The 65907-nt window shown below is 42.4% G+C and overlaps 1 long non-coding RNA gene across 1 annotated transcript; it reads left to right on the forward strand.

The window, feature by feature from the left end:
- Positions 1-21028: 21028 nt before the first annotated feature.
- Positions 21029-36390, forward strand: LOC134477645 (uncharacterized). The gene is made up of 3 exons (XR_010049732.1): positions 21029-24334; positions 32844-33162; positions 34927-36390. It is a non-coding gene; the product is annotated as an uncharacterized LOC134477645 (long non-coding RNA).
- Positions 36391-65907: the final 29517 nt, after the last annotated feature.

Below are 65907 nucleotides of genomic sequence, written 5' to 3' on the forward strand. Positions count from 1 at the left end.
GTGGGGACCAGGGATATAGCTCAGGGGCATAGTGCCTGTCTGGCAAATGTGAGGCTGTAAGTTCGATTTCAGGTATCAAAAAGAAAGAAGAAAGATAGAAACACAGAAAGACCAAAGAAAGAAGGAAAGAAAGAAAGAAAGAAAGAAAGAAAGAAAGAAAGAAAGAAAGAAGAAAGGAAAAGTTTGTTTTCCTCATTTTTCTTCAAGGAGATATCATGTGGCAGGGAAAAGTGAACAGAAACGTATTCAACATAGAAAAGGTCACAGGGAAAATGAATCAGAAGTTGCATTGCTCAAGGTCTACACCACAGTTCCTTGGACCACTTCGACAGAAGCAGCAGTAGCTGAAATGAGACAGCCCTGTATTGTTGCTTCAAATCAAGTGAGAGCTCTCCTCCAAAGTTAATACCTCTTAGGATCAGAAGTACAAGGTGGTGTTTCTCAAACCGTCCTCCAATGCCAATATCACGCTAAGACAGGTGTCACAATCTCCTCCAAAACTAAGCTTACAATCCAGCAATTGCACTCCGCGGCATTTACCAAGAGTTGAAAACTTTTATCCCCACACCAAAATGTTCACACAGATGTTTGTAGCAGCTGTACTTGTAACTGTCAGCAGTGGGAGGTAATCAAAATACCCTTCGTTAGGTGAACAGACAATTTAGTACACTCACACATTACAATAGTATCTTACCAAAAGAAATGAGCCAGCAACCCGTGAAATGACTTGAAGCAAAATTTAGTAGTCAAGTAAAAGAACCTAATCTGAAAAGGCTACCTATGTCACTTGCCAATATGACATCCTCGAAAGGACAAAACTACGGAGACAATGAAAAGACCAGCGCTTGCCGAAGGGTGGGCTAAGACTGGAAGAATGAGCACGGGAGATCTTAGCGAAGTGAAAACACTCCCAAGGACACTGTCACAGTGGCCATATGTCATCATGAATGTATCCAAACTCACTCACGGAAAGTGAGGCTCAGCAGTGCACCCTGGTGTAACCTATGGACCTTAGGCAACAAGAGTGTGGCAAGGGAGACCCCTAGGTTGTAACAAATGACCCCCGCCGATGGGGAGGGGTGAGGAAGACCGAACTGTGGGGAGGAGGGAATGTGGACCTCTTTGTACTTTCCTTTCAGTATTGCTGTGATCCTAAAACTGCTCTCGAGTAATACTGTAAAACGCTTCCATAGGATAAATGAGCTAGACTCCACGAGGTCCACTGGAAGGTGCAAAGTGTACCCTAGTAAAGAGAATAGAGGAAAGTAGTTTAAAAGGCCCACATCTTGGTAAAAATATTTATGTTCCAAAGATTTCCAGATGAGAAGAGTTAATAAAAAAAGGCTTAAAGCACCACAAATGTGACTTTCAGATCCTGAGAAGAGATAAGGTGTGGCCCAAACACCTTTTTAGTCTTTGACTTTCGCAGAATAGACATCCTTCCTACATAGATGGCAGTTAGCTAAATGCTAGGTTTAACTTTGGGACAGGTTAATTTAAATGGTGTCAGCATAAACAACTGTTGACTTGTAAAGAAGCGAACTGCTCCAAAACAAAGCCTAAATATTTTATCACAGGGAACTTCACTTTCAGGTTGCATTTCCTGCCTTATTTTTACACCCTGTTCCCTTGTGTTACTGCCACCAATATTTACATGTAAACAGGACCCACGTCACTTTGCAATTCATTACTTTTGCTTTTCTTTCGCAAAAGTGACCAGGTTCTTTAATATGGGAGAGATCTATCTGATTTCTCTCCCATGTACAAAGTTGATCCCACTCTAAAATTTGAGCATAAAGATTGTTTTTGGAACAAGTGACTCAAGTCTTCTTAAAGTGCTTCTCTGAAGCATTTCGATTCTGATCAGAAAAGTGGATTAAGGATCTTTTTTTTTTTATCATGGTTGCTCTCTGCCAAGATTGTGATAACTCTGTGTCTACAGTCAGTGAAGATTCCTAGATCGACATTCACTGAAATACTTTGAGCAACTGAGAAAAACTGAAAGAATAGAGCTTCCATACTTGGGGACTGGCTAGGTATGTCATTGGATGCATGATATGAATATAAACAGAACGACTGAGGAGCTGTGACAACCAAATAGACCTACATATATTGAAATGGACAAAGACCAGAATCTATTCAGAGCAGTGGGGCAGCAGGAAGCACAGCTTTACAATATGACCTCATTTGAATATAAAATTGGGTCATGGGAAGACCTAAATAGACATCCTATATTTTATTTATACCCTTTTTCTTATTCTAATTATGTCTTAGTCATGTCTTAACTATCCTCCCACAATGAATTTATATTACTTTGATGAGAATAAAAATACCCAATGCAGCCAAGAACAGGATCCTATTTTCTGATTTTTCATAACTCTCATGATAGTAACAGAAATATCAAACTCTAAGTTTGAGGAAATATTCCTACCTAGTGACCCACCTCAAGAGGATTCCCTGACCCTCAACAGTTCTCACAGACAGACACAGGAGCATCTAACCTGGAACTCTTGGGGACAGGAACTGAGCAGCCAAGGACAACACTGTAACCTCTTACTTCACGGAAGACCCTTCAAACTGGCTTCAGGGCCAGCAATGTAAGCACAAGAATGAGGGACTTGCATTTTAATGAGTATCCATGGCCATATTTTTCCTGTCTCACTAAAAAAAATAATAGTTTAGACATCTTAGATAATTTATAAAAAACCACTCCACTACCCACCAAATGTACTTCTTCCCTTAAAAAAAAAACCCTATGATGAAAGTGACCATCAAGTATATCTAAATTGTACCAATAAGTACAAGAGCATTGCTTCTTTGGTGTGAATGTTCATGTCTCTCAAAATTTGCCTTTGAAACTTAACCCCCAGTGTGGTGCTACTGGAACGTGGAGCTTTGGGAAGCTGATTAGATCATAAGGGCTCCACCCTTATGAATGGGTTTAGTGTCCTCATAAAGAAGATGGAAGGGCTTGTGCGGTTCCTTTGCCACATGAAAACACACGGAAGGTGCCATGTGTAAGCACCTGCCCGTAGCAGGCACTGCGTCAACAGCACACTGATTTTGAACTTAGCAGCCTCCCACAATGACAGCAGTGAATTTCCATTGTTCATCCATTAGGCAGCCTAACACCTTTCTGTTACAGCAGCCCAAATGAACTTAGTGTTTAAGCAGAGAAATCGCTGGCCTATGCCAATGCACTCACCCAGCTGGTCCTGGATCTTTATATTTATTCCAGATCAGACTGACCTCTAGAGCTCCTTTGACTTTTATGGGTCTCTTCTAGTTTCCTAGATGATGTAAATTGACTGGCAGCTTAAAGACTGCCGTGACTATTGTAAAACTTCCTAGTGATCTTTGCATAGTGACAAACGAAAGACATGAAAAATGTAATTACTTTTCACAAGTAGGGGTTGGGTTGAGATGGAAGAAATAAGGATTTAATCATCGGATATTGGGTAAAGTGAAGGAAGGCACTGATGGCTGTGGACAAAGAACTGTGGTCAAAACCTTAAAAGAATTAAGTTCTTGTTCCAGCCTTAGTGGCAATGCACTGGACACCATGTATGTTATCATAAAAATATGGGGCTACAGTAGAGGGCATTACAAATCTGTGGAGTCTTGGTTCATGATGATTTCATGTATACTGTGCTGGCTGTCCCAAATACCACATGAGCAGATAACACTGTACCCAGCCAGGTTACTCTCGCTGGCCAGGGTGCTGAGGAATTTAGGATGCAACACCTCAAAATACAGCGCATGGACATTTGAGACAACAGCAGAAACAGGAAGGTCATCCTCACCTTCCTTTTGTCCTGTTCCTCTAAAGGAGGTCACAAAACCCCACCCTCCTGAGACCTTCTCTACACGCAGAGGAAATGAACATCCTTATCTCTGAAGACACACACAAGCACACAGAGAAGAATCTGAACCAACAAGCCTTGCAGAGTTAGTTCCTGCCTGTTCATTACCCTGAAATCCTACCCTTTTGTACTTCAATTATCTTCATCCCTGACTTCCTACTATGTATAACATAAAAAAGATGCAAGCTTCTTTAGTTCTTTGGGTCTTCATTTCCAAGCGCTCTGTTAAATGAAACACTTATTTAAATGAATTTGTATGTTTATTCTTGTTAATTCCTCTTTTATTATACAGGATTCAGTCTTGAACCTAATCTTGAGAAAGAGATTTCTTTTCTCTTATAGTAAGTTTTCCTCTACTCTCATGTACGTGTACCCGTGTACACACACAGACACGCGCGTGCGCGCGCACACACACACACACACACACACACACACACACACAATCCCTCCTGCCCTTCTTGCTAATAAACTCTTATCTAATTTCATGCATTCCACTACCTTGCAATTCTACTAACCCAGATCACGAAAAATTCCTTCCCAATTTGAGACACAGTGCTTTGTTGTCTGAAAACATTGAACAGAAGTAGGTCAGTTCTTGAAGTTCCATATTCTGCTAAGGTGAGTCTATTGGTGACATTTGCATGTCCAAGTCTAGAGAATGAATACAAATATAACAGTAGGCTTTTAATAGGATATTGCATAATTGAGGCATTGTCAATTCTACCTTATGTAATTCTTACCCAACTTTGGAGGTTTGGAAAGGAATTAAGAAAAAGTATGGGAAAAAAGTCTAGATATAATAATCACCTAGAAGTGACAACCACGAAGAGCAGGAGTCCTCTATGTGAGTGAGCTTGGTGATTTATTCTGCTTGTCACCACCGAGGTCATACGTAACCATTCCATACTGCAGACGAGAGGCTGTTTGCACAGACAAAGCTGGATGAGTGGAGGGGCCACCCTTGCTCCCCTTTGGCCCTCTTTTCTTTTACATTTGCAGCCTTTATAAGCTTTTTGTGCAACTCAATAATGCTTCAGAGAGTGTATAAACAGATGTGAGCTCAGTTCTTACATCCCTTTCTCCTTCTACCTCTCATTTCCTTTGTCAAATGTGCGACTCCACGCTCAGTTTTATTCTCTCCATTGCAGGAATGGGAGGGAGATGGTGGCTGTTGAATGCTTAGCAGTGACACCTAAAATCTGGCTAACAATTTGGCCAAAAGCAAGCAACTTTTGCTCTTCTTTCTTTCTTGGATCACTATGAGAAGTAGTGCCCATTGATGTCATTAGGTGGCTTACTCAATTTCAACATGATACGCTTGGGCACCAGTTGATTTGGTAGAGATGAAAAGAATTAATTAAGCACTAAGATTTAGATACTTTTAATAGGTACAGTTATGTAAATATCCAGAGGGTGGTGTGTGTGTGCATGTGTGTGTGTGTTTACCCTTAGGATGCTCTCCTATCTGAATTCTGTTCTTCATTTATGTGCTTCTGTTGACTTGTAACTTTCACAAAGAGCATCTACGTGATTACTTACAGCTTAAAAGGGAAGAGGAAAAGGGATAATCTATTTGATCACCAGAGAAAATTGGATTTAGGCAGGGAGTCTTGGCAAAGAGACAGAAATTGTTCCATGGCTGAGTGCACTGACACCCAAAGACACAGCACTAAACCCCTAAATTCTACTTAAGGTTTTGTGCCCAACTCATGTTACACTTAAATTTTGGATGTTGTGGTAGATGGGATATACTATAGAGTGATCACACATACCATGAAACATCTCCAATAAAAATGTTTTATATTTTAAAAGACACATTTTTACATATGTGGTAAATTCAGGAGGTTGATACTAAGAGAAAATGCTGGAAAATATTCCTTTAGGGTGAACTCTTGAAACCTCAAAATTAGAGTAAGTTGGTTGCACTGAGAAAAATCTGTTGTTCTGAACTGAACTTTTATTGAAGGAAGACCAAGATGTTGGAAGCGTACCAAATATTTTTTCTCTTAACTTTGTTCATTGCTTTTTGAATGAACTAAAACAACAGATATTCTCACCAACCAAAAATCTTTTCATAAATTATTTAGTGTTTCTGAATTTTAAGAAACCAAGGCATCATTATTTTGTTTTTAAATGAATCAGCCTGATTGTACCAAAAAGCTGACAAGCATTGACAAAACAGGCGGGTTTCGCCACATTAGAAAACTATGAAGTACATAACACAGCTAAATATAAGTGACCCAGAGAAAGGTCAAAGTTCTGCAGTATCATCATCTGGCTGTGTGACTTTTGTCACTGTGACCTTGACAGTGCTGTGTTTGAGAGTCATGAAAAATATTCCATAAGAAAAGTCTTTGCTTTTTCAGATATTAATGTTATCCAAATAGAACCATATATTGGTGCTCGATGGCATGATTTTGAAGAAATTGTTTTGAGTGAAATGTACATATTTTTCCATTCTCTTCTTTTTCTACAGTATCCCCTTCCAAAAGGTTTTTTTTTTTTTTAAACAAAATTCAATCTGATATCAAAGCTTGAAATTTTAATTTAAAAAAAAAACAAGTCAAACATGTTTGGAAGCTTTCTTTGGTGACACAAGAATCTCAGGGTGATTAAAAAGAGTGGAGAACACTTGATACAATTGTGCAAGTTTTTAAGAAACTTAAGTTTAAAAGATATACACACCAGTTCCTGAAGAAGTGCAAAATCACGACGGGTGGCTTGTCAGGAACTGGTATCAATAGGACCGAGGTTAAGGTCAAAGAAAACAAAAAGGACTTTTTAAGCTAAATTTGGAACAACAAGATAAATGTGGAAGGCAACTAGTTGTTAGATATCATCTAATGTTGTCAGAAGAGAGACAAACCTCTATAAATAACATTTTACTTCTCTTTTTTTTCCACAAGATGAGTGAATCAACTGAAAAAGATGCTTTTAAAAAATCAGTAAGCAGAATCAGAGTGGAGCATGTAGCTGCTTTTAGGAAATTCATGCTGACAGTATCTTCCTCCCAACCAGTAGAAAGGCTTTGGAAGTGTGATTATTGAAATGTGATCTGTGATCTTGTAGAAACTACTGAGAATGAGAAGGTTCTCTAAAAAGGTAAGGGATAGGGGCTGGGGATTTAGCTCAGCAGCATATGTGCCTGCCTTCCAAGCAGGCAGTCGTGAGTTCAATCCCTGGTACCGATAAAAAAAAAAAAATTTTAAAAAGGTTAGGGATAGATATATATCCTATTTACAAAAGAGAAAAAAAAATACAACAATCTCTGACACAATAGACAACATCTATCACACAACACAAAACTGCACATGGATTTCAATTCCTCTATTATTATTGTAAATATACATGATATTAAATGATTTAAAAGAGAAAACTACCAGATAACAATAAACCTGGCTTGTTAACAAAATAAGTACTTCCATTTTTGTTCCTTTCTCTCTATTCCTACCTACATGAATGCACTTATTTGTGTTATTTCCAGATTGAATTTCAACATTTATAAATGTTGTTCTTTAGTTGACCAAAACATCAGTGTAAGGGAATTGTCATCATAGCTGTGCTGTGTTTATTAAGATTTCAAAAGCATAGTTCTAAATGCATACGTAATATTCTTCCATATAAATGCATGCCATACTCAAGTATTTACCATGAAAATGAGTTCAACCTCAATATTAGTTGTAAATAAAAAGATGAAAAATACATACCACCAGTCAGGTTAGCTTTAAGGCAGGCTTTCGAATAAGACATTAATTATCAGAGATGAGGAAGTATTTTCATAATGATAAAAGGCTTATGTCTACAGACACACAGCAGGGTTTCAACTGGGTCTCAAGTAAATCACTCAAATTAGTATCTCCTGTTCTTATTACAGCTTTTAATGAGGGTCAGTACTGTGAATTTATTTCTTCCCCTAACTCTCTAGTGAACCAATGAATGCTAAACAAACAACAACAGGAATTTTGTGTAATTTGAAAAATAACTCATTATTTGGAAGATCAAATGTCAGTAGCAGCAAGTCTGATATTTAAGAAGAAGCAAGATGGGTAATCTTCTGGATGGCAAGATATAAAGCACATCAGGAAGACAAGTAATGAAAATCACCAGCAAAAATAAGCCAAAGGATAGAGCAAGAATTCCGGAAGAAACACATACATACGAAAATTAAATATCACCTATCTATAAAGAAAAGTTTTGAACAATGCAATTATGAGGCCAGGATAATTACTTTATTATAAAGGGTAGAAAGAAGCCGGGTCCCCATTTCACACCATGTACCATATTTTATGTTGCTTAAAGGCTCTAATTTGACAGTCTGTGTTTGAAATCTTTGTAGATAGTGTCAGAAAATAGCCCTTTTTGCATAATTTGTTCTTTTTAATATTTTTGCCTGCTTATCAGAAATTAAAAATAATGTTTTTCAGGAAACATAAAAGTAGATTAACTGAGGAATAAGTCATATACCTAATAACACATTTTTAGGATTTACAAAGAATACAATTAATCTGGAAATTATAGGTTCTTAGAGACAAATTATAGCATTTTTGATGAATAAATCATTTTCAAAGCACACAATGGTAGAGGTCTTAATTTCAAGAAACAAGATATGAACTCTGGGATTTCATTGTGGTAAATGCTTTGCACCATTTAGGGCTATTTTATAGAAATAATTCTATTTTAACTCTGAACCTCTATTCTACAGCTAGCTGGAAAAGCAGGCTCAGTTTGTGGATTATACGGAGGCTCTGGGGCCCTACTCCTGGCCAAGGTAACATTAAAACCCCTTCCTCACTCACCACCAGTTTATTTGATTTTCCATTGTTCCTCTGTACATTTTGTTTGTCAGTTTGTGAGCTGTAACTTCTCTGCCAGCTTAGGATAGTTGATTGTTTATGCAGAAGAAGCGTATGTATTTACTTTGCACATCTGAAAAGATTTTATTCTCCATCATTTTTAAACTACATTTTTATTTTGTAGAGAATTCTAGTCAGTCTGCTCCTTTTTTATCCCTTTCTGTTCTCTGTCACTTTATCAAGTGGTCTGAATTTCCTGCTTCTTGGGCATGTTAGCTATTCTTCTTATTGTTGATTCTTTGAATGAGTATACATATTTGTAATCTCTGCTTTTGAATTTTTTCCTTGGTCTTTGTTTTATAGAAGTTTGGATATCAGCATGCAAACTTTTATGAGTGGAATTTGCTGAGTTTCTGGAATTTGTGATTTGATGTCTTTAGGGAGTTCTGGAAAATCCTCTGCCCACATTATTTCGGGCACTGTCTACTGGTCACACTCTGCCTCTTGCCCGCCGAGTCCCTGCGTGTAGACCCGCCCTGCATCTCTCTCCTGCTTTTTTCCTGTTAGTTCCCGTCTGATCTTCATGCCGCATTTCAACTGCATATTTTAACCTTTTGGTCTTTTACTTCACGACTCTTCAGTTTTACTGTGTCTAAATTTCTATCAGACTCCCTTGTTAACTTCTTAATTTCAGCTATTCTACATTTTAGTTCTAGAATCTACATTGGGCTTTTATTCATTGATTTAAGGTCATTACTGAAATTCTCTGCTTTTGCTTAGCATAATAATCACAGCAATTTTATAGTCCCTGGCCTGGCGATTCCAATGCCTGAATCTTTCTTTGTTGGTCTGCTTAGGTTGCTGTGTATGGTGTTGTCCCCTCTAAAGTCGGTGTTCTTTTGGTTTCTGTTGTCAGTGTTTGCCTTTTGTTTCTCAGGTAAGCAGGCGGAGAATACATAGATCTCCTTAGCCCTTTTTATAATGGCAAATAAAGTGTTGGGTGGGCTGACCGGCCCCACCGAGCCCTTGCTGCAGAATTTAGGGCGGCTCGATCTATCCCCAGTTTCTTTCTCTCTTACTGTATTGCCTGCCGGAACTTTGAACCAAGAGCTGTGTTTTCCCCAGGATGCCTCCTCAGTAGATTTTTTGCACATCAGCCAAAAGTGGGCAACCAACCTGTCTTTCAGAAGTTGCTGATTTAGGTCTTCAGCATGTCACTCCACATAACCTACAGAATTCAACAAGTACCCTGGATGTGGGTTTTTAGGTGATGTAAGCTTCGGTATTGTCACTCCAGCCAGCATCTGTGATGAATCTTCTTAAAGTACTATATGATTTGGTCTGAACTGAACCCAAAATTGGCATAAAAAATATAAAATTTCACAGTTAAATCTAAATTTAAGCCAATAAAATGAGTTTATCTGCACCAGAGTCAGAACAACTGCAGTGCGCAGCGCACCTTTCTGAACTTCTCGTCTCTAATCTTTCTTCCTTCTCAGTTTTGCTGTATCTATTGCTCTCCGCCACCTTCACAGCTTTAAATCTAGTTTCCCAGTTAAAACTGATTAGAAACAGTGCTTTGCTATAAATTATTTCTTCTTACTTAAAAGTGAAAAATTGCACTTAGTATTTAACTTACATTCTCACATATATATTTTGTCTAATGAGGATGCTGATGATACTTCTAACAGTCTCTGACTACAGCAGAACTATTATGCTTCACATTCCTGTTCCTCGGCTCCATTCTTTTGTGCAGTAGTGTGGACTTTAAGTCGACATGTCCGTGTCCCATAGAGCTCCTCTCAAGAATCGTATTTTAAATGAGCACCTAGTGCATGCTGTTCTACTACGACATTGATGAAGTTTCCAATTTAATGAGCCAACAAGCAGGTAGGTAAACTATTCCCTGTCCCAGGACAGTAACTGCCCTGCCTGTGCCTACGTTTAAGTCACAGACGGAAAATGGAGCTAACTTTAATCATTCCTCTTTTTATGAGCCTTACCTCAGTTACATCCCGAGCAACTCTCTGTTACCTGCCTTGGATGGCACAAGCATAATCTCCAATAACATAAGTGAACTTTTAAAATCATAAAAAAATGTCGCCCGCTCCAGCCCAGGCCACCAAATTCATCAGGCCCATTCATTCAGGTGTTTATTGATTGACTTTCTCATTTCTAAGATCTTATTCCCATGATCTACTTAAAGATATACACTGTTCTGTCTTTTTCTTGAAACATATCTTAAACTCACCTTTCATTGTTGAATGTTAATAAAATACAGGCTGCAAAAAATGAGAAAATCACATTAAGGCTTAACTAGGAATCCAGCAGAGTTTTCTTGCTCAGAAGAGCTTTCTCCCATCTGTTCACTCTCCTTTGTCTGTTCCAGTACCAGCCAGACTCACACCCTGCCTAGATTCTGACTTGAGACAAGATTTGGCACATTACAGTCTGCTAGATTTTGCATTTTAAAATCTAGAAATCATCCCAGAACTCTAGAAGACTGAGGTGCAGTGAGCCCAGATTGAATCCCACTCTGGAAAACTTAGCAATCTGTCTCAAACTTTTTTTTTTTTTTTTTTTAAAAAGACCATTCCACATAGTTCCTTGTGAAAATTCTGGGTTCAATCCCCAATACTGAAAAACGGGGAAACAGCAATCAAAGTATTTCTTTTCTAACAGAAATGAGTGATTTATCTTTCCTATAAAGAAGATAATGACCTTTGAGTGTATTAACTTTCTTTCTAGACTATCTTCTGAATTATATTTGGCTAATATTTTCTTCCTCTTCTGATTTTAAACAATCATTTTTACAGTCTTATGCTAGTTTCAGTTTATTGAATTTTTCAATATTTTGCTTTCTATTTTCTGCACAACTTTTTCTTGTTTTGATTTTTCTTCTTACTGAAATATTACTACCCATAGTTCTTGCATGAAGCTTTATGAGTCTTTAGAGTTCTTAAAAATGTCTATATTTTTCTTCATTTGTGAAACCTAGTTTATGTGGAAACAGTCCCAGTTACTAATACATTAAATGTATTACCTCATCTTCTTTTATTCAGAGTGCCTTATGAAAAGCCTTCTGTTTTTCCCTTTGTAGGTAATCCATTTTCTGCATGATAATCCCTGTGTCTTGCTTGTCCTGGATAGTCTCACATCTTATCACAGTACATGGTGAGTAGCTCAGAGGCTTGATCCTCAACTTGGAGATAAAGAGATGCTGGAACCTTTAACAAATGTGCCTAGTGAAAGATCATGAAGTCATTTGAGGATGCACCCTTGAAAGGAGTCTGGCCTCAGTTTCTCTCTGGCTTCTTGATTTTTCCGTGCTGCAACACAGAGTTCCCCCTGACATGTGCTTCCTACATTGCCGCCTGCCCTGAGATGGCACAGCTGAGCTGTGCCCTCCTCAGAGCTGGTCCCACGACGCACACCTGCCTGCAGCAGGCTTATCAGGTGTACACACAGTTGTCCTCCATCTGGAAGTTCATTATGGGATCAAAAACTGACTGAGGGGCTGCGGATTTAGCTCAGTGGCAAAGCGCCTGCCTTGCAAGCACATGGTCGTCAGTTCAATCCCCAGTACCAAAAAAACAAAAAAAACAAAACAAAAAAAAAACTAAAAACTAAAAACAAAACCTGACTGATATGTATTCCACTATGGAATTTAAAAATTGTCTCTATTACCTGTGTACTTTTAATATAACTACCTGTGCCTTTCTTCAAGGTTAAAAAATTATCATTAATTATTCTTTCTAATATTGTACCCTCCCAATGTTCTCCTCCCTGAAACACGCCTGAATATTATTGGATCTTTTCGTTTTGAAGCACGTGAAATAATACTGGTTCTTTTATGACCTGTAGTTTTTATTTCCTTATTTTTTATCTCATGTTTAAACTGTTTGATATGATAGATTTTGGATAATTTCCTAAAACCAGTCTGTTAACACTAATTTTTCTCTTACTAAGTGAAATTCTCCATTTTCTACTCATTTAGTGAATGTTTATGTTCCAGGACAAAATTTTTCAACTTTAATATCCCTCTTCAGTTGTTTTATGTTTGTTTATTCCTCTTTTATAATTTTTTCTTGTTTTATGAATTCTATTTCTTCCAGTATTTTATTTTAATCTCCTGTTGGTCTTTGCAAATTATTCTGTCCACTGTACGCTACATTTTTAAGTCCAGCCAACACATTTTATTTGTGGATTCTTATTTGTGAAGTTGCCGACCTTCTCATGTTTGCTTGGAACCCTAAAATCAACAGGGAAGGTGGTTTTCAGGCATTGATAGACAGAGAACAGTGAGAATTCTGAGTCACCTGACGCTCTAGGTCCCAGAGGGTTAAAAACATGGGCACCCGGCCCTCACGTTCCAGCACTCATGTGACATATGAACACACTTCCCTGTGTGTTCTGTTTAGCTCCTCAGGACTCCTATATTTCTGCTGCCTGCTAGGGACAGCTGTGTTGCTCACATCTCAGAGTGTGTGGAGGTTCTCACTGGCGTGTCAAAGGGGCAGCCGTGTAACTTATGGGGAAACGCGTGTGTTAGACAAGCTTCCTCAGGCACAAGGTACAGTGCTAGCTGGCCCTGATTTTACTGTTAAAGAATCAGTAATCAGTGTTAAATGCAGTATCTTTAAATAGATACATATATAAAACAAGATTATGCACAAATCAGTGGAAAAAAAAATATGGTGAACTGCAGTTCACAGGAGCAAACCTGTATTTCCCCAGGATACCGGGTCAGTATTCCCAGTGGTGATGTCTTCATGAAACATAGTCAGTGTGACCAGTGAAAGCTGACCAGTTGGAGTCTCTGAGTGAGTGAGGTTGGCCTAAGAGTTCCTCTTCTACGGGTGGCCTTCGACAGCAACTGCACACAGTGTCAGCCTGTGAGGGCTCCCAGGGGGTGCAGCCTGGACTCCCCCATGCCTTTCTAAACACCTGGACCAGAATCTGTGCAAGTTTTTCAGCTCAGATTTTTCTGCTCCTCAATCTTGTTGCAAATATGGGCCTCAAATCTTCTCATAATACAGAAGATAAATGTTTATTTCTCATGAGTGATTCTGTTTCCTTTTGTGGCCTAGCACGGGTGGCTTGCTTCAAGGGTTTCAGTTCAGATCTTAAAGATTTTCCACTCTCAATTGATAGATAGGTCACTATCTCATTCTAGTTTTAGTGAGAATTTCAAGTTCAGAACTTCTGCTGCAAATGAAATCTCTGACTCCAGCTCCACTCTACGTAGGTGTGTGGACCTCAGGGCTTGTTAGCCTGGCATCGCGTCCCAGTCACAGTGAACTTGTTCTTCTTTGCTGGCACAAAATTGTGCATTTCTTGCTTATAGATCTTGTGGTGTCATATAGCTTAAATTTTTAAATATATTTGGCAATCCTATTCCTGTGGAGTATTTAGGGAGGCAGCTACATCTGCTCAATCTAAAATTTGAACAAAATTCTTAAGTCATTTAAAATTCTAGTGTTAATCTGTGTTCATATGTCTTTCGAAGTACCAAAGGTTAGTGGATTTTTAGGTCATAATTTTTAACTACTTGTGTGTGTCAGATCCTGTTCTGGGCGCTTTTAGATTCTTATATTCTAGTTTGTATTCTTATCTTCCCCTGCAGTAATATCATGAGGTAGGCTTTGCTCTTGCAGAATCATTTTACAGATGATCAAGCAAGGTCAGAAACAGCTAAAAACTTTTCCAAGGTTATATAGCTTAAAAATAGATTATCATAAGTAATCCATACTTTTAGACACTTGGACTACCTGAATGATATATTTTTCGATATGCTCCTCTCTCTATCTGGAATACCAGGTAAGTCTGTTTTTCTTGGCTCTTATTCATCTATGAAGATCCATTGCCTAACCTCAAATGTCATCATCATCATCATGCAAATCTTTCTCTCCTCTGGGTTCTGTAGTTCACTATTGTATGTGGTATTTTTATTATGTGTATTTTCCAATTCAATTATGAGTAGCTTTAAGGCAGAAACTGTTTCATCATCTTTGAGTGGCTGTAGTCATAATAGTGCATAGGGTCTTTGGTAAGTGTCCACAGCACATGCAAAGCCGTAGAGAAGTAGCTTGCACAGCCATACTGAATATGATAGCAATTTGATAAATGTTGTATATGGTTAGTGTTACTGCTTGTATCTAGAGGCCCCCCCTCCAGCCTCATGCAGTCATAGGTGGGGATTTGGGGAGGTGGCTGAATCTATAGTGTGGATAATGGGATTCAGGATGTGTTGCTAGGATCAAGGGGTCCCCCCTCTAGGTGTGAGTGCTACCTGCAGCCAGCACAGACTATAAAGGACAGGAAGAGGGCTAATGCTGTCACTTGCTGCTGCTGTTTCCCTCCTTTGCTGCTTTCCTTGTTGCTTTCTGCCTTCTTCCTACCATGAACCCTTTCTCCTCTGTGCTGCCCCCTGCCACACTACTCTGCTTTGGAGCCAGCCTGCCATAAACTGAAGCCCTACAAACTGTGATCTACAGTAAACCTCTTCCCTGTTAACTTCTCCTGTTATGTATTTTGTCTCAGCAATAAGAAAAATAACCAAGTTAACAATATCACATAATTATTTCGCAGCTTGGTATACTAGGAAACACACAAACATTTGGAATCAGGCTGATCCACACTTGTGTTCATTGCTGATGATCTGCATTTATATTCATTGTTGCTACATTTCTGAAGGGTGTGAGTGTGAGCAAATTACAATCCTCACTGAATAGCAGTTTCTCATCTCCAAAACAAGGATCATATGACTTATCACATGCAGTGGTCAGTCTATGAGGTGGTCCCCAATGGACCTTTCTTCTTGTATTCATATCCCTATCTACTCCTCTTTGCTGGTGTGTTGGGTGTACTTAATGACTTGCTTCTAATGAAGTCTAGTGAATACACCATTATCGCAGTGATGGAGGGTCATCTACAATTTCTGGTTATTATAGGAGATCATGGTTTCCATCTTAGTCTCTCTCTCTCTCTCTCTCTCTCTCTCTCTCTCTCTCTCTCTCTCTCAAATTTCTTTGGTTAACTTTGCTCTGGGGAAGGCAGCTGCCACATCCTGAGGAATCCCTGTGGCAATCTCTTGTGGTAAGGACCCGAGGACTGCCAGTAGCCTCTGAGCAACTTTTGATGTGAGGAGTATTTCTGAATCGAGCCTTGAAAGGGTGGAACCCTGGCCAATTCTTTATCACAGCCTTTAAACAGTCTTCGTATATAAAGTTTAGACACTGTCAGAGACTTAACCCACAAAAAAGTATTTACTGTTTTCATCAGTTACATTGTTGGATAGTTTACCTCAGCTCAGCTGACCCACAATGGTTGATAACTGATACATATAGTACCATTAGTGCTATTATTAAAAGCCTATATGTTAGACTTTTAAAGAGACTAAGGAAAAAACAAAAGAAAACATAGGAAAGTTCAGGTTTTAAGAAACTTGCAAAATGAAGAAAGAATATCAACAAAGACTTCTGTAAGTTAAGCAACAGCACAGTTTTCCCATGGCTCTTCAGTTATCCAAACATCACCCCACCTTATATGTGCAGATTTAAGAGGAACTGACAGCTTGTCCGTTGAAATTTCCAAGGAAAAATGAACTAAGAAGAAGGCCTAACCATATAGGGTGTGATAGTTGTGAATTCACTGAGAGGACTGATTACCTTGAAGGGTTACCCACGAGGTCATCTGAGGCCCATGTTCAATCTCTCTTAATTTTATTTCCACTTTTAAACTCGCATGAATAGTTCTGATGATAATTACCAAATGGTGATATGTATGGAAAATCAGCATTCCACAAATATCCAGCTTGGGCAGCTTTCATACACGTGTGGCTGTTTGAAATTCAGCAAATTTCATTAAAATCACATGTTTCCCTAGCGAAATATTAGCCAGAAGCTGTGCTGGGAACACACACATACACAAATGCACACACATACACACTCACAAAAGCAGATGCAGTAAAGGAGAAATCTTAGGCTGAACTTGGAAGAACTGAAAACTTAAAGTTTGATCTTTGAGTATCCCTCCCTGATACACTTGTTCTGAAAACATCCTTCATCTATCTGTGGATTCTGCATCAGTAGAATGCTCTAATATACAGCAAAACTTGCATCTATTACAAAATCTATCACTGTTTCCACATTTTACTCATTTGTATATTTTATGTTCACAAGTACCTTCCCTCTACTGCCAAAGCATCACAGTTCTTATTACCAATTAAATATATTTAATCTCTATGTAATCTCTCTTAAGATTATTGTATTTCATCACTTTTTCCTTTTTATCAATCGTCCACTAACCTTTAAGACATCATTGGGAAAAACAGATTCTATTTCTTGCAATTTCAATTCAACGTTTGTTTTTCTTAATCAATACCCTCCCCTCACTATTACAAGTATGACATTTAAGATCCATGGTGCAAGTGAAAGTTCTGGGCTCTTGTTGTTCTCTGACCTGAAAACGTCATAAGCCTGTAACCATGCTTTTTGTCATGCTTAAAATTCTCTTCTGGGTCACAATTTGACATCTTACATTGAATGTGGCAAGAGAAGGCCAAAAGTTTCTGCCAATCTTCATCCCTTCGAAGCCCACTCTTCTAGAATCTTCCTCATCTCAGTAAAAATGGTGGCTGATTGTTTGAGCCAAAGGCTCCTGAGTTGCCCTTGATGTCTCCTTTCCCTTATTCTTCATCCCTGGGCCCAACCCAAGACTGTCCCGAGAACCCTAATCCCTAGTCACCCCCCCACACCCCATCTCTCTGATTTCTCCTTTCTCCAGCTCTATTAGGACAAGGATCTTACTGCTCATACTAACACCTGTAATCATAACGACTAGGTGCATGGTTGTTAAGCAAAAAGTATGGAATCAACTTTTAAAAACCCTAGGTCACCTCTCCTGATCACAGTAAAGCAGCAGCCGTGCTCCTCCCTGCGGTCCTTCGGGCTCTCCCCTCACTGTGCCTCTCGCCCCCCATCACACCCCTGACTCCCTCTGTCCTGCCCACTGCTTGCCCTCCAGCGGCCTTGTCAAGGCTTCCCTAAAACTCTGGGCTCCTTTATCTTTGACTTTTCTTCCTACTTTGGTGCCACTTTCTGCCTCTTGTTTTCTCTTTTCTTGAACCTCAGCAGCCACAGCTAGTGGAACAACTTCAACAGCATGTCGCTGACTTGATCCAGAGTACGTGTGTAGCAGCTGAAGCCAAGCGACCCCATCACTCGTCCAAGGTTCTCTGTGGGCTCCTGCTACTGTCCTAACAAGTTCCCAAAGAACAACATCAGAACGTTTGCACTCTTCACATTCCTTCCCTGTTTCTCACGGCAGATTCCAGAAGTTTAGCCTCATTATTTCAACTACCAGTTCATTGGATGACACCTGGCTACTTTGTTTTACTAAATCTCTGGACTATTTGGGTCTCCCTATCCTGTGAGGACTACCTGATTTCTGACTAATAATCTTTCCAATGTTCTGTCCCTGGTCCACTTGTCTCTCTCTTTCTCCATTGGAGATGGTGTCGACCCTGTGATGCCAATTCTTTTTATTCTTTTTTTTTTTTCTTTTTCCTTTTTTTTTATTGGTACCGGGGATTGAACTCAGGACCGCTGCTTGCAAGGCAGGTGCTTATGCCACTTAGCTAAATCCCCAGCCTTCTTTTTATTCTAATAACTCCAGAAACTATATTCTGCATCCTGACTCTTATCTAGAACCTCAATAATATGCCTACCACTGTTCCCCAGAAATCTTATTAGAATTGTTCCTTGGCCATCTTGAATTCATCAGATTTCAATATGGATCTATAGCTGTTAATTCATAGCTACCTCTTCTTCTTTCTGATCTTTATTTTTTGAAGCAGAAATCAAAATCAGGACCTTGTACTTGCTAGGCACTAATTTTTTTATTGATGATTGCCTTACATAATTTTCATCTAATCAAAAACTTTAGGTGAGCACTTAGACATTTTTCTTCTAGGCTCATAGCTCATTGTGTTTTCAGGAAGGTCTGTCATCCTCAGAGTTAGAAATACTGCCCATAGAATAATATCAGACCGACCGGTAGATAACAGTCAGTGGTTACAATACAGTGAGGCAAATCAGATGGTGCCGTTACTAACCATAGGACAACTCTCATTTCCAAGGCAGTGCTCTCTGCCTTTTGATGTGGTAACACAGCCTACTCTTCCTGGAGTTAATAGTGGTAATTAATTTGCTTACTGTCCTCATGTGGAAAAATCCTGCAAAGGATTTATACTTGTGATTTGTCCAATTTAAACATCAGGTAAGCTTCGCTACACAGTCCTCATTCTTTGATTTCACCTACTTCAGGGTTTTTATTATCTTTTCCCTTAATAATTATAATAATGTCCTGGAAACTTTCTTCCACGGTTTCTCTCTTTTCCAAAAACCCTACATTCAGATGACTACCGGAGGAGCTTCTGAAACCATGGCCTTCAGCACATCCCTCTCCTTCCCAGTGTCACTGTGGCCCACAGCATTCTCCTGACTACCAATACTCAGGATCAAGCCAGAAGGTGGCACCACCTTGAGAGCGAGCCTTCGTCTTCCGGGGTCTTGTTAAACATGACCCACTTCCGGCTGGCTACTTTGTTTCATCGTCTTCACATTGTTTATCACCATCAGGATTCTCTTTTCTGTTTCTTTCTCTATTTACTGTCTGTTTTCTTCCAACAGATGTACCAGAAGTTCTTCTAGTGCAAGAATTTCATTTGTTCCTTCTGATATCTATGCAATACTCTACAATATGGTTTTTCCATAATTACTAAAGAAAATATGAATGGAAAACATCAAATGAAATCTCCCCTTAAATCAGTCGTTCTCACCTAGGATGACTTTCATCTCCAGAATCAGATAGTTTGTATCTCTTTGCTTTCTGGGTCAGCCACAGAAGACCAGAAAAGCAGACATGTAGGAAAATCTGCACCAGCAGATGCCTTGTGATTGTCCACCTTGGAGAACTGAATATGTCATTTGATACTCACATGTCATGGCAGAAGAAGCATTCTGGTCTCTCCACTGGTAGATGTTAGAAATTTGGGCAGCTGTAAACAAAAGCATGCAAAACTGATGAATGAGAATACTTCAGAGAACAGGGCAACCAAGAAAGAGACTGTTACACTAGAAAACCAACCAGCCCCTTCAGCAAAAGCGCTCACAATGGGCCAGTTGTTGACTGAGTTGAGATGTTTGTGAATAGAATGCTTTCTGTTGCCTGAATGAATGCAGTTCCATAATTTACCAAATCTGACTGAAAATAGGCCAGGAGATAGGAGCACAATTCAACTGATTAGTGACTAAACCCATTTTCCTTCTTGTCACCCACAGCTATTTTGGTTTTACTCTGTCACTGAGATGTTCGGTCAGCCACAGCCAGTTGTTAGGAGAAATCTTGTCATCTATAATCTTAGGTGATTGTCCTCTGACTATTTTCCACACTGACAAGCTCTCTGATCAAAGGACGAAGGTCTTCAGCCCAGGGAAGACTCTGTCACTGACAGTTTCCTTGCACCCAGAAGAACCATATAGCCTTTGGTTGGAGAATTCTAGAATTTAATGGTCTATAGAAAGACACTTAACTTTCTTCTGTTTCCTTTTTGAGCCTGAACCAAATTTACTAAGAAATGGGATGATGGGACGCATGACTGAAATTTTCAAAGAGGGGTCTCCTTTGGGGTCTCTTAGCAATGTGTGTCTGGTTCCTGGAGCCGAAAGACAGAAAGCCTTGCCACCGTTTCAATGTGCTTTTATCCAACACTAAACTCCAGAGCCCTCCCCGCCCCTCGAACTTGACTGCCATGCAGCCGGCAGAGAGGCTTACTTTGACTTTGGAAAGAGATAACACAGGACACATAAAACATATCCTAACCGTATTTTGTATCACGTTCAGTTTCTGCTTGATTTTCTTTAATCAAAGGTGTCCAGAAATGTAACTGTAACTTCATACCCAAAATTGCATTCTATTTACTCATCCATCCTTCCAGGTATAGGACAAAAAAGGAGAGCAATCGCTCTACTGTTAACAACATATAGTTGTACCCTGAAAATTAGGCTTTAAGCTACCTTTCACCAGAGGAGAAGCACACGTGTAAAGTAACAGAGTTCTTTTAAAACCCATCACAATCTGACTAGTGGGAACCCAGGTGGTCTCCTGTCTTCTTAAATCTCACCGCTAGAGGGAGTCAAGCCTAGCAATCTGCAGTCCCCAGGCCAGACCCAGCAAGGTGGGCTGGTCCACCTTTTCTTAAAAAAAAAAAAAAATGCTCCTCAGCTCTGTTGCCCCAGAAAAACACCAGCATCTGGTGTGCGCTGTTTATTCTGAGGTTACTACTTCTAAAAATAGCTCTCTGAAAAGCGTTCCTCATCTCTGGGAAGCACGCAGGCAGGGTAGTGGACCAGAAAGGGCAGACTCTTAGCCTCTGGGGTGTCCAGGGGCTGGGGTTCTTGGGTAAGAGAACACCCCAAAAGCATGTCCATAGGAGAGCAGCACGTGTGCAGGGGTGCAGAGTAGCGTCAGGATCTGGAGCGCTCTGCCCAATTTCCTTCTCCAAGAGTCATCTCGATGTGTACGTCCACTGCCTGGTCTCCACTGTCAGCCATTCTCATCTTTCTTTAGATTCTGTTTGAACTCCTCTGAAGACTCACACTGAGGACCTTCCCTAGTGGAGTTTCTGCAGTTATTCTGACCACTTGGTTCCGGATGTTCCCAGCCACTCTGTCCTGAGGGACTCTGCCCTGTCTCCAGCAGCCTCTGCTCTCCTACCTCTGTCACCTGCCATGTGGCGTCACAGTAAGGTCACCTTGGCTGCCCTCGGGGGGTCAGGGCTTCTGAGTGAAGAGCTGCCGGGCTGTTCTCCTGGAGAAGGCCACGTGGGGATGAGATTACTTGGTCACAGACCCTCGGGAGACCCCAGCTGGGTCTGAGTCATGCACAGAGCAGCTCCTCCACACAATCACCAGCACAGGATGAGGGGACAAGCCTGTCTGTGCATCCCAGAGGAATTTATGGGAGAATCCGGTCTTCTCAGATACTGAAGAGATTTATCCTCGCAACTTCCAGTGTTATTGCTAAAAATACAATTTCTGAGCTTTTGTGTTAAAAGTCAAAAAATGTCACACTAGTCGTTAAGAGAATGCCTGTGTCTTAATACTTGGTATGAAGGGTTTTAGTGTTAAGAGTTTTAGTGCCTGATCTGTTCGTATCTAATTCTGATTTCAGAAAATTCATTGAACTCTCTGAGGCCTCAGTTATCTTTATTTGCAAAATGCCAATGTGAGAGGGGACTTTTTGTCAAATCCTTTCTGGTTCAACAGTTTTGTGATTTTTGTCTCAAGAAGATATGAGTTGTTCTGCATGTCTAGCCTAGCACCTAAAAGTCGGAAGAACAAGGTCGGGGGTAAATGCACCCCAGGTCTACAGCCACACTGTGTAGGAGGAAGCAAATTTAGAAGGAAACAAGCTTCATTTATTCTGCCTGATATGGTTATCTCTGAGGCTGGTGCCCATGCGAGTGAGATGAGGGTACAGAGGAAGGGAGGGAACACACTGTCAAATGTCAAATGTGTAGCAAAGACTGTGCTTGACAATTGAGACTTCCGGTGACTTTTGTCTTTACTTTTGCAAAACGGGAGTTAAAAGAAAACAGGAGAGAGACACAGAGACAGAAAAAGAGAGGGAGAGGGAGAGAAAGGGTAAGAGGAAGGGAAAGAAGGAGAAGGAGAACAGAAAATGCAACTGTAAGATCGTCAATATGTAGGTTTCATGTAAAAATTGGGCAAATGATATCTAAATCACGTACAAGAAATCTAGGACTCTCCACTTTGGCCGACTTTAAGAAAATCCTTAGTTATATCTTTAAGTGAATGCTGGATTTCAGGCTATCCTGTGACCATCATGCTTATCTGTATTCTTGGAAGAAACACAGATGAGGGCTGGGGATTTAGCTCAGCTGTTTAAGCACTTGCTTGGTAAGTGCAAGGTCATGAGTTCAATCCCTGGTACCAGAAGAGAGAGAGACAGAGAGAGAGAGAGAGAGAGAGAGAGAGAGAGAGAGAGAGACAGAGAGAGAGAGAGAGAGAGAGAGAGAGAGAGAGAGAGAGGAAGAAAAAAGAAATACAGATGACCCAGGAGAACTGAGCCAACAGGGAAGAGGGCATGGCCAGAGCTTCTGTTCTCAAAGGCCAGACACTTTTGGGGGGAAAATCAGGCGTGGCCATGAACTAGTGAGCAATGACAGTGAATGTAACAGCACGACTGAGGCAGGGCAGAGGTGTGTAAAGGTAAAATGCGAGCAGAGAGAACACACACCTGTGAGTTCTGATGGTGAGAGAAGACTGGTGGCTGCAGTGGGAATCAATGTTTGGAGGTGCTGTCTGCATGTGCACAGAAAGAGATGCATTGTGGAGAAGAAATCATGAAAAATATTCACATTTCATTGTGTTGACAACAACCACCTCCTCTTCATGTGTAGCTGACAGAGTACATAAAATTCTCCGTTCTGTGCCCCATGTCTCTCCATGGCAACCAGAAGATACCACAAATTCTTATGCACATGACTGCTGCTCGTTGAGGGCAGGGAATTGTGGCGATGGCGAATTGATGCTGAATGGAGGCTCTTCATCTGGTCCACGAAGCCTGCATACACTGGCGACCATTGGCAGATGATCAGGTCAACTGTGTAGGCTTCCTGTGTGAATACAGTGCTGGGTGTGTCCCGGCCATTTTGAGACCATTGTTTCTGAAATATTTTAATGTTTTAAATATTGTCAGTGGGCTTTTCTACACAGAATGCAAATTCTGAGGACAAGACTGCAGTCACAGAAGAGCAAGCACCTAGGGAGGGCGTCTGGGAACCAACAGGCTTGGACAAACGCTGGGCTTGCAGATGAAAGTGAGTTAGAGCTGAGGAACTGAAGGATTTCCAAAAAGCAGGGCCTCATCTGAGGCTGACAAAGGACCGCTAACTATGCTTGTTCATTATGCCTCCATTTAAGGAAATGGTGACCCTCCCAGACTGCATGATGGAGAAAAGTGCCCATCACCATTTCCCCTGGAAATCACCTCAGAGTGAGTGCCAGGCGTGAGTGCCAGGCTATTCCAGCATCTCCACCCACTGGTGACACCTCCCTGCTGGGGAGGCTAGAGGTGAAGCACGGGCTGGGAGGGAGAAACGAGGGCCATGGCTGACTTCTAAACCCCATATGCCTCTGTCAAGTGGACATTTCTCCTACGTCAGCTCCCACAAGGATTCCAAATAGGCAGGAAAAGCACCAGTAACAAAACGCTGAAAAAGGGGTTTTCCAGTGTGCTGTGCTTTCGGGATACCTTATGTCATGTGGAAATACTTCAGTCGCCCAGATTCTTCTCCAGAAGGTAAGAACGGAAACCTAAAGAACTGATATACTCCAGTGTTGTCCAAGGTACCTACAGACTGGACATAGTGTTGGCGACTCTGATCGTCCCATCACTCTTTCTATCCTAAACCCCATATGCCTCTGTCAAGTGGACATTTCTCCTACGTCAGCTCCCACAAGGATTCCAAATAGGCGGGAAAAGCACCAGTAACAAAACGCTGAAAAAGGGGTTTTCCAGTGTGCTGTGCTTTCGGGATACCTTATGTCATGTGGAAATACTTCAGTCGCCCAGATTCTTCTCCAGAAGGTAAGAACGGAAACCTAAAGAACTGATATACTCCAGTGTTGTCCAAGGTGCCTACAGACTGGACATAGTGTTGGCAACTCTGATCGTTCCATCACTCTTTCTATCCTGCTTATTACTTTCAATCCCAAGAAGAACAAAATTAATAATTCTCAAGCACTGGACAAATGGGCAATGGATGTAACTCAGGTCTGTAGTGAGGCCTCTGTACCACAGTTGAGAGATGGGCAGGAGGGAGTGGCTCCTCCATAGGCCCCCGCTGCATCCAGAAACATGGGGGTGACAAGAGACGGAGGTGACAAGGCCCACCTGTGGCATGGACCCCAGAAGCCAGGGTTGCACTCCTGGCCTGTGGAGCCCCTCCCATTGGCTCCATCCCTGCCCTTTGTCTCTTGTTGCTGTGCATGTTCCAGGCTCTGGCCTCACCCCGGAGAGCCAGCTGCGGCCTGTAGCAGAGATGGCCCTGTCATGGCTGTCTCTGGTGTGTTATTGTTAGTGTTATGTTACAAATACCGTTTCCATGCCAGGCTCCCTTGGGGGTCATAACCAGGAGAGGCCATGACCCTGTCAATAAACAGAACCCCAACCCCTAATGTAACCAGTTTGCATTCACTGTGCCTGCTCCGTGGGTTTGTAGATCATGCTCTCCTTCTAGGCCAAATTCTTCCAGCGAGCGCTTGGAAACCCGCAGTGCGCATGCGCAGAGTCAGGTCCTGGTGGGAGTCAAGAGGAGCCAGGATGCTACCTCCCCACAGCCCCCCACTTGTCAGAACAGGGTGGCTCAGAAGTGTTGCCAGCAGCCTCAAGTTTCTCTGCTAGCCTCCTTTCTGAAGCCCCATCTTTCTTTAAAGAGCCTGTCCCACGGAGAGGCCTGAGCTGATCTGCGGAACGGGCGAGTGTGGGAACATTGAGGGAAGAAATAGGGCGTGGAATACCCTGGTCCCCTGCCACTCCTTTGGAAGACGTGTTTAGTTTCAACTCACTCACATCTATTTTGCAGATTAATCAACCCAAAACATTGTTTTGCTTCCCAAAGCAAAGCCAGCCAATGAATAAGTAGAACCAAGGGAAAGGGAGCCAGAAAAAGAGCCAGACCAGTGTCCTCGCATTCACCCACTCATTCAACAAGTACTTGAGTATCTACCAAGTACCAGGACCTAAGGACAGCGTAACTGGGGACAATGTCTGTCTGTCTGTCTGTCTGTCTGTCTGTCTGTCTGATTCCAACACCTATGTATTGCAAGCTCTTGATGCCAGTACAGTATCTCTGTAGCTATCAGGGTTCGTGGAGCATGCTGGCTCCTCCTAAAGACAAAGACACCCTGGAGGGTCTGTCTTCCAGCCTGGAGTACTGATGTTTACACAGAGAGGGGTGGTACTAGACTCTGTCTGGCAAACACAGCTTTAAAACTACCTGGTTAGCCTGACCTGTTTCTAAGTTACTGCAAAGTGTTTATTTGAGTATATGGGGGGAGAAGGATGAGACAGTTGAGCTAAATGGGTGCTATTATTTCAACTGAGTTAATTGGACTCAATTACAGAGCTGGGAGGGGACTTGCAGAAGGAGAGTACAACCCCTCTTCCCTCAGAGGGGCACCAAAGCCTGCAAGAGAAAGTTATTTATCCACAAGCATAAACTTAGTTCCTGAACCTAGAAAACTGAGGCCGAAGTGGGAGAAGGAGGTGACAAATTGAGGGGACAACAGAGACAAATGCGAGGCTCATGTAGACAAAGACAGGCTTCCTTGCTTCATTCAGACTCTGCCCAGGAATCCCAGCACCAGAGGGCAAAGGTTCCGTTTCCTGTAAGGCAGACCAGTGTCCTCCAAATAGGCCCACAGAGGCATGCACGTCACTAAGAAGCGCAGAGGGCAGTTAGTTTTATTCCTGGACAGATCTCCAGTATCTAGAACAGTGCCTGCCCATAATTACCTATTTAACCAAAAGCAACCTGCCCTTCATGGTGGGAGATCAGGTGGACCCGCCTCCAGGATGCAGGATTAGGAAAGAGGGAAGAGAGTAAGGAGTATTTAAATAGGGGCTAGGGATTTAGCTCAGCAGGCATAAGCGCCTGCCTTGCAAGTATGCAGTCGTGAGTTCGATATCTGGTACCGATAAAAAAGAAAAAGACAAAATAAATAAATAGACCTGAGTTCCTGCTTAGCAGAGCCTCTCTGAGGGCATCTTGTCTCATGGGTTGGGCTTCCAAACCCTCAACAACAGGAGGAATGTAGTAAAACAAAATAAAACAAACAAATAAAACAATCTGGCCAGGAGCTCACACTCTGGAATACCTCTTACTGGAAGAAGCTGTAGAATATTGTTTCAGAAATTAAACTCTCATACAAAACCTATATGGCTACTCCTCAGACAGATTTAAATGGGCTGAGATTAATAAAGATAAGTTCAGTTTTTAAATTACAGTGTACATCAAGTGCTTTTGTCAGTGAACGGCCAGGTGTGTAAATATTATCATTGGTTGTATTACTTTTGTGATTTTTTAAGAGATCAGCAGTCTCGTGTTTGTAAAGCAGTATTCACAGACAGCATTTTATAGACTTCTTAGAGAAAAAGGAGGATTTGCCAGAGCCACTCAGCGCTTGGTAGCAAAGCTGGATGTCAGTCAGGTCACCTCTGTCTTTCCTGATACCCCATGTGCTCTCCTGTTGCATTTCTCAACGCCCTGCTAGAAAAGGAACAAACAACTTGACTTACTTGATTTCTAAAATGGCACCCATTGTGTGCGAGCACACTTCTGGCCTGAATTGTCTCCAGTGGTCACATCAGCTCAGAGAAACAAGCATTACTGTTATCTCCGGCCTACAGACTAAAACAATGGCAATCAGAGGAGTTACATCATTCTCACAAGGTCAGAGGGTAAGTACGCTGCAGGAAAGGCTTAAATTCTGTGGCTCCAAAGCCCAGGTTTCTCATGCTCTTTGCTGAGCACTGTAAGAGTGCACCAAGGTACAAAATCCTGGCATTCAGTAATCCACAGTGTAAGGGCATCGAGCAGTGCTGTGTAGTGCCAGCAGCTGTAACCTTCCAGGGACGGTGGGCGAGGGGCAGCAGATGCAGTGGACCCGTGAGGATCCACTGAGGATGACTCCCTTTCAGATGGAGAGTGTGGATGTGAGAAGTGGAATTACCGAGCATTTCCTAAGGGTGTTACCTCCACACCACCTCTCCACAGCAACTCAGAGACCCCAGATGTGGAGCAGGAGAGCCCGCAGGGACTAGTCCCCTGGCTTGTTTTACACTCAACCGAGGTTATAGAGGAAGCCTGGAAGAGCCCAGACAGTGTCAGAGCAGAGAGAAGAGAGTGAAGCCTGGGGAAGCAGGGTCAGCAGAAACCCCCACCTCAGCCAGGGAGGAGCTGAGCTGAGCCCCAGAAGCAGGCCTGACACTCAGCACAGCACAAGGCCCCTCCCCAAGGCCTGCTTTGCTGCAGAGGAGGAGGGGTGCCTTTCATGTGTCTGGGGGTGCAGAAGGTTTGCGTGTGTTTGTTTAGAACAAAGACTGCACTTCACTGGCACAAGAGAAGCAGATTTTATAAATAGATGTGAGCATGAATGGCTTTTATGATTAGCTTGTTTTCAAACACCGTGCTTGAACGGTGCCTGTGTTCAACTAAGTAAATATTTCTATGGTGATAGTATACACAATACAATGGCCATTATTTAATGTTAATACAAGTACCATATGGGAGGTCTTATCGTGCTGGAGCCCCAAAGCATAATAAAAGCAGATAGGAATAGATAGATGAGGGTGGGGCCTGTCCTGCGGTAGGCTTGATAAGACATCTGCTCTTGCAAATGTTGTCCATGCGAGTATTTATGCAATCACCTATCTCCTGGGGGATCTCGCAGACCAGATCAGATGGCTGTGAGCTCCATTTTTTCCTTCTATTCACTTGGTGACCTTGGATAAGTCTCTCTCCTAATGGTTTAAACATCTCCATCTCGGCCTGGCTATTTCAATGCTTAGGCGTTCTGCATGCCTCTCAAGAGAGTAATGAAGATTAATTAGCACCTGGCAGGATTCCTGAGATCTATATTTAGCACAAAGAAACAAGGAAGGGAGGTGCTGATAGAATGTCTCATTATTTTAAGCACTGCAATATAGAAAAAGGAGGGAATTCTTGCATTTTTCACTTACAACTGGAAATTTGAGAAAATCTGAAGTTTCCTGAGATTAGGAAAGCTGTCCTGGTAAAGAACAAAGCCTGCTAGGAAATGTACTTGGCTGCAAACATTGTCAGCTTGCTTTTCACTCCTAGGGACAACTGGGATTATAAAGTCCCTCCCGACAAAGGGCAAGTGAGAAACGTAGAGCCCCCAGTGTTATGAAAAGGAACATTTTAACCTTTTCACAGAAGAATTAACACCCTAATCTACTTTTTGTTATTGTTGTTTTGTTTTAACCTAAAAACATTCCAATATTTAGTGCAATAGAATATTCATAGCTTGGTTATATTAGCTGGCATTATGTTTGGAACTCCCCACAGTTCTGTAAGAATATTGGGGGTTTTTTTGTTTTGTTTTGTTTTGTTTTGTTTTGGTGCTAGGGATCAAACTCACAACCCCAGGCTTGCGAGGCAGGTGTTTATGCCACTGAGCCAAACCCTTAGCCCAAATATTCTGTTTTCAACCTCATCCTTATGTGTGTGTGTGAGTGTGTCCTAATAAAAGATATCAACAGTGACGAACTCTTTACTTGCATTTCACATTTTCTGTGTAGAAAATACCACCACATGCTTGCTGTTATAAGTACCCCAAACCTCCGAGATGGCCACTGTCAGCTGTCCCCAGTTAAAGACAAACAAACCATCTCAAAGAAGCTCTTTGTCCAAGTTCAGAGCGGAGCACAGAGCTGGGCCCAAGAACCCTTTGCTGTCTACATCCAGCGCGCACAGAGGCTCCTCTCCTCTGTGAATTAGAAGGGAGATTTGGCCCGGGAGTGAGAACATGCTCCTGCTATTCTTTCTTTTCCTTCTGGAAAGCAGCTCCTTCAGGAGAGCTCTCCCCGACTATCCTACCAATCAACCTGGTGGAAAATGTCACCTTATTGTGTCATTTACTATTGGAGAGAAAGCTGAGTAAGTGAGAGGAGAAAGGAAAAAGGGTTGAATCCCCAACTCCATTGTCCAGCATGACAAGGCTGATTTACATGTTGTCAAGCATATTTTCAGTGGCTGCTAGGGGACAGCCGCCAGTTAGAGTGGCACAGGGCACGAGGCTGTGGATGGATTGGTATAGCTAGAGAACTAAACGGACAGCTGCTCTCTCTCTCCGGCCCTGGCTTAGTCAGGAAGATTTCCAGGTTCCAGCCCCTGCCCTAGAGGCATCTCCCTGGCACCTCCAGAACCTGGAATTAGGACACTCGCCCCATCAGACGCAAGGAAACAGCCTGCCCAGCTCAGGAGCAGGGCTCCTTTAAGCAGCTGTGGGAGATGTGTGTGCACATGTGTTCATACGCTTGTGGCCTGCTCATTGAGTCACAGAACGAAGGGGAGGGTGCTGGCAGCCCTGGGTATGAACAGTAGAGGCTGAACAAAGCAAAGCGGTCTGTTGCTGATTTCTGCTCTGCTCTGCTTTCTTGACCCAACACCGCGCATGTTTCTTATTATTCTGTGGATCTGTTTTGCACTGATGGGTGGGAAAAGGCTGGTGAAGCAAGAATCGTGTCAGTGAAAGCAACGACTTGCTGGTGTTCTCCACCAGTTTCCCACAGTCTTTGCTGGTGCCTCGGGGCCCTTCAGGGTTTAGAATTACAACTTTCAGTAAATATTCTTAGACTGACACTTGCACAGTGAAACAGCATCAGATCCGTCCTGGAAATCTTTCACAAACCAGGACCATGCTGTGTGTCCCGAAGAACAACTACACCAGTAGCAGCTCGCATGTCCTGCGCGGCCAGCACATGGCTGACACCTCCCTAATCGCTTGCAATTATTCCTGGATTAAATGCCTCCTTGTGGGAGTCCAAGAGGAGGTAACTGCCATCATTATCCACTTTTGCTAAGTGGAGAAACTGAGGCACAGAGTGGCCAAGAGTCTTGCCAAGATCACACAACTAGTAACAGAAGGACTAGGGCCCAGACCTAGACAGTTGAGCTCAGCGTCACCAAACACCATCTCTTCTTGGGAAAAAGGACAGATCTTGGAATTATTATTTTATACTAACCTTAACGTCACTCATTGAAGACATGAAAGCCAGACACCCTGCTTTTACCCATCCAGAGGGCTGCAGGTAAGCCATGTGCTGTTTCTGTCCCCAGACAGTTGTCATACGTAAGCTCATGGGACAGCTATCCTATATCAAAAGAGCTGAGCGGCTGGACCAATGCGAAAGTTGTGAGCAGAGACATCAACTGTGTTTTGTCTATCAAGATGACATTACTGACCTAGTGTAAGTTAAACCTCCTATTTCCTAAACAGATTTTCTAACCATAGCATCAAGTTGACCTGAGCCATCCAGCTGCCATTTTTCATCCCCAGTGGCTACATGGGGGTGGGAGACAGGTGGCTGGAGTCCACATGACTCAGAACTCAGCGACCCACGTGAGTTAGTTTCACCCTTGTGAGTTCCAAATTCCCATTGTCTGTGTCACTGTCTTCTCCATCCTCTCATAGAAGAGGGAAAAGTAATTTTGAGATGGAATGGACACAGTAGTCTCTTAGGTGTGGATTGTGGGTACAATATTTATGGAAGACACAATATGGGGGAGTCTAGAGACAGATAGCAGCGGAGGAAAACCAACCAGAGGACCCATCATGGAGTGAAAGGCACTATGTGGACACTTTCTGGTGTTCTGATATTTTTACCCAGATTTTCTGTGGTCTCTTTGTCCCAAAAGAGTACATATTTTGAGGATCTCTCTTTCTGTGTAGGCAATAAGGTTTAATTAACTCTTAGTGACATAAATCTATCTTAGAACAATAACATTATAGCCAGATTCCAAATCTTAGGCAACAAGTAAATACTGCAGTGCTGAGTGATCAGCTCTGGAGGTCCAATCAGTGTGGATGTCTGTGATGAGCAAGCTCCTTTCGCTAAATCCCTCTTACTATTTAATAGCAAAGTGCTTAAGTTATCAAAAAATTATGAATCATGGCATTTCTCAGCTCCAGCCACATTTCATCTTCTATTAGAGAAAATAAAAAATCCATCTGTGTACTAATGGCAGGAAAATAAATGGCCATGAACTTTCCCAAGGAAAATAGTAAGGAAAACTTTAGCCACAATTGTACTCAAGAAAGATACACATACCAGAAAAAAAAGAGAGAGAGAAATCTTTTGGAGTCAATCTAATTTTTCATTAATCCATGCTATGTATGATGTATGTATAAAAATCAAATAGTATGTAGCCACCAAAACAGAATATTTAAATGACATGACATATGGCCTACTTTACTGGACACAAAGAAATGGTGAAATAACAAGATATAAGACAAAAAGTACAACATCAGCCCACTGTTTTAAAAAAGCAAAGATGTGTGTGTGTGTGTGTGTGTGTGTGTATGTGTGTGTGTGTGGTTGGGTTTTCAGTACATGTAATATGTTGGAATATATGAAGAGAAAGACACATTCAGGATATGTGTAGAATAAAGAATATTGAAACTTTTTTGACATTAAGGCTGCATCTTTAAAATTTTGTTACTCCACTTACATATATAGCATAAATTTTGGACAATAAGGCATTAGATCTCAAGGTGTTGATAAAAGGATGGTTCTGTTTTACCATCATAATTTATTCTGAGCTTCTGGTCCTACCCTCATCTCCACTTGACAGTCCTTATCCTGACTTTTTAATAAGATGGACAGTTTAGTCTTTTAGGTTATTTTTTATGTTGCTATGCATAAGTAAGCTTTATAAACCAGTGCTAATCATTAGCACTTACCACTCTGTCTTGTCTTTTAAGGTGGTTTGTACCATTAGTCAGCCACTATGTTTTCCTATTTCCTGGGTGATGTATTTCTATTCTGTTGCAGTGTCTGAGACCCACAGGCCCCCACACAAACTTAGCCCAACTATTTCTTGAACATGCACAAGCTAGGACATGACATAAGAAAGCGTGAGAATTACACACAGTATCAAGACCAAGCCACTGAAGGTGAGCTTCTCCAAATCCAGCAACTGAGAGTCACAGGTAGCAGTAGCAACAATTTGAAGACAGCAGACTGGCAACCATATCAACTACTAGAGGAATCCGTACTTTACCAACTTTTCACCAAGTGCCCATTTGCTTTGTTCTTATTAAAGTGCCCCCAGATGGAAAATATCTCACAAATAGAACCTGTGAGCTTATATATCATTCATTAATCAACATAAATGCTCAGAAAGCAGGGTTGTGGTTATATTTCCCCATGATCATGAATTCTTAACTAAAATCTAATCTACCCCTTAAACAGCCAGTTTAGCAAGTTTCTCTTCTTGTAGTTCAGGTCCACTGCTTTCCCATCAATGTATCCTGCTTTAGCCACCTAAACACTTTGTTTTATTTTGCAGGTGAGGAACCTGGAGAAGAGAAGAACATGCCCACAAGTCTATTTGGAATCATGTCAGGCCACAGAATAACTGTTTGATTTGGACTCCAGCAGTGGGTCCCTTCCAGGAGAGCTGGACATTAGGGTTCTATCTTGGATGTGGGCTCTCAAAGTGGAGTTGACTCTCCCACTGAGTAGATGAGCCTACAAGGCTTAATGTATGCCACCAATGGCTCCTGTCTCTTGCATGTGTGATGATAATCAGCATCTTGTTGCCTTGGAGACTGTCAGACTTGGTATCTCTGTTTATCTGAAGAACATTTGGTGGTTTCTGAAAACAGGTGTGGCCTGGTTGAGCACAGCACAGCCACAAAAAAACTTTTTTTTTTTTTTTTTTTGTGACTTTGGTTTGACTCTGGAAGCTTTTAGCAACTTTCCAAATGTCACTCAGCCTCCCTTAGGTGCTATTTGTCAAAGTTGCTGTTAAACTAGTCCTTTGCCTAGTTTTCTCTATATTTCAAGAGATGTAATATAGGAAGATAAAAGCTTACCGAGGCAAAGCACAGTACGTGAGCTGTGGCTCACACATTGACAGTGAGATCTGGCCCTCTAGCCTGCCAGAATGGCTTTGAGATAAATTACCTGAAGACAACTGCTTCTCACTTGGTAAATTCCAGTGGGTTGCAAGCTGATCACCAACTGCCATAAAGATGACCTTACTGGTACAGAGCTCATGACCAGTAAAGATACTGAAAGCACTTTAATACTGGGTCAGACTAAGCAAGAAAAATGAATCGGGCCCAGGAGACTATGCCAAAAACATGGACTGAGAATAGCATTCAAAAGAGTGATTATCTAGAGAAAATCCTGAAAATCAGTGAATATCCAGAGCTGAAGAAGTTGTATATACTTTGGGAGAGAATAAATATTTTCAGAAAGATAAGAGTTCTGACTTTAACTACTGAGCAACTGGGAAGTAAAATACACAAGTAACCACAGTCTTCAAGGCTCCAGAGTCCAGCACCAGGGTTGGAGAGGTAGACTGTTTTAGCTTAAAGTGGGGAAAGAATCTGACTCCAAGAGTCAAGACATTCCAACTAGAGGCCAGCTAGCAGCAGGATGGCTCGAACAGCTCCCTCACAAGGAGAGCTTGCATGAGATCTCTCCGGTCCTTCCCTAAAGTGAGATGCTATCTGTGTAATTAATTGCCAGTCATTCTCTTAGGTTTTGTCTCAGGCTCTCATCACTGTGTCATTGAAATTTGGTTTTCTCTTCTCCCTAACTGTTAGATGATCGAACAGATTCACATCTTTAAGTCAGCAGTCAGCAGAAGTAGTGATGGAGGACAGATGCCTTCCTGACTTTCCGTCTGATTAATTAGTGTCCCAGAGCCTTGGCTTAAGATAATCAAGGAGACCATGAAGCCCATCAGGTCGGAGTGTTAGTTAATATTCTGTGAAGTCTACCAGGTCCCCATCAGTACTTGCTTCCTTGTAGAAAAAGTAATAATTTCGGTTTGTTTTACTTGGCATTTGTGTTTGAAAATGGTTTGATCTTTAGTGGTTTTTTTTTTTTTTTTTTTTTTTTTTTTTTTTTTTTTGTCTTGTTTGCTTTATTCTTTGTTTTGCTGTGTTGTTCAGCCTGGAAATGAATCTCGATAAACACTGAGATGCCCAACATACCTTCATCTCGCTTATTGGTGATAATCAAAAGCATAATAGTCAGCAGTAGAGCTCACACCTAGCATGCACAAGCCCCTGGGTTCAATGTTTAGCACCACAAATAAAGAAATAAACACATATTAAAGTATAGGATCTGGAACTAAATTTTGGTCTTAGCTGAGCTCCTTGTACATTGTACAGTCTCAAACACCACAACTAACTTTTACATCAGCCCATTTTCTCAGCTTTAAAGGGGAGTAAGCCCTTTTGGCCAAGTCTAGAGGAATCTAAGACATGTGAAAGTTGAAGCACCTTTCACCTTTTTGCCAGAGTTCGTGAGCTCTCCTCAACTGTGTCTTGTGGTCAGTGTAAGAGAAAAAGTCCATTTTTCACTCTTAACATGGGACAGCTTTTCTCAGGCAATATTTCTGGATCTTCCCATAGATTCTGCAGAAACACAAATGATGCATGAGTTCACCCCAGCTGGTGAAACAAGAGATGAACACCTGGGAAGCAGTGCTTTTCTCCAAGTGTCAACCCTAAGTTGGCATAAGATGACCCAACAGACCAGTAGCAGGAGCTATGGGGTTTCATCAAGCAAGACTGGCAACTTCAGTGATAAACCTGGAAATCCTCTGCGGAGGGCAACCCTTCGTGTTGTCAATTATGGGAATTCGACATCCCCATCATGCCTTTTGCTGTAAAAGAAAATGGCATAGATCATTGCTCCAAGGCCAAGCATCAAAAAGAAAACTCCTGCAGGAGAATCAACCAAAAGTTTCACAAAAAGGTTTAGCAGAGCAACTCACAAGCTTGTATAAAATAAAATGTGTGACCACACCATTTATTATCTCTGCCAGTAAATATTTTCTTGTGTGATTCAAGCCTTTTCTGCATAACACTGAGTCTGCACGCTTTGTTTTCTTTAAGCAGAATCAAAGAAGATACCAGCCACAAAGCTTCACCCTGTTTTCAAAGGTGCCATTGAAATGTTACACTTCTTAATTGTGGCGAGAAGGAGAAGACACACCCCGAGGGAGCCAGTGCTCCACCCTCACAGGGAAACCAAATACATCATGTACATAACAAGAAAATTGAGTCTTAACCTTTAAACTCATCTTTGGGGTAAGCAAAACTAAACCATTACAAAGCTGAGAAGCTGGCTTATTTTTCTACTTTTTTCTCCTTTTTATTTTTTTCCAGAAGACACCTGAGAATTTAAGCTGCACACAAACAGTGTTTCCCAGGGCTTCCTCTTGGCCCGTGTTCAGTACCTCGGGTCCACATACTTTCTCTATCAAAGCTTCATCAGGACCCTTTCGGTGGCCCCTGTGTTACTGTGGTTCCACAATTCTCCAGTGATGGCCATTTATCTTGTTGAGACATCTGAGTCCCTGAGCATCAACTGTGACTTTCATTTTGGGTCTCTGCTTTCTGTGTAAAAAAAGAGATTCTAAAGACACAGCTTTATGTGGACAGGAGTGATTTTTGTTGGCAAGGTTTCATGCAGAATGGCAGGGGAAAAAAAAGAAAAAAACCTAGTTGCTGGCAAAAACTGTAGTAACATTGTGCCATCCAAAAGCTGTGCATGTTGCCGCTATGTGAATGGATGCCTTGCTAGGAGAAAGACAGGCTGCATTTTTACAACTTCCCGGAAAGGTGATTCACAAATAGGAAAATGGGCTCTGCTTTTACATTGACACTTTTGCCTCAACTCTCCAGCCTTTGGAGCATAAGCTGAATTCTGGGTGTTCAGGCCAAGTGAACAATATGCAGATAGTATCTTGCACACAGAGGTTGCTGATTGCCTCCCTGCCCCTTCACTCTCATGTCTGCTGAATACTTCCAGTGTAATGGATGGGTGATCACGGAAACTGTCTCCTTCAAAATGAACATTAAATTGATGGATTTTGGTAACACTGGGCCATTTATTAATTTGGTTTGGTTCTTATAAATTCAACGAACACTTTTGGATCGTATGCTGTATGTAAGGCAGGATGTTGGAGACACAGAGAGAGAATGAATCATGGTCTTTGTCTCAAGAAGGTTACTACTAAAAATAGATAAATTAATGAGGAAAACATTGAGATACATTTGTGATAGATTCAGGAATGACTAACTTAGATCAGAGACTTGCAGTGTAGTGTCTCAGCATCAGGAAATGCTTCCCAGAGAACATGTCTCTGGGCTGAGTCCTGGAGGAAGTAAGGTAGCCTACGGTGATATATCTAGAGTTTGCAATGTGGCACTGATCTAACCTAAAGGCAAGAGATATCTGAGTATATGGGGGAAATTGTAAATTTGCAACAAGACCAGACACAGAGTAGGAGGGCAGAAAGGAGATGCATTTGGAGAAAAAGTCATTGGGAAAATTACACTAGTTCCTATATATTTTTGGTATCATTTACAGCCAAAGGTCTGGCTGCTCATGATGAAGGTCAGAAAATTGCTTGGATGGATGGGATTTAGAGATAACTTAAAATAACATTACACCTCTGTGCATAAGTACTTTCCACAACATGTAGACAGATCACACAGAAGCCTCTCTGGTAAGAGGTAAATAGCTGGAATGGAATGAATCCACAGCTTCAGCTCTGTCCCTCTGAGTCCAAGGGTCCATGGTGTTCTCCAACATTTCTTTGAGGAAAGTTAATTTGATTGGTTTCTGCCTTCAAAGTATAAGAGTAGCATTGCCATATTTGAGATTTATTTTATCTTCTTTCTATGACTTGAGATACAGCAGAGGACAAGACACGTCCATACTATCCAAAAACTGACAATAGAAATGCAAAAATATGGAAGAAAGCAGGTAAGGATGCTCAGTGCAATTCATATGCATAAACACACGGGTGCATACAAATTCCAGCTCACTAACAGTGCAGGTAGAAAGCTAGCCAGTTCAGAAATTCTGGCAACAGCTGCCAAGGCTGCCTACAGGACGTTGGGAGAATGGAAAAGAGATTGAGTTACACAACAGGTAAATGTGAGCAACAAAGACAAAGTCAGCTGAATAGATCACTGATTCTGCACTCTACTGTGTGCCTTTTGAGTGTGGGTCTGGGGCTTCCCACTGGGTGTGAGATGGAAATGGTCCTGCTGAAACCTTTATGTATGGGGTCTTGCGCAAATCAAATATTTTGAAGACCTATCAACAGGAATCACATGGTACATTTTATTTTTTAAAATCACTCTGCATTGTTTGATGGATGTTGCATATTTTCAGTGTGTTTGGCCAGAATAAGTTGTTTTATAGGTGGAATATTTCCTGAAAATGATGTAAAAACTGTGGGAACTGAGGACACTGCTTTAACTGACAGCTGACAAGGAAGATTCTAGGCATCAGTGGGACTTCAGATCACATTCGTTTCCATAGCAGGCTGTACATAGATCCTACTGCTCACCTCTCATCATTGTCGTGCAAGGTCTAATTATAGACCCATCTTCTCCAAACCCATGAATTTTAAGGCAACTTTCATATTAGTTTTGTAAGACCAGGTCTCTAAGGTCAAAGTCAGCATGGTTTTTAGCTGTTAACGTGGTTCTTCTACCTCAAAGAGAAAATTTTTTCAACAAACATTTAGGAAAATAAACATCTCACCTTGTGTCTCTTTGCTAAGTATTGAGTTTTCCCTTCCTTACTGTTTCTGAGCTCTTACTGATTACTCACTGTATGTTATACACTTGCATAGGCAGACCTTACGTTGTCTCAGAGTTCCCTGGCCTCGTTAGCACTGGCCCTGATGTCTTGGGGTTAATTTCCTACTGGTGCCCTAACAAAATACCCAAAATTAACTACTATAATTTCTCCCCCCCCCCCGTCTCTTTCTCTCTGTCTATTTCTCTCTCCCCCCCCCCATCTGTCTCTCTCTCTCTCATTTTTATAAGCTGAATAAAACCATCTCCAATCTGGAGCCTTCCAGCCAAAGCATATTCATTCCAAAGGGCTGGAGATGACAATTATGTCTCTTCATTCAGCATCAGTCTTTGACTCCTTGAAGTCTTTGCTTGGTGTCTCCACATCCATCAAGAGACATTTCTAGAACCCTGAAGGCAGGCCCTAGAATTCCTGTGTGCTGCTCACCATTCTTGAAGGGTAGTCACCCAACAGATCCTACAGGTTTCTACTTCGGTCACTACCAGTCAATCAGTTTATTGGTAATCAAAAAATGTGCATCAATTTCCTATTACTGTGCCAACTTTTCTGCAGCATGAACTGAGGTAAATAAGACAGATGTTCCAAATTGTGAACAGACACTGTCAAATAAGCAAACAGACTAGCACAAGGGAATTACTGGCACTTATTAGGAATACTTTGATAAACGGAATAGCAGAATTTATAACACTGTGAGGCAAAGGAATGGAGGCTGGGGTTCAGATCAATGACACAGCTAAACTGTACTAGTCTCTCAGGAATGACAGATAAGAACTAAGGCTTGGAGCCTGTATTCTAACAGTTTGCAGTGTAACTGGGCCGAAAGAGCATCATACATAAAATGGCGTGAATAGTGTTTGTCAATTAGAAACACAATCAAAAGCAGGAGCAGAAGTGCAGAAGAGAGATTTGTGGAACAGAGAGGAGAACTCAGCTCCTCAGTGAAAGGAGGGGAAGAGTAATGGGAGGAGGTGGAGAGAGACGAATGGAAGGACACAAAAGGACATTGGGACCTTGAGCAGTTTTCAGTCCTAAGGGAAAATTCCTGTCAATGGGGCATTATCCATCTGAAAATCATAGCCATAGGGGTGTAGGCAAAAGCAGGTGACACTTCCAGTAGAGATACCAAGTGTAGTTTTGAAATTCACATTCCTGGAAGCATGGGACTTTATTTTACTTACCATGGTAGCAATAGACCCCAGAACAGTTCTTAGGAGAGAGAAGGCAATCAGCAAGCATTTGTTGGGTGGTAAAGGAAGGAATGCAAAACAGAGGCAAGGAATTGTACTTCAGCACCGAGATAGGAATGGGCAGATCCGCTTTACCTCTGTGGAATGCAGTCCGACCAAGCAGTCTATTATCACCTGCCTTTGTCTGCCTGGAGAGCCAAAGAAACCAGGGGTGGGGATCTTAGGTGAGAGACACAAACTGTGTCTGCAGACCTGAGTGGGGGTGGAAGCTGGGGCTTTTCCTACTACACAGATCCTGTAACAGCTCCCACGGGCTTGCCTGGGAGCCCATAAAAATGAGAATGAGAGAAGACACCGGGGAGTATTTCTAAAGATTCCTCTGTGCTTCTAACACCCTGCTGTTATCTTTTGCAGGTAATCTGTGCCCTTTACTGCTTTTAGAGGAATAACTCCTACTCAGTCCTAAAAGCTGATAGACTAATCTTTAGTTGTTTGAAGAAAAGTCTGCAGGCAGGAAACTCACAGAGTGAAATTCCTGAGACCATATCCTGATTTTTAATGAAGTTTAAATAAAGCGTAACTTATCACCATGCTCTTTAAGTAAGTAAACTGCCTTTCCTTCATTTTGTCTCAGCTGGTCTTTTAATGCTTTGGGATCTCCAGAGTTCCCGTGAATATCCTTCATCCAAATCTGCTGGAGTGCTCCAGATGGAACTTGGTGAAAACAGCGAATCACAGAACACTGTGCTCCAAAGATCAGCCCTCCACTGTTACAGGGCAGGAGCTGGGAGTGAGAGGAGGTAGCTGTCAGGGAACCAGAGAGCATTTTGTGCTTGTCTGTGCTATGCCCAAGTGAAAGTTTCACCTCTCCCCAATTCTACAGCCTTTCACTGTCAGGCTGCAGAGACCTTGAACTCTAAGGGTGGATCCACCTATCATGGCCAGCTACCAAACTGGTTACTGGAACTTGTATGGAAAGCCCACAGGCAGAGGTGAGACTGCGTGAGGAGAGCTGGCTGCAAGCATCAAAGGGTCCTCCTGTGGGAAAGACCAGTCACTTGACAAACACTGGCTTAACTCCTTGTCTCCAGAGTGACTGATGGATGGTTAACTGAATGACTCTGTTTAATGACTGTTTGGAAAAAGGAGGTTAAAACCCCAGTAGAAAATGATCCTCTGGTCCCTGCACTCAGCTAGCACTGGGTTCTGCCCTTGGAACAGAGACAATGACTTTCATGTCCTGGGCAGACTGAGGTTAGAAGTTCAACACAGGCTCTCAGGGGAGATCAGAAGTGTCTCCCTCTCCTTTGATCTCATTGGTCTCTAGCCTCCAGCCTACCTTAGTGCTATAAAGTGCCCATAACTTTCCCTCTTGGTTGTCCAAGTCTCTGGGGACTTTTCTATAATTTTGAGCCTTTTAAATCAAAATTTGGTTACTTGGTGATAGAATTTTCGGCGCGGAAGGGAACCATCTGATAGAATTTTTGGCACGGCTAAAAAGATAAGAAGTACAAAATAAAAGCAGGCTTTATTTTAAGAATGTGGAGAGAGACTGCATGACCCTCCTGTATATGGCATTCTCTCTCCACCAGACACATGGTGTGGGGGCATACAAGCAGCTTAGGTTTGAGGTGGTACCTAAGGGGCATTAGTGATGCACAGGTAGCTCATTGGTATTCATTTTGCGCAACAGGTAAGTTGCCTAGGGGTGGGGAAAGGTGACCTCAAGATAGAGCCTGTTGGTTCCGCCTCCAAGGCTTCACCAGCTACAGTGTCCCATCTGGGGCAAAATCCTTTCATTTGGAATGGTTTGATTAAAGTCCCTCCCAAGGAAATCAAAGGGTAAACTGAGTCTGTGGCAACTATCAGAGTCTCTGCTTACAATGGATACCTGAATTCCAGGCTCTTTTCAACTTATTTTCCCAGTGGAACAAAATTGGTATTCTCCTTTTTACCACCATGCACCCCCACAGGACTTCCAGAGTGAGTCTTTGTTTTTGTATCCTGCAAGGAGCATCCTAAAAGCCTAGGTGTTCAGGTAAAATCACTGTAGCTAGAAGACAGATAATCTGGAGATACACACATTTAGTTATGAAAATTAACAAGTAATTGATACAGAATGAGCTTAAGGCTCCCACACATATGCGCACCCCGAGGAAAGCCGAGGGAGCTCAGGGAGACATCCTCTGTACACCTTACTCCCACCAGGGGATTTTCGTGCATTGGGTGAGGTTTGGGACTGGCTGTCACCCAAGATAGCAATGACCAAGAGAATCCAGTGAGGTGTCTTCCTGTTGTGATCAGCCAAGGGACAACTTAGGAAGCAGAACTTCAAGGAGGCTCTATAATTAGTTCTGTGGCCGGTGTTACACCAGAACCACTCAATGTTACTTCAGTTAAAAAGACCCAGCCTTACAGCACTGGAGTGCTTATGAGCCTCAGAGGGGTGACCCATCTAGAGTCTCTAGAGCAATGAAGACAACACCAAGCTAGGAAGGAGTAGGTGGCCAGACCAGATGAGCTTCTGTGCCACACTGCCAAGATTTGAGCATCAGCTCCTACTCTGTTGCGCCTGACTTGAGGGAGGAGACTGATAGTTATAATTTGTTTAATTTGCTTCTTTACATAATGGCAGTGTTCTTAGTGCCTGTGTTGTAAATTTATTGTTAAGGTCCATATGTTTAGGAAAGAATTTAACTTTAGGTTCATGTCAGTGAATTTTGGCAATCACTACCACCATATTTTACCAATAAGACTTCTTATGTAGGACAAATTCTATAATCAAGTTACTAGGAACTCAATTGCATTCTTTGGAATTTACTTTCAGTCAAGGGACAACTTCAAGGGAACTCAGTAGAAACCTTTTAAAATCACTGTCTTTTATTCTATCTATTGAGCTCTGAGGAAATATTAGATTATCCTTTATCAAGTTTCTTACAATGGATTGGGTTGTGCTATTCAATGTGACCTGTACAAACCAAATATAAATATATAATATTTAAGTTTAGTCGTGAATGTGCATTTAACAGCAGGGATATATTCTGAGAAATGTACCACGAGGCAAGTTCAGTTGTGCAACCACCAAACACCTCAGCATGTACTAGCAAACCAAGATGGTGACAGTATCACTTGGTATAATCTTATGGAACCACAAAAGCACACACAGTACACTACTGTCCAAAACACCCTTGTGCAGGTCATGTTTGTGAATATTTATCACTGCAAATATTTAATTAATACTCATCATGTAGATTACAAAACTCAAGAGCCCAGGTTATATTTGTTTACTCATGATTATATCAACAAAGCTTAGTCCTAGGTTATTCTTTACATATATATTCCTTAAAATAAAGAGCAAAGTTACTTAAGACTCTGATTTTTATGGAATATTGCCATGTGAAGGTCTTTAATCAAACCTCACCTTCTGAGTCAAAAGGAAATTGCCATCCATTTCTAAAACTTGATTGCCTGCTTTATTAACATTCTCTATTACTCTTTACCTCTCAATTTTTTGTTTAGTATTTATCAGTATTTAACATAGACTCTATTAAATTTGCTATTAGTCTTCTGTCTCTCATAGTAGAATATTAGCTTCACGAGGAAAGGAATATTGACTCTTTTTTTACAACTCTATTCACAGTTCTAGAACAAATCTTAGACCACATTATGAACTTAATAAGTTTTATCAATGCCACACTATAAAAGCCACTAGCTAGAATGTTTTTTTTTTTTTTTTTTTTTTCGTTTTTATCGGTACCGGGGATTGAACTCACGACTGCCTGCTTGCAAGGCAGGCGCTTATGCCGCTGAGCTAAACCTCCAGCCCCCTAGTTAGAATGTTAATATCTCCTCAACAAAATCATTCATATCATAGCGCGAAGATGGGTTTTTCTGATATGATGAGTTTTCTAGATCAGTGCTAGCCAGGGGTCACAGGTAACTACTGAATACTAAAACAAGATGTACTATAAGAATTTCAAAAATCTACATAAAAAGAATGCAAAATACTTCATGAAAATTTTATATGAATTGTATATTTCACATTTTGGAAATATTGGATTAAACACAACATATTATTAAAATAATTTAACCTGTCTCTTTTTACTTTTATGAGGTCATTAGAAATATAAAATGATGTACATACCTTGCATTATATTTCTAGTGGAGAGTTCCTACCCTAGAATATAATTTTCCAGGGATTTTACAAAGTTTTTATGGTAATAAAACTGGTACAGATTAAAACACAGAGTGCTTTTAATCCTCTTTGAAAAGATTTCACATTATTTGCATATAAGAAAAGGAGGATTTTAAAAAATAAATTCCCTTTTGCAATTTCCTTTTAATCTCTTGCCTTCCCAGGCATGAAACAAATTTTGGTGGAACAAGAGTGTACTAGGATCTCTGCACTCAAATCATAGAAAAGACTGTGTACTTGGCTCTGATACCAACCTAGGTTTGGTTGGACTCACAAAGGTAACATACCTGCTTGTCTTCAGGTTTATATTACTCTTGTCATTAACCAAAGTTCCATTCCTCCTGAAATGATACACGCAGATTCTTTAGGGATGCTATCTTCATTTCACCATCTGGATTACAGCGTGTTATTTTTGATGGTTATTAAGATTTGAAGATGGTGAGATTTTGAGCCTGTCCTTGAGGGAGTCACACTTAGGTGAGGATGACAGATGAGCAGATCATTTCCACAGCTTGTAGTAAACCTGACTCTGATAAGGAGAATTCGATGTGTCCAAAGCAGAGGTCAGGGCCAGTGCATTAGTGATGTGTGTTTGTGTGTGTGCACACATGTGTATGGGTTGGGGCAGGAACTACTTCCTGCAGCAGGCAGGAACTACTGACAAATGCTTGCTTAAGGAGCACTGTTATTGATCACTTACTAGTTAGATCCTCTTGTCCATCGCCACCTTCTTATGGCCAATGCCAGGACTTCCACTATAACTGTTCCTGGTCTATGTGCGTTCCTAAGGAGTAATCACATTATGGAGATAAGATAGCCATGTTGAAAATTTTCTGCATTTCTTTACTTTCTAAGAAATTCATGAACATAAAAACCAAAATGAAAACCACTGTCCTCCTTGAGCCCAATGACATGATTAGACTCATTTTGTTCAGCCCCTCATCCCAGCTTGTCTGCAGGATCGTTCTCTGCCTCTGAAGTCCAGCAAACTGGGAGCATGACCTGCCTGCAGGGTTGCCCTGCCCGCCTTTGGAAGGGGTAGAGGACCTTTCATTTAGGCAAAGGGAGAAGCTGCCCTTCTCTACATGGGTGGCAGAGTGCCTGAGTATTACCCGGTGCACTGAAAACGTTTGAAATTTCCTTCAATTCAGAAGCAGCTTCTGGACTCTGTTACAGACATAACATTTGTTAGGGAATTTCAGCTACTATCCAAGCCACAGATCAATGACAGGATTCAAGGAAAAGGGGTGCAGGTTATTCTAAACTTAACAGCTTACATCAAATAATCAGAAAGAAAACCATTGAGTTTACAGTAACTTACTTAAATTTTCAGGCTATGTCTTTGGTTTATATCCAACTTTCAATACTGTGACATGTAATAAAAATTATTTTACATTTACTGTTATGTCATCATTAAAGAAATAATTTGTCATGTGATTCAGGGATCCCATGGTATTATATAATCAATTCAAAATTTAATTGTAACTTAGAGTGCAAATAAGCTTATTTCTAATGAAAAAAAAAAAACTATAGCCCATCATATTTCTTTAATTACCATGACCACCAGGAGACCCAACTATATTAATGGTCAAATTAGCTGACCACATCAACCCACTCCACTGTCCCCCAAACAGTGCTCAAAAGATCTCTATCGCAAGTTGCTTTTCCCCAAAATCTGTTTAATAGCCACAGATGTTAGAAAGACATTTACAATTCCACTAGCCCGTCTACAATTCTAAGAGATCCAACAATAAATTTTATATGTCTTGTATTCAACTTTTCTAAACTTATGTGACCCCAGAATTCTGCCTTTGCCTGTTACCTCAGAGCATGCAAATTTAGCCGCTGGTTGGTTAAATTCTCTCCTTTTTCTAGAGATTCCTCTTGCTCTTCCCACTTGTGTCTACCTTTGAGGCATATACTATAAGATACCGATAATCTCCATATAGGCGTGTTTGTGTGAGCATGGCTGCACACACACACACACACACACACACACACACACACACACACACACGGAAATGTGCAAGTTCTTCTCCGTTTGGCTTTCCCTTCTTTATTTGTGTATGGTGGAGTGTGTCTGCTAATGAGACAGTCACTGTTTCAGGTGGCCCGTCCCAGCTGGTGACCCCTCGTCTGTGCAGGCAGGACTATACGTGAACAAGAGCCTTCTAGGGAAAACCCTAAGCCCGTCAGGAAGTGGTGTGTGACAATGTGCTCTAAGTAGTTGTTCAGTTTCCTTCTGAGTCAGGGCTGCCACAAGGGGGTCCCCAGGAATTGACACCTCTCAGAAAGACACACTGATGTGAATGCTGAGGTCATGGCCACCTCTCTCTTAGTTAAGGGCTCTCTAGGGCTTTTCCCAAGTTACTAAGATTAATAGAATTCAAACCGGATTTCAGCCCAGGCCCTGAATTCCCCTTGCTTCCTTAGGTTAGCATTTCCTTGGAGTAGCTTGGGTTTCAGCTTGGGCTTTCCTGTCCTTCCGCTGTGAGCTGCATGTCCCCAAGCTGCCTCCAGAACAGCATCGTAAACACGTTTCCATGGCTTCATTTTATACTTGCTCCCAGACCTTTCTTCTGAGAAGACCGAGGTGAAAAGGGGCCTGAGGAATACCATGTGCCTGGGACCACAATAACGACGCTCCTGCATACCACAAGACGTGGAGCTCTTCTGCCCTGTGCTGGTCTTCAGAGCCTGTGATCTGCAGGGCTGTGCTGTGCTGGTTTCCACAGAAACACTTAACCTCCTGCAGAGGAGGGCAGGAAATACCCAAGGTATGCCCTTGCCCCTGTCCCAGATTCAGCCCGCAGACCTGCGCTTATACCTGACCTCCCCTTCAACATCCAGCGCTGCTTTGGATCACATACACACACGCGCGCGCGCACACACACACACACACACACACACACATGCACACACAAATACACACCAACATTTCTCAAATCCTGACCCACAAGTAAGAATTCTCTGAAATACTTACCATAAGGTTATATTTTAATGGGAAGATTAGGGAAATCGGAATCTACAGCTTATGAATAACAATGCTGGAAATTAACACTAGGCTTCTACATACATAGCCAAAGGGATTGAAAGCAGAAACTTGAACAGATTCTTGCACACAAATGTTCATTGCAGCATTATACACAATAGCCAAAGGATAGAAATAATTTAAATATTCACAAACAAATGAATAAATAACAAAATGTGATTTATATATATACACATACCAGGTAGAATATTATGCAGCCTTAAAAATCAATGCGATTCTGATAAATGCTGCAATGTGAATGAATCTGGAGGACACTGTGGTAAGTGAGCTTAGCAACAGACAAGAGGACACATCTTGAATGATTCCTCTCATATGAGGAACCAAAAGCAGCTAAATCTGTAAAGACAGAAAATACGATGCAGGTTTCCAGTGACTGAGAAGAAAGAAGAGAACAGAATTAGTGTTTAATGCAGACAGAATTTCCAACTGGAAGAAAACGGAAAAGTTCATGACGGGTGATGTGACATTTGCATAAACACACTTACGGCCACTCAGCTGCACATTTTTAAGTGGCTAAAATAGTAAATTTTATCACGCATATTGTTGACAGCAATTTTTGTAAATCAGAGAAATGGGGTACAGGTAAAAGATATATCGAATTTATGACGCCATCTTTACAACATTTTGTAAATCTAAAATTATTCCTCAAAAAAATATTATTAAGAAAAACCCACCAATGGCCCAGTGTTTCTGCCCTCTGTGCTCAACTCTGTCAGAATCTCTGAAGTTAGGGGAGCGTAAAAGGCCACATTTTTAATGAGGTCTAAAATCCAAGAACTATTATTTCTTTAAGCCAGTCCTATTGGTTTTCAAATTATCCTCCATTTCCCAGCCTCCTAGTCAGAAGCAGAATACAGGCCTACAGGCCGTGTGAGAAGCCCTGGGTCGCCAGCTTCTCACGCACATGCTGCCTTACCCGTGCTCCTAAGAGGCTTTTGAGCTCCACACGGGCCACTGCCATTGCATGCAGCCTAGAGCTGATGGCGTTGCCAGGTGCCCGCTGCTTCCTTATCCTCTCTCCCCGGCTCCTGCTCCCCTTCCTCTTCCACCTTGTAAAAATGGCTCCGTCCCTGGGAAATTCAGTAACCATGGACTGATTGGGTCACGACCAAGCTTATTTCTTTTTCTTTTTCCCCGGGTCACTTTCAGTGACCCCTTCCACAGGTCAGAGCCAGATCTGTAACTGAATACAAGAACAACAAGCAGGAAAAGGTGACAAGAGCATCAGGCTGTAAAGCCTTCATGTCCCAATGCTACACATTTTGAAAAGAGAGGAACAGGCTGTTTTGATATCTGTAGGCACAGCAGGCTGGGAACTGCAGGCTGAAGGTGGCTCCTGTTTCCTTCATGAAAGCCAAAGCCTTTCCATGCCCAGCGCTTTGCTTTGCCACTTGTAAACGGGTAGTCCTGGAAGTGGAAAACTCTAGGGCCTCTTCAGCTTTGAAACTCAGCGACCTAGCCAAGCGACCTGAAATGGCCACTCTTCCCAAGAGTCAAACTTACACTTCTGCTGGCTCAAATGTTTTTTGAATAAAGTATCTGTTGCTGGGATGGCTCAAAGGCTGCTTGTGGAATGAAGAAGACCACCTTCTCCTACTCCAAAAGAGAGGCGTGTAGGAGAACAAGACACCAGGGGGTCTGAGAGGCCACTCAGATCACCTGTGTTCTTTGAGGTGCATCACACAGCTTTTCATCTACTGCCTAGTCTGTGTTGGAAAAACAAAAATGTGGCACGCACACATCAGGTGCCCAGAGAATATAAAGGGGTCTTGATTAGACGCCTGGGCTGTCTTCTTGTTTTTCTCCTGTCCAGTAATTTCTGGCCCTTTATTAAAGATCAAACAAACAAACAACAACAACAACAACAACAAAAAACCTGCCCTGGGGCACCCGGTGACACAGAGTCAGCCATTTCAGGTCAGTCTCTGGAGCACTGGGATCTGAGCTCCTGGAAGGAGGAGACAGTGTGCTCCTCTCAGGGTTGGAAGTGTGAATACTCTCTATAACACTTAGGGATGAGAGGTCCAACAGTAACATAAAGCACCCAACTACCACTGCATAGCACTAACTTAGCATCTTAGCCAGGTAAGAAACAGACCACCTGAGAGCCGACCCAGAGCCCAAAGGGGAATGGAAGAAGATAAAGCGATACCCGCAGCACATGGCTCCCTCTCGCTCCAGTGCCCTTTGCAGGATGAGCCCAGCGATGTCTGACACAGTGGCTTCCCTGTTCGTCCCACCGTCGGAAGTGGCAACCTTAGGAGCCTTACCGTGAGCCTAGCAGAATCTTTTCACCCCTCTTGCTGCCTTTCTGCTCTGTTATAATCAGAACATCATTCTGCTAGGTTTGTGGACCTTCAGCTCTTTCTTGTTGCCACTGGGGCTGCTGAAATGGTTGTTAGAGATTATTGTGTGTGTGTGTGTGTGTGTGTGTGTGTGTGTGTGTGTGTGTGTGTTTAACTTGGAAGAATGGGTAGGGAGAATTTCAAAGTTGCTGACAGGGTCCTTTCATGCCTGTCCTTTTTTCCCTGACTCTGCAGATCAAAGCAAAAGTTGTTTTTGTTTTTGGTTTTTGCGAAGTTCATACTGAGCCAACGATGCATGGTCAAAGAGAGGCCAAGCCTGGGGAGAGGTGGAAGATGGAGGTTGATGCATCCAAGACCTCAGCACACCCTTGACAGGCAAGGGGAGCAACTTGCTGGCCTGAGCAGGTGATGAGAAAAGAGAACTCAGCTCACAGGCTGGAACCTGGGCAACCCACGCCGCTCAGGTGGGCGGCAGCATTCGCTGGGCCTGGCTGGAGCCTCACTGCCTGCTTTGCATTGCAGACCAGGGGAGGTGGAGTGGATGAGAAGCCCTGTCAGACAGCGTTCCCATGTCACTCCACTCATTTGCCTACAGCCTCAGTTCCCCTCCTGTGAAGCAAAGTTAGCAATACCTTTAGAGGAGGAGTACCCACCCAAGAGGGTTCAGATGCTCAGTAAGAGCAATTCTGACTTTCTCTTCCTTTGTTTGCCCTGAGGTAGCTTTTGTCTTTCAGCATTTTCATTAAAAGTATTAAAATGAATAGTAGTTATATAAAAGGAATAATTCCCATGCGAAGGCACCTCTGTTTGTCTACTGTGTGTCACTGACTCATTGCAGATGACTGAATTCTTGATGTAGTCAGTTTCTCCTTAACCATATGTCTTCATTCATTCGGGGAAAAAAAACAAACAAACAAGCAAAAACTTGCCTCCTACCCCAGTCAACACAAAATCTCACAGCATCTCTTAAGGCAAGTGATTTCCACAGGTCCCCGTGCTGGGGGTTTTGGACTCCTGATGCCAAGTGATGTGTTATCAGGCAGTGTCAGTTGAGTTTACTGAGTATGGCTTTCATAATAAAGATTAGTCCCAGATAGTCCCTGCCCACAACATGATGATGAGCTAATCCCTTCCCAATGAAGGGTTCTGTTTCTCTCTTGAGTCACAAAGGATCATCCTGTGCTCCAGGTGACATGGGAAAGCCTGTCAGAAGTGCTACCACGTGCACTGCCCCCAACTAGCTTCAGGGTCAGCAACTTCTCTGGGTTTCCTTTGAATCCTGACAGCTGAGTGGGCCCCTTGTGAGCACAGCAGGCGTCAGGGTCATTTTCCAAGCAGAGACTTGAGCTGAGAAAATACTTGGAAAAACCTCTGTACCCAACACGGTTCCATGTAAGAAAGCACAGGCCAAGTACATTTTCCTGACTGTAGTCATTAGTGGGGGAGAAATAACAGCGATGCAAACTAACAGCCTCACAGCAGATGAAGAAAGGAAGCTCAGTTCTAGAGGAAATTTTTCTAGACTACTTCTGGGCCTGAAATGCGTCCGCAGACCCCTCTGGAAACCCTCCAGTGCCTCTCTGCCCTAGGGCACGCCCCTGAGGTGGGGTGCAGGGGGCAGCGCTGGCTCCTCACCTCGCTGCTGCTCAGAGCACCCCCACTGCTCACAGGCCCACAGCCCTGCTGTTTGATCTTATCAGCGCGTCGAGGAGGTGAAGTGAACGCGTGCGTCAAGCGCTTCGTGCCTGTTCATCATTGTGGTTGCCCCCAAGCGGAGCTGGCAAGGTAACACCTGAAGTCCTTTTTGCAGAGAACTGCACAAACACCAGCAGCCAGCGGCAGCTCAGCGGTTCCACTGCAGTTCGAGAAAACACCCACAGAGCGGTAAGGCAGCTCCAGAGACACCGCAAAGCGCACAGTGACACTGTCGCCTGCACGACACACACTCCACAGCAGTCTAAGCCAGAGCCCCTGCGGGCTACAGGAAGTGCCCTGTGCCAGCCGAGAAGATGAGCAGAGATGAAGCAGCGTCTGTCGGATGGCAGAGCCAGGGAGACAGAGGCGATCCTTTGGTCTGTAGATGCCACACGCTCAGAGGACAGAAAAGAAAGACAAAAACCTTGATTGTTCTCACCGCTTGAAGCTGAGCGTTTCTACTTTGAAAAACTAAAAGCTGTTTGTTATTGAAGGCAAAGATACAGGGAGCCAGAAAGCCCAAATTATGGCCCTTTTGAAGACAAAGACACTTTCAATCCGCTGAGCAGTGGAGCCAACAGGAACGGACTGGTGATAATTGGTACAATCGTTCTTGTGTAAAATAAAAAAGTTTTTTTGCTTGTTTGTCTGTTTCTTCTCAAAGCTGAATGGCAACTTTTGGTTTAAGTGTCTAAACCACCTAAATTTCCACCAGTTACCACTGCTGATCATCAATTTGACAAACAAAGTGCAGAAGCAAATGAAACTGGCCTGGCAGATCCAGCAGAGGAAACAGATGTTAACGTAGACACTGAAAGACACAGGGACAGATTATAATTAGCACTCAGAAGGGAGAGTGCATAAGGTTATGAGAGGTACTTATTTCTATCTTGAATTTGAGTCCATTCAATAAACCCTTTAAAAGTAGTTATTATACACACAACTAAAGAGACATCTCCCAGTGACTGATATATGAGTATTACTTTCTAGAAACACAAAAGCTCTCCTTCACAGTGTACAAGGCGTGTATTTTTATGTTATGTATTTTTCTTAGCACATTTACAGAGGCCATGATTACATTTACAGTGAGGAATTTGAACGCGAAGACAACACATCTTAATTCTTTTTGGCCCTCTCCCCCCACCATCCTCCCCACTTCCTCCAAATCTTCATCCCCTTCCATTTGAAAAAGCTCTGGTGCCATTTTTTTTTATGGCTTTCTCTTTTTTATCTCTTTTCACTTTCCTCCCTTTCACCCTCATCACTTTTTCTGTTTCCCATTTGAAAAATATCCTCTGATTTCCTGTCATTTATCCTTTATTTTATTCTTTAATTATATTTCGGGTTTCTTACATAGGAGGAACCATGCAGTATTTAACCTTGTGTGTCTGAGTTACTTCATTTAACATTATGGGCTCCTCGTGCATCCATTTACTCACAGAGGGCTCAAGCTGATCTTTCTTTGTGACAGAGTAATACTTCATTATGTATAAACTCTACATTTTCTTTATCTGTTTATCTGCTGACAGGCATCTCAGCTGTTTCCAAGATTCAGCTATTATAATTCATGCACAGAAGCACAGAATCTCTTAAAGGAAATCAACTATGTTGATATCTAAGTAGTCTGTGAGTGTACAGAGACTCATCATTGCATTATTTTAAAAGCTACTTTTTTTCTAGAAAAGGATACGAGCAGGTTTCATGTTAAATGCATCTTTCCATCTGCTAGGTCTATGAGATTCCTTACAGGTGAGTTTAGCAGACACGAAAGGCATTGCTGTGAATCTGGTAGAAATCCTCCAGCCACTAGCACAGTTCCTTAGAGCAGTCCCCATTCAACCTTGCCAGGCACACAAATCACTTGAGAATTTTGCTGAAACTCAGGCTATAATTCTGTTTGTCTGTAGTGGGCCTGGAGAGTCGGTATTTTTTGTAACATTTGCAGATAACAAACATGTTCATGATGTGCAGAGTCTGACTAGCAGTGTCCTGAAGAAGGAATCAAATTGTATAAAGTCATGTCCAATCAGTAATCTACAGAAGATACATTTACTGCACATCAGCCATGAAGTTGGCTTCTACGAAGCCAGAGTTATCCCTTCCCTTAAAAAGTATCAGCAGTGCATAGTTATTTGGGATCAATGGGCCAGGTTTGTATCCAGTAGAATCCATGGGAGGCAGGAATCAGCCCAGACAGCCATGGCAGTGTTGTGGGTTTTAGCTTCACATTGGCTTTGCTTAGTGGTTTCCTTGTGGTGGGCGGCAGCAATTTGTATGGATGTAAATTTGTGCAGCAGAGGTTGCTTGGGAACTCAACACAGAGCTCTCAGACACTGGGAGGGGGCAGACAGCAGCCCCAGGAAACACAGCATGCTATTTGCCTTTCTCTCCATCTCACCTGACTTCTGCAGAATGTCCCGCAGGCTGCCACAGACAAGCTGATGGCCTGTCTCACAGTGGCATTCATCACTGAATTGAAATCTGATACCACAATTGTCATTTTATTGAGAGGATGCTAAAAGTCATTTAACCTTTCCACTCACTGGCTGATCATTCCCACTGCTGCTCCCAGGGAGCACACTATCCTGAGCTTCTCTGGATTGGGGGACTCCAGTCACAGGGGGCATGCTGATGCACAGGCAGGTCTCACCTTGTCCTGTGAGAAGTTGATTTCTACCTGATGGCTTTCACACTTTGCACAAATGGAATTTCCACACACACACACCCCTCCCCAGTTCGAAGCCAGCACCTTGATTTCCTCCCATTCACAACATGAAGAGCATCAAAGGCCCAGATAAATGTTGAAAGGAGATAATATTCCGTGCACAAATGACGCCCTGTCTCCACTGCCTTACAGCTGTCAGGAACATCACTGGTGTGTCTCCTGGTGCAGTGATAGTTTCACACCACCAATGTGTGTGTGTACTGTTGGGAATTAGCCCTGTCACTTTATCTAACTCTCCACTAGTAAGAAACACCCATTGCCAGGGATTTGTCATCAGTGCTACAATCTTGTGCCCTTGATATTTAACTGTAATATTTAGTATCCCCTGAATGAGGGACAGTCCTGAGGGTGCAGGAAAGGCTGCACATAAAAATAGTACAATTGTTTTTCCTGCTCCAACTCCAAGTGAGTTACAGTCTACAGCATTTGAACTGATTTAATTCAAGTCTTGGGAACAGGGAGACCCAACCAGAGATCTGAAAGACCCTCCCAAGCACAGTGCTTCCAGAGTCGCCCCCCGCCCTTGCTCACTCACAATGCAAGCACTTAGGGGACATTTTCCCCAGGCAGCCACAATTACAGACCCTTCCCACCGTTTCAGTAAAAAACATTCTGCAAGGGCCAGCTAGGAACCACTGCAGGGGACATAAATGTGAAGGGGAGACTGCAGCATGCAGCAGCACCCCGAGGGAGAGCTGGGCTCTGACCCAGCGCCAGCCTGAGCAGGCTGGGAGAGCCCGAGCCCGACTGAGCTGGCTCCAAGGTCTTCTTTGGTGGGTTCTTTGCAAAACTGATGTTTTATGACTTCATGTAGTTCAAAACCAGTTCATCTTTAGGGCCTTTGTGTGTCTCCCATCCTTTCCCTTGCAAGTGATGGCTGGTGGCAATCCAAGAAGCTCGACAGGAGGGACCTGCATGAATTTCATCACCAGCTCCCCAGAACACATTCTGTCACTATTATGCAACCCAAAGAGCAGGTCTAGAAAGCTCTGTAATGTCTACAGAGGGCATACTCTGTCTGCTTTAAGAAAAGTAATTTGGAAACAAATTATATCCTCAATTAATTTTCCTCTGGGTCAAAGCAAGTTGGAAAATGTGTCATAATTATACTGTGTTCTGGTTTTGAAGTTTAACACAATCTTTGACCAAATTTTGTCTACTCTCTCTCATTTAACTGACATAATAATCCTGTGATGGAAGTTATTTCCTTCAAACTATAGTTAATAGTTTTCCTTCAAACTATTAAGGAAGTTCAGTCTGAGAGAGTTAAGTTACTTTCCAAATGCAGACATTCCTTGTTTAATGACTGAGTCATATTCCTGTTACTATAAATTGATCACTGTTACAATAAACTGAGAAATTGTATACAGCATGTATATTACAATAGTCAGAACAATGAAATTATCAAAGAAAACTCAACTCAATGACTTTACTTTTTATTTGTATAACTGTTACATGTGGCACCATATTATTTAACAAAACATAAAATTATAGTACTATGCTGTACAATCAGCAGATACTCCAGTACCAGATAAACAAGGTGTACCCTACAAAAAAAGACACCAAGGCTTTACAAACAAGATGTATAGAAGTATATATAAAAAAAGATGAGCCACAAGTCCAAGTGGCAGATCACAAATCCAAACAGTACACCCTGGTCATACATCTGAACAGTCAATAAACAGGTAGATCACTGAAGGAGAAAGATCTGTCCTGTATTTCTTGTACATAATAGGAACAGAATTTAAACCCAGATCTGACTATTGCTACTCAAATGGAGATTTCTGCCTGAGTTTATTCATGTGCAAAATATGTACTAAAATGGAGCTAGTAGAAGGAATTTAATGGCATGGTGCATTTAACATGTTAAACCTAGTCAGTGTTAATCCTAACTGTGGGAAGCCAGTGCAGGATGATACGAAGTTCTAGACTAGTCTAGACAATTTAGCAATTTGGTGAGATTCTGTCTTAAAATAAAAAAGAAAAGAAATGTAAGGAGACTGGAGGTGTAGCTCAGTGTGAAAGCCCTGGATTCAATCCCCAGGAGTGCCCCCCCCCCAAAAAAAAAAGCCTGTAAACTGTACTTTTCAGATGTACAGAGCATCAGCCCTGTAGGATGGGGTGAGAGATAAATGCTCTCTCTCCAGAATGGGACGCTGATGGCTGATGAAGCTAGCAGTAAGCCCTTTCCCCGAGAGAGTTGTCACTCTCGGATTCCTGTTACTGCCTGTTATTCAAAGCTTTGTGCTTGTGAGGCAGTTGTACATCAGAGGGTGCCCCGTCAGCCTGGCCCAGGTCAGGGCTGATGCCGGTGCTTCCCCCGGAGGGGACACCCTTTCTGGAATCTTGACAGGAAACACAACTCCCCATCCCCACCACCCACGTTGTTTTCTGAGGAGACGTGGGTGATGAAACTGTTTCCTGCCATTCTGTGCAGGACAGAGAGTCCCTGAACCCTTGGTGCATTATCAGCGGGGTAGCCAGCAGTTGGACCCCTGCTCCTTGCGGGGAGCCAGCGGCCAGGACCAAGCCCTTTGGCACCTTCTTGTCTTGGTTGCAAGCAGGCAAACCTGCCACCTTCCTGTTTTATCTACGCATGGTGTTTGTTTCCTTTGACGTGGATTCTTACACTTGGGGTGGGAGGGATTTCTCGAAAAACAGCATTGTTGTGTGTGGCCCATGCCCTGCCCCCTGCCCCCACCACCCCTTTCTCTTTCCTTTTCAAGGCTCCAGGAATTGCTAAATGGCACATCCTGAACACCCTGCACACTTTAGCTAAAAATACCAGAAAGTGTGCTTATCTCCGTGGATGCTTCCTCCCCAGGGCTCTTACAGACGTCGTCTCATTTATCCTTAAAAACTCCCTATGACATAGGATGTGGACAAAGAAAGCCGCCCCAGAAAGGTAAGGAAGGCCCCCAGGGGAAAGGTGGAGACTCCGCTCTAGGGCCTTGCAGACAAACTCAGGTCTCTAACTTCTCACATGAAAATTCCATTGTCTGCCGCATAGAAAGTGTTCCACTGGGACAGATAGGGTAGCATGGGCCTGTAACCCCAGCACTCTGGGAGGCTGAGGCAGGAGGATTACAAATTCAGGACCAGCCTGAGCAACTCAGACACTTAGAAAGACATTGTCCCAAAATAATGAATAAAATAGGCATTGCGGATGTAGCTCAGTGCAGAGGTCCTGGGTTCAATCCCAAGTACCACGAAAACAAAACAAAACAAAACAAATCACTCTCTGCATTTCCCCCTCAGCACTGAATTCATACAAAACAAATATAAACCCAAGACACTCGATGCACAGGAAAAGACCAAGTTTACATGGATTCAGAACCCCTTAGGCTACTTCCGGATTGCTTTGCTTTCATCATGACTTTAAAAAATAGGGGTCCTCCCAGCCTTTGCTCCCCTCTAAACTGTTCTCCACCCCCTCTCTGTTGATCTCAGCCAGCACCACGACTTTACACTTCTTCTCTACAAACCAGCAGTGGGGTCTTTCCCCATGGCTTCTTGTCATAGTTCAATATCTAGTAACTGCTTCACTACCTTCCAGAATTTGTACATTAATTTGTTCAAAAATGTGTTCCAAACAGAGCACACTACATTTGTCCCTGTTTTACATAGTTTCCTAAGTTTTATATCTCAAGACAAAGAAATAATGATACACTCCCCAAACCCAGGACTTACGGTGGATTCCATCCCCTCGCTTCATTCCCCAAAAGGTGTCAGGGTTAAGTTTCATGCAGGTGCCCACCTCACATCATGACTAGGAAGAATGACTCCTGTACGACACACAGCAGAGCTCTCTGGCCCTCTGACTGCCAGCCAGTGTGTCCTGGCAAGAGGCTGAGATAAGGCAGGAGAACGAGGATGCCACAGGTCGGACCCTCTGTCTCCCTGTGGGTCACTGTGGACCGACTACATTCTGTGTACAAGGCTGGATCCCTGAGGCACCCTTCCCACACAGGCATCTCTCCGAGTCCTGGAAATGGTTCCTTCCTGCAGTCCAGGAAGTTAGAAGCTCTTTACAGGCCAACCCCAGGGCATTGGCCAATCCTCGTTGCATTTCTTAACTGATACCCAGAGACTATCAATAATTATATATTAAACTTACACTAACTAGGTCTAGTGGGGCTCCAACACTTTCCTGCTGGTACCCAAGTCAACATAATCACCACTTTCCATCTTTTCCATCCCATTCAGATGTTATATTTTAAGCCCTCAGTACATCTGACCTTATTGCTGGGTTACTGTCACATATCTCCTCTGAGGTCTCCTAGCCCTATCCACCTGGTCAAAGTCCCACTTACATGCTTATGTGATTACATCAACCATGTGGAAGCCTGTCAAAGTTCCCAGTGACCTTCAACAGATCACTTACCTTTCTATCAGCTTTCTGAACTCACCTCTGTTTCTAGGATATCATCAATGAATATCTGTTACGTAGATGCACATTGCATGGGAATTTGCATCTTAAGACAAATACAGATACCTGCCTTCACAGTATTATTTTCCATAAAGATGTGACTTGTCCACCTGCAGGAGTCCTCATGGCTATGGGCACACAAGTGCTCGGGACAATACAGTACTGTCCACCTGTGCAGACTATGGTCAGCAGTGAAGGGCTGCTCTGAGCTGCAAAATAAAGACTCTAAGCCAACTTTCCTGGATTCAATTCCTGATTTCCCCACTGGTCTGGAATCTCAAGTGATTTACTTTATATTGCATGCCTCAATTTTATAAAACACCTAAAATGCTACCTCGCAGACGGTGAGTTACAATACAGTTAGCTCTTGATTTTTTAGCTGTTTTCGAGTTCACCACCATCATCCTTGTGTTTAGCTCGCGCTTTCATGAAGACAGAGCTTTACCAGGAAACCTTCTAAACACTATGACACCTAGCATTTGTGACCCGGGGAACACCACCGCAGTTGTGTATGAACTTGAAGTAGGCTCTGTGGACAGCATTCTCCAAGAACATTCTCTGCATTCACTTTTTTGCCCTTCAGCAGCTCGGCAAAAGCCAGGGAAATAATGCATTTATAAGAACACGTACAATGCCTTTGTGTATCATTTCAGAACTCCCTCACTAATCTTTGTGAAAACCAGAGTGCTTCCTTCTCTCCTTTTTCTGGTAGAAGAGACTTGCAATTCTTCCAAAGAGTCATAGAGAAATCTCAATTGGGAATTTTAAAACAATTTTACCAAAGCAAAGGCGTAAATATCTATTTTTGAGGATTATAATATATAAACTTACCAGAATTTTTAAAAAGAAAATTACCATTCCAACCTCCTGAAAAACATCATCCACTAATATTTCACAATATTCTTTCCAGTGTTTTTAGACATACATTTTTAAATTTGAGAATATACTCTACCTACAATTTTTATAGCCTTAATTTTTTTCACTTTGTCAGATAATAGTCACTGATCAAATTATGACTAAAAGCAATGCAATGATGCCATTAATCTAGTTTTTAATCAGTGCCATTTTGAAATTCCATGATTTATTCATGCCAGCAATTTAACCAAACATCTCTTGTTCTTTGTATAAAACTATGATCAACTCCTTTAGTTAAAAACATCTTCTCAAATTTTCAGGAAAATTCCTAGAAGTAAAATTGTTGAGTTGAATAACAGACATCTTAATGCTTTAAATACACTTGGATATACTTGATTATGCTTACATATACTTTAATACCTTCTTGTTTATATTTTCACCTGTAACATAACAAGGCTATAGTTAGAAATAAGGTGTCCTCAAAATTTATATTTTGTTTCATCTTTTTTCACTGAAATTAAAAGTCATTGTCTATTAAAATATATTTCTATGCTGCTGAACAAGAGATGCACTGAGAAATCTATCATTTGGTGATTTTGTTATTTTGAGAACATCATGGCAACTGTTTACAGAAAGGTAGATGGTGAAACCTGCTGCTGTACACTGTATGGATCAGCTTCTTATTCTCAAGTCCGTGAGGAACATATCAACATCATGAGACTGAATCAAGGACACTGGAGTATTATACAGTTAAGAAATAAACATAGGAAATGTGGCATGATTGCCAGCACAGCACAGCACAGCACAACACACTGTTTTACAATGAACACTATGAGTAGAAGCAATGCACGCTAAGGTAACAACAATGTATACTCTAGTAAACAATCAGGCCAGTGACACAGTCTTATTGCTGTTACCGAGCATCGGAACTGTACACCACGTAATCAGAACCGTACACCACTCTACGTGTTACACTGTACGGACTGGTAGTGCAGGGGGTTTGTTTCCTCTGTCACCTCCACAGACTGTACTGCTCCAAGATTTTGACAGCTATCAGGTCACTGAACAGTAGCTACTTTTCAGCTCCATAGTAATGTTATGGGATCCCATCCCCATGCAGCTTGTCACTGACCTTCATATCATGTGGCACTGAATATAGATATAAAATTATGTGACAGTGAATACAGATATAAAACAGCAGATCCATCCATGTACATTTCCCTCACAGGCTAGGATGTAGACCGCACTGTGCTTTGTTACATACCCAGTGGGATATGGGAAGGCTGGCTCCTCTGCCATGAAAGACCCACTGGGGCAGCACACAATGCCCTCTTGGTGGACACCCTGAACTAGGATGATAGAAAGCTCCTGCAGCCTCCCTGGGACCCAGGTCACAGTCCCAGCTGGCTCCTTGCTGAGGCTGTGTATGGAAAAGGGTGATGCAGGGAGCAGGCTTTTCCTCTATGCACCAGCGAGCTTAGGAAGGGCCAACACAAAGGTCATATAGATTCATTAAGTGGAAGAGGACCAACGGGCTTTAGTCTTAGGATAAACACAACTATTTCCTTCACAACGTTTTTAATTTAAAGCACAACTTTTTATACTACTAAAGGAGTCTTCTTCCATGATTGCAGGAATTCGAACAAGAACTCAGGTATTCAGCAGTGGCTTTGTGGTTGGGCAGAACTGTTCCCAGGACTACACTGAAATTGTGTCCACACGAGATGCACTTCACCTGTTTTCAGAAAGCTTGCATTTTAGAAAACAGTATGACCAATAAATAATTGATTGTCTAATTCACTATTTAGTTATACTCATGAAGTGCTATAATACATAATAATCACTGACACACAGAATATTCAGCCTGGTGAGTTCAAAGGTTTTGCATGAGACATAGTCATATGTTTCTAAACATCTTTACACCTAGAAAGGACCCTACTACTTAACACACACCTGGCAAGATTAAAAATGAGATTTGATAATAGCTTTTTTATCTATCTTGGTCCTTGTGCAATCACATAGTTCTAAGAACAAACATGGCACTGCCCTCTCCCTGTCTACATGGTACAGTACAAGAGGAATCTCCCATACTCAACAGATAGTGACTGGGAAAAGACAGGAAGGAAGGGTAGTTTGCTCTAAAATCTTATCATGGTAAGTTTAGCACATCCTGGGTACGGCATAGCATACCCTCAGTTGCAAACCCTTTGTGGCAAGAAGAAATTAGGCCTAAGGAAAGTAAGTGACCTAGGCAATTCCCAGATAATCATGAAGGTCTAGGAATCGCCCCATGACATCATCCAAGAATCATCCGACTCCTTCAGGCTACGTTATGTGCAGTCCCTCACTCGCCTGGTTAATCACCAAGGAATTAGTTAAACTAGAAAATGTCAAAGAATCTGCCTTTGGTTTATTGTTTTTACCATAGCTCTTCAAACGTTTGTTCTTGTTTGCAAGATTATGTTCTGGACATAAAGACGCATCTCCGCAGGGCTCATGGAGGATGCTGTCCAGATCTGTTCATCCCCATCTACATACAGATGCAGGGAGCTGGAATCAAAGCTCAGCTTTGGACACGTTGCCTGATTCCCCACGCATCCTTTGTCTGCACACGCCCACCAGGCTCCTCAAACCTCCTTTGCTATCTATTGGATTGCAAGGGTGAACACACACCAAAACCGTGGTCCAACAATCCATTCTCAACACAGTGAGTAAGAGCATCCTGCGAACCCCTGACTGGCTTCTGGTAAGCAGAATAAAAGGGCTCTGACACAGAGTTGAGGAGAAATTCTTGAAGGAACAATGGGGCACACTGTGGACTGTTTACAGACTCTGCTGCCCCGCTGTTGTGGCTACTGAGTCACCTGGCAATGCGCACTGTCTAATTTGCAGCCTTCCAAACCTCCAAGCAGGCCCCGCCAGCCTCGGTGATTGCCACTGATGGAATTATCCTGGCCTGCTCCACCCTCTGCACCCGCTGCCTGCCTTCATCATTTCCCCTATTGTTCCTGGGCCTGGCCCTGACCTCTGTGTATTTATAAAAGTCACTTCCCGCTGCAACATTGTGTGCTCTGTGGCCATCAGCTCCCCACATTTCCTGACAATAGGCTGGGGGGGGGGGGTTGTTAACAACCCAAGTCCAGCTCCCAGCTTCCTCCATGTCCTGTTTACTGCACTTTGCAAGCATCTCTAAATCCACCCACTCCCATGTAGCTGTCTCAGCATGCGCTGTAGCAAGAAAAAGCATAGTCTAGTCTCGTGGTCCGTTTACAGTAAAGCAGCCCAAAGAACAAGGGCTGGAGCGAGTACAATGAACCAGAACCTTGGAAGGTGCCTTTATTCTCTGGATTAAACTACTAGGGCTCCAAGCCAAAACCAAAGATGGTGGACTTGGAAAGGCACACGTGCACATGCACCACCCCCTCCCTACCCCACCCAACCCTACCCATCTCAGCCCCACCCTACCCACCCCACCCCCTCACTACCCCATCCCCACCCCCACCCCACACTCTGTCCCTCTGCTTCTCCATAGGTGATTTTACCTCTTAGGATCTGGGGATTGAGGGCATCTATCACTTTGCATAAGACCATCTCCAGCTATAGAAGGAAGCATTTAATCCCACACACTGGTAAATAAAAACAGTTGATTTGTACATCTCTGACTGTAATCTTTCTACTGTTCAGTGCTTTCCTGTTTTCAAACTTAACATTTTTCACACAGAAGATGAGAAAGCCGAGGCTTAAAAGGATTAATAAACACGGTAAAGGTGATGAGACAGTAGCCAAACCCAGCTCCTACTTAAAAACAGTAGAGTTCAAAGCTATGGCCGTTTGCTGTGTTTTGAGGTTGCCAACGTCCTTTGTTTTTTCTGGGCTTTAGTTTTCCCTATCTCCCTTCTTCTCTGTTTCTGCTTTCTTATCTTCTTGGGATCATAATGGAGTAGCGTACATACACAAAGAGCATGAACCTTGCTTGGAAAAACTCACTCCTAGGCCCTCAGGGCTCGCGCTGATAGAAAACTTCCAAGGCTCCATCCACCACGACCAGGTCCTTGTTAAATCAGGCACCAGCCCAGGTTGGCTGTGTGTGATATTTTTATCTCACTGTCAGGAACTGAGATCTTGGTTGCCCTGTATTGTTTATTATTGTAATTCAAGATCTGCCTCAATCAGAAAGTGACTGGAGCCACCAACATATCAGGCAATACTGCCTTCATCCCTGGATTGTTTGGTTTGGCAAAGCCATAATTTTCTTTCCTAGCATCTGAGTACCAACAGCCAGACTCTCTTCTGCCTGGGGCCCACAGAGTGATTCACCCTGTCTCTGACCATGAGGAATTTACATTTCCTTGGGCGTACAAGCTGAGTCTGCATGTGTTTGGCCCAAGCTATGTCCCTCTCCCTAACCAACAGTCCCCACCCTGCCCTCTCCCTTACCAAGCATCCTATTTCATTCCTGGCCCAGCAGCTGCTCCAGATTGTGGAGCTCCGGCAGGCAATGGGCCAGCCTCAGGACTGGTGACAGTGTGAGTAATGCCCAGGCCAGCTAGTGGGTCAAAGGGCATCTGCCCCTGAGACTGCACCTCCACAGATGTGATCAGTAACTGTGATCACCCGATAGATTTAGTTCCCAGAGCTAATTGGCAAGATAATGCACATTAGCCAAAAGTATTCCCTTTGACTTTATGCTACAGGCGGAAAGGATTGCCTGGAGAATCTGAACTCACCGCTGTCTTTCTCTGAAATGATCACCATCATCAGATAATCACGCTTATCAGCACCATAGTCACCCTGCGACTCCAAATGTGAAGGCTCCAAGAGACCAGATGAAACGGTTTATATATGAGGACACAGGTTCCCATGGGCTTCCCAGGGGGCTCAAGTGGCTTTCTGGAGCTTGTGGCTAACTCTCCTGTCCACACCAGTGACTCCTTCACTCCATTTTCCACCTTGGCTGGAGGGACCACTGGAGGAGGAGGAAGACACTGGAAGTGTAAGCTACAGACATAGGGATAGTCAACTATTCAGTTTAGCTTCCAAGGAACAGAATGCCAGCAACAAGCTCCTCGCCCATCAGTCTCACCCTTACCTATAAATAGTAGCAGAGAGGGTGGACGCCAAAGGCCCGCCCTGGAGAATAGGGCCCTATCTACTATTGTCGCTAACTTATTCCATATCAAGCTAAAAATCATAGAACCAAAAACATATAAAAGAGAAAACATAGCATGACAAAAAGATGGCATCATCGCCAAATACACTTTGATAAACCCATATGAACACAGATTTGTGCAGTCAAACAAACACTGCTCAGTGTGACGTTGGTAGGTACAACCCTGACATGAGCACGCTTCCTTCACTCGTGGAAGACGTGTATTGAGGCTCACTCTACACTTAGCCATAACATACTTTGTTCCAGACACTAGGCTAGGTGACAGGAAAATTCATCTGAAGGATAATCACAGGGGCCCTGCAGTTCCTGGGGGCTAACAGACACAACAAAATCAGTACAGCCTGATGTGAGAACATAGGAAAATATACATGCATGCACAAAAAGATAAAATGGGCTTGATACAACCAGTGGAATATTAAAAATATCTTTTCAAGGAGATATTATTAGAGATGAGAATCAATAGTGAGAAATCCTGGAGGATAGGCTAGGAATTAGGAAGCTTAACAGACCCGAAATGGCAATAGGGCAGAGGAAAGAGAAGTGTGGGCCATTCAGAAACCCATGCAAAGCATAGCACACCTGGAGCAGGAGGCAAGCACTCATCTCAGGGGGTGAGTGCTTGGGTGCCATGTCGAAGAGCATGGCTTCATCCTGGAGATACTAGAGAGTTATCAAAGAACGAGAAAAGGCAGTGGCAGGATTAGGCTTGCGAGAAATGCTCTTGTTCTCAAAGGAACAGTAAGTGGAAGGGAGTGAGATTGGTGGTGCAGAGGCTCTGAGACAATCCCGATGGTTCTTTCCATTGCATGGGTGTCAGAAGCTAAACTCCTTACTTTACACAGTCTACACGAGCATTTCCAATATTGGATATTCCTCATCAGCTACTGGCTCCCAGAAACTGTTCTGGAAACTATAGACACCTTAGGGTAGAATCTGACAGAATCAAGGTCCTTGAACAGTTGCATTCTTACCCAGAAAGACACACGCTAATCATATCAGAGTTTCCAGTAATGATAGATGCTATGCACTGACATTTCAATATTCTATTTTCCCAAGATTATGTGGAAAGGAAAAATTCCAACTAAATTCTCAGTTCATTATCTAGTCACATGCACCTTACTATAGGAGAGCACGGTTGGAGCTCCTGGGTCTGTAAAAACAGGTTGGGAAAGCTAGGGAGGTTGGATTCCAGAGGATCCTACCACTAGGAGCTACAAAACATGATACTGAATCTGATATTATTGACTATGGGTCAGTTAATTGTGCAATTTTAGAAAGCTGAAGAATCTAACATGAGTCTAAGGATTTTCTAAAGACACAAGAAACTACCTGTTTACTCATTCTTTTGTTCATTCATTCATTCATGCAAAGAATTTCCTCAATCTTGGGTGCGGTGCTCAGTCTTCAAAAATGGAGATAAATACATAGCTCCTCCCCTCATGAAAAAGAGGGAAATCAGACAAACAGAATGTTAGAAACAGGATAGATGCCCTGGAAATAGTTGACCCTTAGTGAGTACTTGCTGTGTGTCAGATGCGGACGTTAAAGGTAAGGTGACACTTAACCATCAAAAGACGGTTGTTTGTTACTATTGACTTTCAGTGAGTCAAAGAGAGAATGACAACCCATAGCCTAGGAAGAGCCGCCGGGTGCTAGAAGATTGTAAAGACACAAGAGGAAGAGAACACATGTCAGGCTTGGAAAACCAGGCAGATGTTTAGACTGGACAGAAATGCATAATGAGTGCTACTTACCTCGAAATGCTTAGGGCTGGAAGTGTTTCACATTTTAGATTTTGGAATATTTGCGTATGTATAATGAGGTGTCTTGAAGATAGGGTCCAAGTCTAACCATGAAATATTTCTATACACTGTTTGCATGTAACCTGAAGGTAATTTTATATAATTTTTTACAGCACTTGTGTTTTGGGCATGTGCTCTCCCACTTAGCACATCCCCACCCTGCAGGTCGCCTGCATTATGACTACATCCCATCACATGGGGACACATATAGAATCTTCCAGTCATGAAAAGATGCTTGATAAGTTGCAGGTTTTTAGATGAGGGACACGATCTGTCTGTCACTAAAAGGACATACCCAGGTACAGAGGAAGGTTGCTTATTTCTTATCTGAAGTTTTGTTTTATAAACAAACAT

This window comes from Cavia porcellus, unplaced genomic scaffold (genome assembly GCF_034190915.1).
Source record: "Cavia porcellus strain 051 isolate PalLab524CR breed Dunkin Hartley unplaced genomic scaffold, mCavPor4.1 scaffold_9, whole genome shotgun sequence".
Taxonomy (NCBI): Eukaryota; Metazoa; Chordata; class Mammalia; order Rodentia; family Caviidae; genus Cavia; species Cavia porcellus.